The sequence below is a fragment of the Meriones unguiculatus genome, chromosome 6 (genome assembly GCF_030254825.1).
Source record: "Meriones unguiculatus strain TT.TT164.6M chromosome 6, Bangor_MerUng_6.1, whole genome shotgun sequence".
NCBI classification, from domain to species: Eukaryota; Metazoa; Chordata; class Mammalia; order Rodentia; family Muridae; genus Meriones; species Meriones unguiculatus.
Window position 1 is genome coordinate 95774503 of NC_083354.1, and position 72089 is coordinate 95846591.

General features: G+C 41.9%; 2 protein-coding genes across 3 annotated transcripts; one reads left to right on the top strand and one right to left on the bottom strand.

The window, feature by feature from the left end:
• The first annotated feature begins 1284 nt into the window (after nt 1-1284).
• Nucleotides 1285-39799, top strand: Trim55 (tripartite motif containing 55). The gene is made up of 10 exons (XM_021652735.2): nt 1285-1854; nt 2364-2536; nt 5663-5828; nt 6952-7047; nt 15942-16175; nt 16442-16464; nt 16565-16689; nt 17862-18100; nt 19309-19593; nt 38508-39799. Exons 1-10 carry the CDS (start codon nt 1687-1689, stop codon nt 38628-38630), a joined length of 1632 nt encoding a protein of 543 aa, XP_021508410.1. The 5' UTR covers nt 1285-1686; the 3' UTR covers nt 38631-39799.
• On the bottom strand, nt 39754-42073 carry Crh (corticotropin releasing hormone). Of its 2 annotated transcripts, XM_060385745.1 has the most exons (3): nt 41600-42073; nt 40274-40855; nt 39754-40156 (listed from the first exon to the last, which is right to left on the bottom strand). In XM_060385745.1, the coding sequence occupies exon 2, from the start codon at nt 40839-40841 to the stop codon at nt 40278-40280; it is 564 nt and encodes a 187-aa protein (XP_060241728.1). In that variant the 5' UTR covers nt 40842-40855; nt 41600-42073; the 3' UTR covers nt 39754-40156; nt 40274-40277. The 2 variants fall into 2 exon arrangements, with proteins under 2 accessions (XP_060241728.1, XP_021508414.1); XM_021652739.2 differs by having other exon boundaries at nt 39754-40855; nt 41600-42071.
• Nucleotides 42074-72089: the final 30016 nt, after the last annotated feature.

Below are 72089 nucleotides of genomic sequence, written 5' to 3' on the forward strand. Positions count from 1 at the left end.
GCACCTAGACACCTAAGCCCCCTACACATATGTAGCAGATATGTAGCTTGGCCATCCTGTGGGTTCCTCACAAAGGGAGTAGAGGCTCTTTGTTGCCTGCCTTTGGATCCCTTTTCCTTAGCTGGGCTGCCTTGTCAAATCTCAGTGGGAGAGAATGTGCTTAGTTCTGCTGAAACATGAGGTATGAAAGTGGGTTGGTACCCCTTGGAGCCTAGCTTTCTTTTCGAAGAAAGAGAGGAGCAGGGTTGGGGGAAAGGGGGTGGAAGAAGAAGGGGGTATGAGGGTGGTACTGGGAGGAGAGGAAGGAGGGGGCTGGGATCAGGCTGTAAAGTGATTAAATAAATTAATTTAAAAGTCTTTTTTACAAATTCCTGGCTAATGTCAGAGTCTGTGTTTATGATAGAAGAGCAGACCAAGAATACTGGACATTACTAGGGATACTACAATTTTAAAAATGGCCTTGGATAAAGGGCAAAATGCACAAACACCTTAGGAACAGATTGGGCAATATCTAGGACTCTATTTTCCCTCCAGCACGCAATCCACATGGCAGCTGCCATCCCATTAAGTATCGCTGTCGTAAAGTAAGCTTCATTGGTAACAGACTGTCACAAACTTTCTTTGTGTTTTAGGGTGTATGTGTGTGTGTGGGGGGGAGATACTGGAGGAAAGAGGGCATTCTAGGAAGGACATCCTCAACATCCTCAACACTTGGACTCCAGTTCAGATTCCCACAACTCATGTAAGTGCCTGCTGGGCGTGGCTTCCCACCTGTAGTTCCAGAGGAAACAGGGGGATCGCCTGAGCAAGATGGCTAGCTCCAGTAATCAGCCAACTTTGGCTTCAACGGGCCCTGCTCTGTGCCTAAGATGGAGAGTGACTCTCGGTGCCAGACACACGCATGTGCACGGCATGCTCACCCACACACGCAAACATCCATACATACACATAAACAGCCACAAAAAGAAAAAGTGTTTGCACGTCCGTTTATGGCCAAAGGGTACCACGTTCAGCTTTGCAATTGGAATGTTTTCCTGTGCTGCAAAGATGAAATACTTAACACCATACACTGCTTTTTTCACAGGATTGTCCTGTGGGACCAAATGGAGATCTGCAGGACAAGTTTCGCTTACTTGCACGGAAGCAGTTGCTACCGTGTTACTTTGGGTGGCTTGTTTCCTTCATGAAGTCTGAAGAAACAATGCTTCTTACACGGTTACACCGTGGGGTTGCATTCTGAAGGAGCCTGTCACTAAGTTCTTTCCAAATGCTCGCCCAGGGCATGGCTCAGAGGGTAGGCACGCACATTTGCATTTGTTGTTGACAACTGTGGGCTTCAGATCGCCCTCCCCTTGTAACCCCTGCTAAATGGGACTTGTAATCCCCTTTCCACCCACTCCCTTATTCCCCAGGGCAAGAATGTTGACTCCTGTTCTCTGTCACCTGTCAGAATCCATCCTCCTGTCACTGGCTTATATGGATAAGTCAGTCTAGGGCCATGTGACCTTGGTTGCTAAAAACAGCTCCATCACCCACTCTGAACCAGGGCCTGAAACAATGTCCTCCACAGCGAGAAACATAAAGGACACTTGATCGTACAGTCCTTGGAATTATTTCCAGGAAACACTCGACGGAGCCATTTGGGAGCACCCTTGCCCTGGCATCACGCTTAGGGACGGCCAGGAAATGAGCACTTCTCTGAATTACAAGTCTTTCTCCAAAGAGCAGCAGACCATGGATAACTTGGAGAAGCAACTGATCTGCCCCATCTGCCTGGAGATGTTCACGAAGCCTGTGGTCATTCTTCCCTGCCAGCACAACCTGTGTAGGAAATGCGCCAGCGACATCTTCCAGGTAGGTTTGTCCGGAACGTGGAGGCTCCTGGGAGTCCCTCCGCCCTGCCCCAAGCGTTTGCAGTCAAAGTCAGCTCCCTCAGAGAGCTTTCCGAGGCTGCTTTCAGAGTATTAGAATAATTTCCCTGAGCTTGGTTGCCAACCCCTCCTCACTCACAAATCCCATTGTGTTTTAATTCTAAGAACCACGTTTGTCTTTAGTAAAACAAAACTGATCACTGAGTCTGTTTAAAGATTGAAAATGGGTTCCTGCCCAGTGTATGAGCATGGGAGCTTCTAGCTGAAACTCTGGGTTATGAAAACACAAGACAGAAAAGTGCCCCTCACAGACCAGGGAGGGCTGCGGCCCAGGGAGGGCCCTGTGTTTCAGGACTGCTTGCAGTAAGCCCTGAGGAGTCCACATTGTGTGTAGTGTCAGAGAGGGAAAACAAGTCTCCAAAAAAGCTCCCCGTGGGGTTACTCTGTTCTTTTTCTTTCTTTTCTTTTTTTGTTTTTTCTTGGCAAGAGTAGGCCTCTAACCCATATTTACCGACAAGAGGAGGCACCACCGTGGCGTCAGGGGGCCGCTTCCGCTGTCCCTCTTGCAGACATGAGGTGGTGTTAGATAGACACGGGGTCTATGGGCTGCAGAGGAACCTGCTGGTGGAAAACATCATCGATATCTACAAGCAGGAATCCACCAGGTAAGAGCAGGTGAGAGCCAGGCCCACTGGCTGCTCTGTGTGTTTTTGTCTTAACCGGCTGATGCACTAAGGTGTTTGTTAAAGGCTTTTCTGAGTTAGTCCTCACCAATGAGACAGAGCTGTTCATGGAGGAGAGAAGGCACTGGTGTGTATGCTTGTGGGCCATCAAAGAGTCATGTTGAAGAAGGTAGAATGCCACCCACAGCCTTGTATCACATTCGTTTAAATTATGTTGATACATTGCTGGTTTCTTATAATTCCAGATCCTTTGATACAGAAAGACTCTAGCACAAACATGGACATAAATTAAGAAACATCTCCCAGTTTCTAGTCTAAATAATAGTAATATTTATACTTTAAAAAACAGTCTGACATCATCATTTGCCATGTTGGCTCTATGTAACTTTCAAGGCAAGGTGTAATGCTGGTCTGCAGAAACTTCATTTACAGAAAAGGGAGGGGAAATGCATTTCAGGCTGTTTCCCTGTTACGGCCCACTCTTATTACTCGCTTGCTGATTAATTGCTATGTCATAGGCATCCAGCCATTACAACATTTTTAAATCTTTTTATTTATCACACCACACAAGCTATCCAGTTCCCTTCTTAGAGAGGAAACTACAGAGTTTGTTCCTAAAAGGCATGGTGCGAAGACCGCTAGCTCAATTCTGCACAGGTTATTTGAGACTAAAACCTTGGTAGCCATGGGGAAATCGTGTAGAAGTGGACCCCTTATGATCCTTATTACAAGGAGCCTGTGCCCATGGAACATCTGCAGGGCTGTAAATGCCTTGCACGCTTTGCAGGAAAGTTGTTCAATTAATCTAGCATGAAATTATTGTGATTATCATAGCCATTAGTTTCTGCTCAAGATTCAGAGCTAAATTAGATAGCACCAGGCTATAGATGGAACTGAGGAAGAATTGCTGATGACATATTGCAGGCACCTGTTTTCCTTGCTTCCAAATCGCTTGAAAAGAAGTGTTACAGATCTGATTGCACTGTATTTTACTGTATTAAAATTCAACAGAGGGATCCAGATAAATACATCTACAAAACATTCCCGCACCCAAAGCTCAGCGAACATTGGAGAACAGGGCAGGGCAGGAGGTAGGGGTGGTGGTAAAGACTCTAAAAGCCAGCAGATTGTGGAGTTTGCTGTAAGACTGTGTCTAGTATTAACATCAGAAGTTACATCCCAAACTGCATCCCTTCAACATGACTTACTAAACACAAGACGAGCAAGGAAACCTACACACATGCCAAAGTGTGTGGGGAAAGACCACGAGCTTCAATCCAGAGAACTATAGGCAACTAACAAATGCTGAGAGTGGGGAAATAGTCCTTCTTAGGGAATAACACACCAGTCGGTTATCTAATACCATATAGTAAGTCCTGAAAACACAATTGGAGTAACATTACATAGACTGAGCAGGTCTTATTTAGAAATATGCATGTATATACATATATGTATGTAATACCAACTTTAAAAAAGACCATGAAGTTGAAAGAGAGCAAGAGGGCTGCTAGATGGGAGGGTGTGGAGGGAGGAAAGAGAAGGGAGAAATGCTGTAGTTATATTATAACCTCAAAAAAATTTCAACTGTACATTGTCTCCTTAAGAGACTACCCTGGCAACTAATAACCAGCCAATTATTGAAAGTCATTTATGTGACAATGGTTTCAGAATCATGCACAGTGCATTTCACAGAGCAGGGACTCCAAATGTAGCTCCCAAAGACAAGGGCACCAAGGACAGTCTTCTGTGTTCTATTTATTGCGATTTTTCTTTCTCACCTAGTGGGAACTTCAAACATGAACATGATAGCATTTACTGTGAAATCTAGAGGACAGGAAATGTTACTAACAAGTAACTTGCTGTGTTAGTAATACTACTTTAACATGAAGTCAGCCTGATGTCCTTTCAAGGGATGGGGAACAAACGGTACAAAAACAGTGAGTCAAATCTCTACCACTAAAGCAAAAGTAGAATGAAATAGGGATATATTTGTGATTATAAAATTCTTATATTGTTTATTAAGCTCAAGTTGCTTTTGGAGTTGCCTAAAGTAGCTTAGTCACATAAAACTAGCTGTTCCTGAAACTGTGAAGACAAACAGACCTGAACTCCAAGCCTCGAGATTTATTAGATGACCTTAGAATAACCCTGGATGTACAGAATAAACTAACCTCAGCTCTAGACTTTAGGAGTGTCAACAGAAAGGGAAAAATGTTGTCAGGATGAATTTTTGAAGTATTATTCAACCCTGACCTCTTACAGAACAGTTGGAGTCTTGACAAATCCTGGCTTTATTTAACATTCTGCATGGTGATGCATCTTCCACAGTTTGAGCTAGGCAAAAGAAGACACTAATTTGTTTAATATTAGTATTGTAAATAGTGATTAATTTGCACATATAATAAACAAAATGACTCCATGCTGTTTGTTAGACTCTGTTCAGAGCTTTCTCTGTGGCTCAGGTGTGATTCTATGGTTTTCTCAAAAGTCTCTGAGGTGAATTCTATTATTACTCTACCAGATGTGTGTGTGTGTGTGTGTGTGTGTGTGTGTGTGTGTTATGCATGTGTGAATGTTCATGTGTGGGCATGTATGTGTGCACATGTGTGTGGAGGCCAATGGTTCATCAGATATCTTTCACTGTATTCCTTTTTTGTAAGACATGGTCTGCCGCTGAAGCCCTATGTCCTGTTTTTATTTTTATTTTTCAAAGTTAGTTATTGACTATCAGCTTTCTGCTGCAGACTGAGCCCTTTCAGTGCTGGGTTCTACTCTCTGTTTGGAATTCCTTTTACTCCTCCTTGGGTTAAATCCCTTGGACCTGTGTCTTCCTCTGTTGGCATACAGTGTTGCTTTTGTGGAATCCATTTCCATAAGTAATATCTTAAGATGTCTACTAAGTCTTCCTCTTTATAGCTGCCCTCACAATATTCTATAGAGGCTAAAGATTCTGGCTTCAATTCTCCAGACTGCCTAGGACTCTTGAGTTTCTTGTAGGCTTCTGTCCGTATGCATTGGACCCGGGATCAGTGGGTTTGCAAAGCTTGTCACTCCTCTGCTCTGCCTTGGTCGATGTGGATGGATATTTATCTTCTCACCTCCTCCTAGGCCAGAAAAGAAGTCAGACCAGCCCATGTGTGAAGATCATGAAGAGGAGCGCATCAATATTTACTGCCTGAATTGTGAGGTGCCCACCTGCTCCTTGTGCAAGGTTTTTGGCGCTCATAAGGACTGCCAGGTGGCTCCCCTGACCCACGTGTTCCAGAGGCAGAAGGTAGGCACTTCAGTTCTCCTCCCCCGCCTCTTCTAAGCACTAGTGAGTCAGCTCCATGAGCCAAAGACTGGAGCCCAAGAAAAGGGAGGGTGCATGCGGGAGGCCCTACAGGAGTAGTCTCGCAGTTTGTCTCATATCCGATTTCCTTCAAGGCTGTGGGGTGTGCCAGTGAGGGAGAGAAGGCTAAGGTTCAGGAAAAGGTGGAGAAGAGCTGGGTCACTCTCTGTAACCTTTGGAGGTTGCTGAAGATACGGAGTGTTAAGTCAAGTGCCACCTGCTAAAGATATCTTGGAGTTAAACTACAGACAAGATTTAGATAGTCTTCACTTTCTTCCTCCTGTCCTAGAATGATTTTTATTGTTTATCAATAAAATGTTCTCTTGCCCTCCTCAAAACCTTTTCCCACCCACTCTTTCTGTGTGAGAGTCATAATCATGGCACACAGTTACAGAACAATTGGAAGTCTATATCTCCTGCTGGCCTTCAAGTCACCTAGGCCAGATGCTAAAAAGCACCCTTTGAATGTAGTACATGTCCCTCACCTCAGAGACTAGATTTGAGCCTCCTCATTCTAACGCAGTACAGTCTCTCCAGCAGCCGATCGGCCCTGCATCATGTAGCCGCGGCGGCCCAGAATGGATGCTTCTATGTGGATAAGGGGGCACATGTGTCAGTATATCTAAATTGCTCCCACTTACAATCACTGATTCCAATTTTACCTCAAAGATCAGAGGTCAAACCGACTTGGAAGCCAAACTCTTATAAAACCTGATAGAGCCGACAATCAAGATTTACATTTGTTGCTGTTATTTTTTTTCAACTCACTTTTAATTTCCTTTGCCCACTTATACCCCCTCCCCTATCCCCAAGGAACACTATGGTATATGCTTTTGACTGCTCTCAGAGTCAGGAAATCCATGGGATGAGCAGAGGGATGGGAAGTGGGACTTCCACTCCTTTCTTCTTTGGTCAGAGTAGCTTCAGGTTTACTAATAGGTTTCCATGTTAACTTCCATAGATACCATGGGAATTAACCACCCTCGAGGATCATGCTGTGACTAGCCCATGATCATCCATGTTTAAGAAACTTCTAATATCCCGAGGTCTGTTTTCTCTTCATTAGACAGAGCTCAGTGACGGCATTGCTGTACTGGTGGGAAGCAACGATCGAATCCAGGGAGTGATCAGCCAGCTGGAGGACACCTGTAAAACTATTGAGGTAGGTCAGCTGACTCATAGGGAATCAATGCCAATCCTGAAACTCCTAGGGGCTAGTGGTTGTCTCCCTGATACACTAGAAATCCTATACCAATGTTTCAATAGAATAGCCTGCTTCCTGATATATTTCTGAAACACTTCCCGGCACTTAAGAAAACTTACCTCTCAACTTGATGAGGCAGATTTTTACCACAGTTACTCAAGCAGTTAGTGTGTGTGTGTGTGTGTGTGTGTTCTTCCTCAGTCAATTTCTTTTGAAAGATTAGCAACAAGACAAATTAGTTGTCAGAAATGGAAATGAACACTTGCTACTATTTAACAAGGTTTCTTGGTGGAAACCTGAATAGTCTTCAGAAATGCTTATGGAAATTTCAGGAAGTCTGGTGAAGCTGTGAGCTACATGCCCATATTCTCCTGGTAGTCATCATGAGGACCCTGAGGAGGAGAAATTCTGGCCAGCATGCCGGGGTATTGACTACTCAGCATTTCATACACTCTTCTTGCTCTTCTTGTTGTGTGAAGGCCTCTCTTATTACCTGGTATTTCCTTCTGTTCTCATTTCCCAAAGATAATAGTTTTAACACATTGGATTGTCTCTGTGTGTGTGCATTTTCATAAAATATGTATTGTTTTGTATGTGTCTTAGTTACTTTTCTATTGCTATGAAGAGCCACCATGACCAAGGCAACCTATAGAAGGCAGTTAACTGAGGCTTGCTTACACTTTCAGGGGTTGCGTCTACGGTAATTATTGTGAGGAGCATGGCAACAGGCAGGCATGGCACCGCAGCAGTAGCTGAGGATCTGCAGCTTACCTTCAAGATGAAGGCAGAGAGAGAGAGAGAGAGAGAGAGAGACTCTGAGTCTGATGTGGGCTTTTGAAACTTCAAAACCTCCCCTCAGTGACACTCTTCCTTTAATAAGGCCGTAACTCCTAATCTTTCCCCAAATGATTCTACCAAATAGGGACCAAGCATTCAAATATATAAGCCTATGGGGATCATTCTCATTTAAACCATCATAGCATTCATGTCTTTTAATTTTACAAATGCCGTTTCATTGTAACTTCTTTGTGTCTTGAATTTAGCACTGGGTTTTTAAGATCCATCCATGTTACTCCATAGCATATCCAGTGCCTTGGTTTCCTCTTCTGTGAAAAGGGGACAATCGCACCTATCCTGTAGAGCTTATAGGCATGAAGATGCTCAGCACAGTACCTGGCATGGAGTGTGCGGTCTTATCTTCTATTACCAAGGTGAAGTCTATCACAAGTCCAAGACCATTTCCTAGAGGATGACTTCAAGATTTCAATTAGTTATAGTTATTCCATCTTAGAGTCACACATCACCCAAACCAGTTTTCTTTCTTTGCCACACTCATATTACTGAAAAGATCTTTGATACGTGGAGATTCACTTACAGAAGGAATATTTTCTCTTGGTGAAGTGCCTAGAAGATTCAGAAATGGACACTCTAAGCTGTTACCTCTTTACTTATTTACAGTGCAGCCAGTCACTAGCCATGAATCAGCAGCTCAATATGGGCTAAGTTGAGTTGAGTCAGATGTGTATAAACAGCCTGTTGCTTGTGGGGAGCGAGGCAATCTCTAGCCACCTCTTGGGACTCTGGAGAAGCTGGCTTCCTGTCTGGGATAAAGACATCAAAAGATGCATGGTGAGTCCCATGGCCACTAAGGTCTTGGGCAAGGGAGCAACTTGATTCTGGCTGCGTTTAGGAAGGACAACAGGCATCTTTCGCAGAGGCTAGCCAGGGTCTCAGCAGGAAGCAGCTGTCTCTAATTACACTTGCGAACCAGCCAAGAAAGTACAGAGCTAATTCAGCAGAAGGGGTTTAGTTAGGGACAGTATGGAGAGCAGCCAAGGTCAGCATCATCATCCCTTCTTTGCTGGCGATGACTCCATCCAACACGGCAGACTTTTGTACATATTTCCACAGATTCCTAGGGAAGGTCTCTTGTCACAATTTTCAAGTCATTAAGATATTAGTGATCTTTAAAGTGCACATTTTCTCACCAGGCTTGCTGATGCACACCTATAATCCTAGCTACTTAGGAAGTAGCTGGGGATTAGACGTTCTAGAGTAGCCTGTATAAAAATAAAATAAAATAAAAATAAAAACAGGCTGAGTGTAAAGAGATCTTACTGTACACAAAGACACTAGTTCAATCCCACGTACTTTGAAGAAAAATAAAATCAGGTTGACATGTTTATTTCAGTTGTTGGACTTCTTAAGGAAACGATTACAAAAAAGGCATCACAGGTATCGGACTATGCATATTACATAGGATATGCAGACTCATTCATGTCCATTTTGGATCTATACATACATATCTAAAAAGTACTTTCATGGGAGGAAAGGTGAGGAGAAAAGTAGCAGGATGGGGTTGGGGGCTTTGTTTGTTTTTCATTTGTTTCTGACAGGTTATTACTCTGTAGCCCAGGCCAGCCTTGAACTCACAGTAATGCCCTTTCTCAGGCTTATGAATTCTGGACAGGATATATAAGCCATCATGCATGGCAGTTTTCAATGCTTTACTTACATACTCTTGTATTTCTCCTGTTTGTAAAGTGAGTCTAATATTTTTAACAACACTAGGCATGAAGGAACACATGCGTGGACAAGCGTGGCTCTCTCATTAGTTTGGGTGTTTCATGTGGAGATGTAGGGGCTGCCAACGATGATTCCTATGCTCTGATTTAAAGGGCCTGAGAGCAGGCGAGCAAACACCCTCGGTGCCTATAACCCCCAAAGGGTGGTGGGAGATGAGCAACTTAAATTCTTTGTCCTTTAATTTCCCCAGCTTGACATTGGGGTGATAATACATTGTTATGGTGATAAAATTGGGAAAAAGGCACATTCAAGGAGCTTAGTGTTATATCACATCATCTTGAATCATCATGGAACACGTACACTTGTCTGGATAATACAAATGAAACATCACTTCACCTACTGAAGCCTGTTGTAAATGGTGTAAGCGGATTACCAGGGTCCTGCTTACGCAAAATGTCAAAGTTGGGCAGCTCCCTCCAGGAAGAAAACTGCAAATGAATGGGGAAATCGGCATTCAGTCTATTCTTAGGGGAACCCCAAATATTGGTAACAAAAAGAGAATATTTCCTGGGTGCATGCTGTCTGCAGAGTGCAGCGAGCAAAACATCTGCTCATCTGGCCATATGGCTTTCCTGAGCCTGTGTTCATCTGCCCTCAGGCTTCACAACATTTATCCAGGAAGATTTTAGATGGCCTGGACTGGCCCAGAGAAGTCACGATGCTAAGGATATCAACAGCAAGCATTATATAAATGCCACATGTTACTTAGCCATTCTCCTCATAAGAAGGAATGACACAATTCAATAGAGTGAGAATCAGTTGGGAGACTCCAGACCTTGTCCAGTACAGAGTTGTTTGATGAGCAAGGGCACAGGCTGAGAAGGCAGAGACTGAGAGGCCAGAGGCTGAGGCCCAGCCTGTGCCTAAAGGCCTAATTTGTTCCTTTACTAGAAACATTCTAGTCTGTGCTCATGAGGCCTCAGCAAGTGTCTATGCTGGACCCTTGTGAATGAATGCTTGGGCAAACTCTTCATCTCACTTAAGATGGTTCTTTGCTCAGTATTATTAACTTGACGTCTGTTTCTCATGTGTATTTTGGGGAGAAAGGAATGGGACTTTTGAAGTACTATCTCTCCCATGCAGCTGCATTTCTGCACAAGTGTGTCCAGATGAATGCTGGAGGAATGTGGTGGAGACATGAATGGGGGGTGGAGCCACAGTTGCTCAGTGACAAGTGGCAAGGCTCAGGCTTTATCTCCAGGTTATTTTAGACACAGAGCTGTGCTCCTTACATGGTGAAAGCAGCGGCCAAAACCACTTTAGAATTTTTCTGTCATGCCTGTGGCCCATGCCTAAACTGGGCCTGATGTTTAGGTCTTACTTCTGTAGACGACGGTCTAAAACTGGCTGGGAATGGAGAAAGAAATGTAGCCTGAAGAACATCAGACTATCTCCAGACTTCTAAGTCACAGTCTTGAAGCTGTAGAGTCAGAGAGATACCATCAGTTATCCAATCTGGCCTGATATTGCTATACACATCTTCTTTTTAACATTTTTATTTTATTAATTACAATTTATTCACTTTGTATCCCAGCTGTAGCGCCCTCCCTCATGCCCTCCCAATCCCGCCCTCCCTTCTTCTTCTCCTCCCATGCCACTCCTCCAGTCCACTTACAGGGGAGGTCCTCCTCCCCTTCCATCTGACCCTAACCTATCAGGTCTCATCAGGACTGGCTGCATTGTATTCCTCTGTGGCCTGATAAGGCTATTCCCCCTTTTCGATGTGTGTGTGTGTGTGTGTGTGTGTGTGTGTGTGTGTGTGTTGGGGGGGAGATCAAAAAGTCAGTCACTAAGTTCATGTCAGAGACAACCCCTGTTCCCCTTACTAGGACACCCACTTGGTCACTGAGTTGCCATTGGCTACAATCTCAGAAAAGATCCCTGTGCCCAGTTTTGTGTTTTTTTTGTTTGTTTGTTTGTTTTTTTTGTTTTTTTTTTTTGTTTTGTTGCTGTCCTTGTGGAACTCCTGTCCCCTCCAGGTCTTTCATCTCCTTCTTCCTTCATAAGATTCCTTGTGCTCTGCCCAAAGTTTGGCTATGAGTTTCAGCATCTGCTTTGATACCCTGCTGGGTAGAGTCTTTCAGAGGCCCTCTGTGGTGGCTCCTATCCTGATCTCTATTTTCTCCTACTTCCAATGTCTATCCCGTTTGTCCTTCTGAATGAGGATTGATCATCTTCCCCAGGGTCCTCCTTCTTGCTTAGCTTCTTTAGGTGTATGGATTTTAGTATGATTATTCTATATCGTATGTCTAGTATCCACTTATAAATGAGTATATACCATGTGTGTCTTTCAGTTTCTGGAATACTCACTCAGGATGATCTTTTCTAGTCCCCCCCCCCTTTTTTTTGCCTGTAAATGTCATGATTTCCTTGTCTACACATCATCTTTTAAAAAATTGTTCTGAGAATAAGTGGTTTCCATAACTTTGCATAGTTTGTCTAAGCACATGCATACAGGTGCAAGGTACACACACACACACACACACACACACATACACACAAACACACAGCATAGAAACCAGAGACATAAAAGATGAAGCTATGTGAAAAAAAACAAACTTAAAAGTTCATGAACTATCTATCTTAATTCAATTATTATCTAGAGAAGCAGGGAAATAAAGATGAAAATTGGTCTTAATCTATTTATTGATATAAAGTACTATGAAAAAAAAAGCAAGGGAGCATCTTTGAAGAGAATAAGATTTTTGTGGAGAACAGAGAAAAAGGGTTGCAATCACATTTACCAGGCAAAAAGCATCTTTAAAGTTCTCTAAATGCAGGCACATAGCTAGAAAGAAACCCGTGTTTTCTCCCATGAAGTCTACATTTTCCCCATTCTATTTTTCAGATTACTGCACAGTTACCATTGAAAGCAGTGCAGATTTCACATTTACAAAGACACAGGAAGGATTTCATTTAGAATAGTTGACTATTTTATTGAGCAGCACATGCCTGTTCTTTAACTATACCAAGAAAATTGATAGCCAGGGTGTTTATTATTTGTTGACAGAATTTTTGTACCCCTGCCCCTGCAAAAGAAAGTAAGGCACCCAGGCAGCCTCAGAGGAAACAGAACAATTCAGTGAGATTTCTTCTTCCAAAGCATCTCCATATTGGGTTACCTGAAATTCCTAACTTATCAAAACTTCTAGGTTCCAACCTTATGATTCCAGGGGTAAAGGTCGAGTTTTCACACATTTTAGGGCCAGATTTGTCTTTTATCACAGTCTGGAGATAATTATATTACAGGCCAAACAAGCAAGCGAAGATCATGAATCTTTTCTGTTAGAAATTAGAAAATATAATTATTTTGTTTTGCAGTTATCAGTTATGATGGATTTACCATTTCCCAAACACTGGAAAATCATGGCAGACTTTTAGATTGCATGATACCTGGTATATAGTGAGCAGTTAATTGTATTGACACAATGAACTAAGAAATGTAAATCTGGAACATTTTGAGAGTTCTTGCCTTTAAAAGCCCACTTTCAGCATAGCAGATCTGATAAATGCCTATTTTCAGTTCACAAACATTTAATGCAAGATTTAAAATTTTTATTATTTGGGCTGAGCATGGTGGCACATGCCTTTAATCCCTGTACTGCACAGGCAGGTTGACCTCTGTGACTTTGAGGTAAGCCTGGTCTAAAGAGTGAGTTCCAGGTCAACCAGGACTACGTAAAAATATCTTGTCTCAAAAACAAGCAAGCAAACAAACAAACATTTTAAAATTCTTTGACAATTTAGTTTATATGATGTACTCTGATCGTATCTTGCTCCCAATACCACTCTCTCTGGATGTTTTCTTCTTTCCAATACCTTCCCCTACTTTCTGTTCTTATATGACCATATTTATGAACATAAGTGTTCATGACTGCTTTCGTGAACACAGGCTATTTACTGGAGCATGGACATCTTAGCAGTGATAATAATTCCGAACAAAAGAAAATGATGCTCTCCCTCAGCAGCCGTTAACTACCAATAGCTCCTAAGGTAGGAGTGAAGACTCCTCTCCACACAGGAATGTTAGCAGCTCAGTCTTAGGCAGGTCTTGAGAGGCAACTATGGCTTTTATGAGTTCAGGGATTCAATAACCATGTCATGTTCAGCAGACAGCATCTTGTAGCATTCCTCCCAGTCTCTGGCTCTTACATTCTGTCCCTTCTTCTATGGAAGGGAGTGACACAGATGCACCTTTTAGGGCCAGGCAATCAACCATCACTTATTCTCAACGCTTTGACCAGTTATGAGTATTGTCATTAACCATGTCCAGTTCAATATAATCTACAGGTATGAACATACATATTAGATGGCAGTTTGACAACATGCCCATTTTATAAACAATAATAGAATAGTAGGTTTCCTCCTAGGTCCTATGACCTCCCCAGACATGACACTTTGACCAGGTCAGCACCAGCCACAGATCCCTAAAATCCGATAAGAAAGTGGCTAGTTACTCCCATGTCAGTTATGTCACTATTGCCCCGGGGGGCACATTTTGCCTGCCAGGTCAACATGGTATCATGCGGGATCTGCCAGTGGGTAAGACTGTTGACGGCTTTTCTTTCCCAGCAGCCTGAACAAATAGCACCTATGAAAACTACCCTCCCTGCTGACTTCCAGATTGATTATGCCCTGCAATCAAAGTATATGGAGTCTTTGCCAATAGAGCCTCACAATTTACTTTTGGTGACCAATCAAAAGCAAAGGCATCAGCCTATATTGTTTTAGGAGCCTCGAGGCCTCCCAGACAACACAGAGGAGAGTGTTCCACACACACGACATGAGGATTTACCAGCTAATGATCCTACTTCTGAGAGCAGAATTATCCACCCATTAGGACACCTATTTTCAGACTCAGTTCTGATTATATTTTAAAGTTAACTGAGAAAGCAGTGGGTTTTACCATACACTCACTCCCCCCCCCATAAAAATGCTGAACATATATGCCTGTTGTACTAACACTTAAGAGACTGGAGAAGTGGGATCACTGGAGGTTTGTGGCTAGTCTGGGCTACACAGTGAGTTTCAGGATAGCCTAAAGCTTTAATGTGAGACCCTGAACTAACACAAAGAAGTAACCAAAACCCAATCTCAAGCAAGCAAACAGAAATCAATCCACATACCAAGAAACGATGGGAGGTAGGGTGGGCTGTAGAAGTTGGTTGAGGGTTGTTGGCTAAGGGTACTGTTTTCTCTTAAAGAAGACCTGGGTTCAAGTCCCAGCACTTACATGGGGGCTCACAAGCATGCTGTAGCTCCAGGTTCAGAGGATCCAATGTACTCTTTCATCTTCTCTAGGCACAGACAAAGCACTTATACACATAAAATAAATCTAAAAAGGGAGAAGCTATGGAATCAATGCTTTTTTTCTGCATTTGTGAAACATTCTTCTACTTGGTGGACGTGTAGGTAGACCCATAGCCTATTCCCAAGAATGACTATACATTAGATATTTAATAGACTCAAAACGTGAGAAGAAAGCAAGGCCTGTCAACAAAGAGAATGAGGCTTACTAAGCTGAAAGGGCAAGAGATAAGGGTCACAGTGAGGTCAGAGGTGTCACACATAAATTGATTGGGTTCCTATGGCAGGAGAGCGAGGTGGGATAACTATGTCTCACAACCTGCTCTCAGCCCTGAAGGCCCTGGACTCTGAGTCAGATTTTAAGACAAACACACACACACACACACATACACACACACACACACACACACACACACACACACACACACACACACACTAAGCCTTCTGGAGCTGAAAAAAATGTAACCCCTGGAGAATTAATTAGTTATAATTTAACACGGACTCATGAGGCATCATCCACCCAATGCAAAAGCGAGAGTCAGGCTTGCAGCATGGGGACACTTTCTTTTAGCATTTTCCTCTTCTGCAGATGTAGATATGTGCCATAAGTGGTGACTGTTATGGGACATCAGAGGGTTAAGCAATGACATTCAGCCCTAGAGACCCAGGGAACCTTGATGGAAGAAGTGGTACTCCAACAGTTCCTTCATGGTAGTGTAATGTCGTTGCTGCGGTGTAGGGAAGGATGTTGTAGACTCAGGGAAGAGCAGGAGCCAGGAAGGGAAGTGGCTGGTTTATGCTGGACTACAAGGTAGGTATATGGTAGAGGAAAGCAGAATTTTATAAAGAAAAGCTAGAACTTCCATAGGTAAATGCTCTTGTCTCCTAAACTGCCCAGGTAATTTCTCCACTGGACTTTCTCACAACTCATTTCTGACATTGGTTAACTCAACTAACAGGAGTGCTGCAGAAAGCAGAAACAGGATCTGTGCGAGAAGTTCGATTACCTCTATGGCATCCTGGAGGAGAGGAAGACTGAAATGACCCAAGCCATCACCCGAACACAAGAGGAGAAACTGGAGCACGTCCGAGCTCTTATCAGAAAGTATTCTGACCACCTGGAGAACGTGTCAAAATTGGTGGAGTCAGGGATCCAGTTCATGGATGAGCCGGAAATGGCAGTGTTTCTGCAGGTAATACTTTTTGGAAGCAGGGACTCAAACCCCAAAAATGGATGCTGAGCGCTAACTGCGACCACATTTTCACTATTTTATTCACATTTCATTAAAAAAAAAAAACTATTTTACTAACTAAAAGCTGCATCCATTTGGTAAGTAGAGAGGGTGCCATATAGAAACTTAGCTAGGAGATTCTGAGTCACAAATGGAGTAATTAAAATCTCACCAACTTCATGAAAAAAAAAAAAAGTCAAGTAAGCTTATCTCTGTTGCTTTCACAGAATGCCAAGACCCTGTTACAAAAGTGAGTACTTTCTATTTGATGGAACAGCACATTTTTTCGTTTTACCCAAGGTCCTCAGACTTTAAATAGTGGCAGAAAATAACAAGTGTCTTTGCTGCAGGATCTCGGAAGCATCGAAGGCATTTCAGATGGAGAAAATAGAACAAGGTTATGAGCTCATGACCAATTTCACAGTCAACCTCAACAGAGAAGAAAAAATTATCCGTGAAATTGATTTTTACAGAGGTATGTTATTTCTTTGACTACCTGTTGCAATTGCACACGTGGGAAAGCTGGTGGGTGAGAGAAATGGGGAACATTCAAAACCTTCCAGAATGGACGTCCATAACTTCACAGGCTCCCACACCAATGCGACTCTCAGTCTCACTACAGGACCACCTAGCGTTTGATGGTTTATCTTTATAGTGTTTTAATGCCGTTATCAAAAGGTTGACTCCAGATAATGAAATCCTTAATAGTTCACATCAGTGATGACAGCACAACTTCAACTCTTTCCTGGAGCATGAGTCATCATGTTTCAAAGAAAGAGAGAAAAAAACTAAAGATGAGTTGAAAAGAAAACATAGAAGACTTCTGGGTTAGGTATGACAGCATATCAACTTGAGGATGAGATGCTGGGAAGCCACAGAGTCCTCCATAGTGTGGAATTAGGATAGGGTCCACAAGCTATAACTGTCTTTCACTTTTGGCTCAGAATTCCCTCTTTTAGAAATATCCTGATGAAATGCTTGAGAGGAAGTCAATAATTCTAGACCTGATCCCAACTCTGACTGCCTTGACCCATAGTAGATATATAAAAGAGAAGTGCAAACAGTACCAGGCTGGACAATTAGCTATGTCATTAAATTATACCAGCTCCATGGACACAGTAGAGGTACATCATCATCGTAGTTATTATGATTTGTACTTGATATGATGTGGCCTGTCATTAATGTTACCTGAGTGAATCTTAAAGTAAGTAGATTTAAAAAGGTCACAGTAGTTAGTATACCAAAAAGCTGTTGTACTCATTGAATTAAAAAAAAAAAAAGCCATTGCTTTCTGATGGGAAAAGGGTTGCATTTTCATTAACAAGACAGAAATAAGCAAGTGACAACATCACCTCTCATCTTTCTAGGAGCTTGCAGATATGGTGCCTAGTGTATAAATGCAAGCAGGCTCTGTGAGCGAGGTTGTATGAGGGAGTGGGGGAGGGTACAATTTTGTACTGGGGATGAAAGCAAGGTGCCATGGTGAATGTGAGAAGCACAAGGTTTCAGCCTGGTACACTTGGACCATTTTCAACTATCAGTTGGAATGACTTTGCTAGCCCCAGACTGTGGGTGCTAGTTATTATTAACTGTTTCCATGGGGACCATAGTAGTTATAAAATGTTTAAAAATATCTTATCTCACTAGAAGAGGAAGATGATGAGGACACAGGAGAAACAGAAGAAGGAGAAGGAGGTGATTCAGTAGAAGTAGAAGATGTAGAAAATGTTCAAATAGAGTCATCAGGGGAAGAGGAGAGTATGGGAAAGTCACCAGAGAACTCTCAGCTGACCTCAGAGCTCCAGGCTTCCCCAGGACCACTACTTGCTGTCTCTCCAGAAACGCTTTCATCCATGCCACCTGCTGCAGATGTCCTGGTGACACAGGTAACCATTCACTAGTTTCTTCTTGTCAAACTTCCTCATTGCCAAACACTCTAAACAACTTGTTCTAAGAAAAATAACTGTGTGCCACGTACTTGTAGGTGGCAAACAAGAGGAGGTCAGGAAAGTCACAACGCCAGGGAGAAAGCCCTCTGGGTGACTCAGAAGGGCCATCACCATTAGAATTGTTGGCAAGACTTAATTTCATGCCACTTTTCTACCAACAACACTCTCGGATCTGAGGCAATCTCTGTCAAGAAAGAAAGGGAGGAAGAAAGAGAGAAGGAGAGAATGTACATGTGTATGAACTACTTTTTGTTGCTTAATCAATTGAAATATGGAGTACAGTATAGAAATTATCCGAGGTGAGAAATGAAGGTGACTACTTCAGAACCTTGAATCCTGTGAATGTGATTGATGAGGTATCTAGAGAAACCATAGGAGTTCCGGTAGGTCACCCTAAAATGCAACTTGGCTTTTTCTTTGGTGGGCGAGCAGATGAAGCTTCGTTGTCCATTTGTTTGTCATTTGAAGAGAGCGTGGTTCCAGGCACTTGAAGCAGAACCTGGTCAGCTTATCTGAAACGTTTAGAAAGCCGCTATCCAGCCTGGGGCTTGGTGTTGACTTCCAGAGCATTCAGTGCGCAGAGTCCCAAACGTTGCATGAGATGGGAACAGCAGGCTTGTCAAAGAGGGGTTCCGGTTTTGTTTCTGTGGGTTGAGATTATAGAAAGAGACAAAATTCTGCAGAGCACTCAGACATGGAATTGTTTTTGATATTCTGTCTCCCTAGGAATCCAAGATCTAACACCTTTTATATCCCAGAACATTGAACTTCTGAGCATCCTAGTTATACTGCATTGAAAGAAGGGCAGACATTAATGAGGGTTGGGTTTTATCAATTAGGTCAGGGTTGTTTTTAAAAATCAGTTTTTCGGACCACAGCATGATGCCAGAGTTCGTTCTAGTCAATAATTTGCTGTACGGGGTATTTTATAAACTACTATTCACTCAAGGCTGCTGTGTTCCCCTATCTGGGATACCACCTAGTGGAAGGCAAGATGCCAGTCAGAGGCACAGCATGGTGGTGAGCATTTTGCTATAGCACCCCCCAAAGAGCTCAGGGTGTTCAAACCCAAAGGGAAATAACACCAACTGCTTTTTCCTCTTCTTCTTCTTTTTTTATTTGTGGATTCATCTGTTCTGACTAAGGGGGAGGTGGTGCCCACTGGCTCTCAGCAGACCACACAGTCTGAAACTCCAGGCCCTTCAGCAGCGGAAACTGCGGACCCCTTGTTTTACCCTAGTTGGTATAAAGGTCAAAGCCGGAAAACCATCTCCAATCCACCTTGCACTCCTGGGAGTGAAGGTCTGGGGCAAATAGGGCCTCCGGGTGCTGAGGATACCAGTGTGCAGATGGCAGCAGTGGCAGAAGCCTCAGCCAATGAGCAGGCAGTGAGTGGTAAGGAATCTAGCGCACCTGCAGCTGCCTCTCAGGTTAGTGTTGATGCTCTCGTGTCTGAATGCTTGCCCACACCTGCTACAATCCTGCTGGGATAGGCACAGCCAGCGAGCAGAGGAAAACCACCATCTCATCTGCCACCGCTGGCTTGCTCTTGAGCATTTTATCCAAGAATAAACAAAGAACTGATCAATGTGACTTTCCTTTGCCCATGGTGACCTCATCCCAGGCTTTCCAGGGCATGGAGTGCAAGCCAGCCTAGCCCTAGGCATGCTGTGCAAAGCTGTTTTCTCTGCAGTGACTGGCTGGCTGGTGTCTTGGTTCTTTGCCAAGTTCACTTGCCCTTACTCAGCCTTTAGAATCTTTCCCCGGGCTTCCGAAGACTAATCGCCTGCTTCAGAGGCATTTCTAGAAATCACCAATTGGTTTAAATTTGCTCTGGGAAATAATCTGGGATTCGTGTCTTCCAGAAATGTGCTTGCAATGTTTAGGTAGTCTTTGCGCAATTAAACCTGTGCTTCCTAAGCTTGTGTTCCTGGGGTAAGGAAAACACAAGGTTTTCTGCACTTTTATAGGGACTCTTGATAAGTTAAACATATTTGATAATGTAGCTCGATAAACTTGATTTTACAGTGAAAATTTGAAGTCCAAGGGTTCCTTCTAATGCTTAGTTAGGTGTCTGCCTGTCTCCAACAGCTGATAGAATCCATTTATAATTTGTCTCCAAGGAAGAATGGGATTCCTAAAGTAGGTGTCAGGAGTGAGTGTTGCCAGACGAGAAGCTATCGCTTCTGTGGTCTGCACTCCTAGGTCATCAGGTGACAGTGAACAGCAATGGCATGATTTTATTGTATCTGCTCAAGTGGACCCCGTCTCTCCTGGACAGTTAAGAGTGCCATGCTTTTGTACCTGATTGTTATTGACAGATACAAAATGACAGAGGCAAATGCCTGTAAAGTACCTTTCCAGGGCTAGTTTTAGGTTAAAAACTAAAACCCAAACCAAAGGTATGGACCATTAATTCCTAGAGACTTTAGGGAGATTTCTGCATTTGAAGAGGAAGAGTTAACAGCAGCAGTCTCCCCATGAGGAACATGTAGCAGGTCTCCCATCCACGGCACAGTTGGTCTGAATAATATTGAAGAAATTATTTGTGATGATGTCAGTGAAGATTTCTTTTTGTTTTCTCACAGGAGTTAGCAATCTGCCTAGCACTTCTGGCTTTTCTTATCCTCCACTACATCTGGAGTCAGATTCAGTACTTGATTTTTGCTTTAATGGGTAGGAAATATTTTTTTTTCCATTTACTAACATCTCATGTATTTTCTTCCATAGTATTCCTCTTCTGTAGACCCAGGGATGCATTTCCCACAAGCCTTGAGGTTCGGCCATAAAACCATGCTTACTCAAGGCCACGAGCTCCCTTCTTTTCAGTACAGGTGCCCATGTGCCATTCTCCATTCCTGCATGGGGAGCCTCGACCCGGAACAGTGACTCCATGGGCAATTATTCAGTAATCCAGTAGGAGTGAACTCTCCAGGTGGTGATCAGGGGGTCCAGCTCAGCAGAGGGAGAAGCAGCAAAGAACCCACACAGCATGCAGGGCTGCTGTAGGTTTAGGAGCAGTGCTCCCTCTGTCTACTTAAAAATGCTCAGGAGGTTCCCTGTCAAGAATGCTGTCCAGGGCAGCCGCTGCACTAGCCTAGATTTCTCAGTTCTCTTTGAACCTCTCTTCTCTTCAGGGTCTTTCTCTGAAGAGGAGGTCTCTGAGACAAAGATGCTGCAAGTGTAGCAGTCATTAGATCTCTCGAATAAAGAGCCAGTCATTAATGTCCACACAGCAACCGTAGAATATACATCAAAGAAAAGCCACTGTTTTGTTCAACAGTCCCTGCCTTTTGTGTCAAGGTATATTTCTCATAGTCAAGCTATGAGGTTTGCTTTGGGACTGACTTCTTACCTTTTGATTTTAATCCTTTGAAAGTTACTCACTTAATCAGCAATATTTGAAGAGTTCTAGTGCACACACCTTTGAGTGAAGGGCTTGACAGGCCTAAGCCCTTACTCCCTGAGCCCTTAGCCAGAAGCAGCCCAGGATCCCTGGAGTTAAAAGGCACAAGCTATTTCTGGTTCCCTGCCATGATAGGCCTCTTTTCTGTCTCATTAAGCCATCTGCTCTGCTGTGGCTGTAGGATCCCTGTGTGTGCCAGCTGTGTCTGTAACTGTGTGAGTAAAACCCCCACCCACCTTGTATCTAACAGTCAACTGTGAACTTGCACACACTCAAATATCCTGAGCATGCATTTAGTCTATTGATCACCACATTATCTGTGGTAAAATGGAACCATAGGCAATGGGCTCAGGGACAGAAATAGGGGAGGAAAAGAACATGGTTATTGGAAGCAGGAACTGTGGATCTGAATAATTGTCTGAAGAGTTCTGCCTATATTCCAAGAATGTGGGTTTGGAACTTTGTCACCCCATATCCTTACAATACCCTCTGAGGCTGTGAGGGGAGTGTCATGCTTCATGGCTGCCATCCACCGAGCTCCTGTCATTGTATGCTGACATTCATCTGCCTGTGTGGAGAGATCGGAGTGAGGCAGGAGGGGTGAGGTTTGATGCACTGGATTGACAGGTGATGTTACAAAGCACCTGGATCGTAAGGCTTTGAGTTTAAGAAAAGGCCTTTTCATGTAGCAAAGCTAACCTGATCATAACGGGAACCACCCTTGGGCCTCCAAAATTGGCTATGAACAGAACTGTAAAGACCTCACAATGGTGAGAAATTGTGGTGCAACTTCAGCATACAGATCTACCAGCTAAGTTAGCTGGTAATACCAACCTGCGCTACTCTTCTCCTCTTGAGCCTCTTGGCTGTGACGCCAGAGTTCTCCCAATTCACTGATGGTCATTACTAAATGGTCCCAGGTCAGGAGGTGATGTTGTCTTAGAAACTCAAGCATCACAAGCCAAATTGTTCACCCTCAAGCTTAGCCCAAACAGCTAAACTGCAAACCCTTTAGGACAGTCTGTGCACAGGTGCTTTCCACATACTCCTCGGCACAGTAAAATCCACACTTGGGTCCAGAACACAAGCACATCACGCTTGCATAACATGGTCATGGAATAAACTGCACATCAATTCCCCCTGTACTAGGGTGGTGGTTGGTGATGAAGGTGCTACTTTCTAGATAAAAGGTGGATTGTTACCATCCTTGTCATCATTTTCCATAATTGTTTTTAAAGTTTGGATTTATCCCAAGTTTCAATTTATCTTTTAAAAAGTGTTAGTTCTCACTCTCTGCAGGATGAACTTTGAACCTGCTCACCTTTTTCCTGTCAGAAAGTTGTGCAGAGACCCAAAGTTTGAACAGACTGCTGAGGCAGATTTGTCCCTATGTGTCACCCTGCTAGTTCACGTTTGCTATACACTGAGCTGAAGCAAAGAGAACTTGATGGAAATAACATGTGATGCTTTTCATCTGTTTGTTTATTTTTTTATTTTTAAAAGATTTATTTATGTAAGTATGAGTATGAGTACTCTATCTACATAGACACCTGCAGGCCAGAAGAGGGCCCCATATCATATTATAGATGGTTGTGAGCTACCATGTGATTGCCAGGAATTGAACCCAGGACCTCTGGAAGAGCAGACAGTGCTCTTTAAGCACTGAGCCATCTCTCCAACCAATCATGTGTTTATTTTAAAATTAATTTTTTTGGGGGGAAAATTTTGATGAGTTTTTTCTTAAAATTTTTTATATTGTTTCATGCGATGTGTTTTGATCACTTTTGTTCAGCTCAACACATTTTTCACTCACCCAAGTCTGTCTCTCTCTCTCTGTCTCTCTCTCTCTCACTCTCTCATAAATCCTTCATGACCATGCACTCTTAGGAAACACTGTCTTTTCCCCTCCTAGCAACCAACATTGCCAGCAGCTCCACAGTCTGGGGTTGGACTGGGGTTGGACTTGGGGTTGCCCAAGTCCTCTTCTTGCTGGGATGTGGCCTGGCTTGGGGCTGCACAGGTTTTGCGAATGCTGTCACAACCACCATGAGTTCATTTGTGAAGCTGCCCTGCTATACCCAGAAGAGAATGTTTGTTTGTTGTTGTCATCCCCTGCCTCAGATTTATATATTCTTCCAGGCCCCTCTTCCATAAACATTCGGCATACGAGTTTTAAGATTATGTTTTCAGCATCTTGGGTCCACACTGAAGTCACAGCCACTGTGTTTGGTCAAACAGGCTCATTCATCTTCTGTATATGCCTTGTTGAAGCCATTGCCAGTGTAATGTGCTTCCCACTCACTGCCCTTATTACCAGTTACCCAAAGTTCCCCCCTGAGTGCTAACATAGGGCTGTCCCCATCCTTACCCTTTTCAACTGAGTATGTGTAGTGATTAAACAAAAAAAAAAAATTTTGAGACAGGGTATGTTCTGGCTGTCCTGGCACATGTTATGAAGACCAGGCCTCGAACTCACAGATATCCCTCTGCCTCTACCTCTGAAGGGCTGGGATCACATGCATGCACCAGTATCCCTGGCTCTCAGGAATGCAATTTAACAGAGATAGGCGCAGCAGCAAGGAAAGCTGCCTCTGTTCCTCTTCCTCCTTTCCCAGTGTCATGTGGAAGGATCTATTCACAGCACTTAACTGGAGCAGCACAGGGAACAGGAGACTCCAGAGAAACATCTTTGTCTGTGGTGGGTTAACTCAACAGCTGCTTTGGCTGATACTTGAGCTGGACACAGCAGATGCTTCAAGGTCAGAGGAACACCCCCGTCCACTGCTGCACATGTGTGTGTGCACGCACAGACACACATGCGCACACACATGCGCACACACAAGCACACAGTAGCAGCATCCATGTACAGTGAAGCTTCCTGCTTTTCATATCAACTGTCTCACCAGAAGGTAGAGCTGTAGTGATAAGGAACTAAAACTTTACCTAATTCTAGCTATTTGCTGTTCCAAGAATCGACTACCCACTTTTCCATTCTCTAAGCCTGGTATAGATACTTAAATCGTGTAGAGGTGTAGAGACTCTGCCAAGGCTCTGGGAAATGCAAAGATCAATGTAATTAGGGGAAAGGACTTTTATTCTAGACATGTCTGACTGAGCATTCTATCTGTCTGGGGGGTTTCTCCCAAGGAAAACAAAGAGATGGAATGAATGAATTCATTTTTTTAGGCAGCTTTAGAAAGCGAGGACTCGCAAGGACTGAGAAGTTTAGAATCTGTTTCAGAATGTTTTCACGGGGGGAGGTACAGACGTGGGCCTGACCCGAGTCATTCAGAGTAACAGTAAAAAGCCGAGATGCCCAGGGAACAGACGATTCCCTGAATTTCTCAGATTGCATCTACTGCTGTTAAACTCTCACAGAACCTCCTGCCTCCATGCTGGTTTGAAAATATCTCCCCAGGCTCCTGTTTATAGTTGCGTGGCTGCACAGGTGTTCCTCCTGTTTGTGAAGCTGTAAACTTCACTTATCTGTTATGACTGTGCCCGGTGTCCATGTAACGGTCCTTAAAGATCCTGCTGCTCCGTAGAGCAAAAGTCTGAACATGAGATGGATGAAAATGAGCGATCTTTAAAGCCAGCTTTATTGAGCTATCTATACACTAAAAGTCACTCATTGTAAGTGTACAGTTTAATGAGTTGTGACAAATTTGTGTCATTTTGTAGCTGTCAACGCGGTTATTTAAAATGTTTCGGTAGCCTCCCAAATTTCTCTAGTCTTTAACAGTACTGATATGAAGAGTAAATGTATCTTTAGCTTTTTATTAACTTGAATTTTACCTTTATGTTTTATTTAAAAACTGTTTCCTTAATTAAAAATCACAAAGATTTATTTCTACATGCTAATGAGCCTTTATGATTTAAGCCTTCAGTGTAATTGTGTTAAGTTTGAGTGTGTGAAGTGAGGTTGAAGGGTGTTGTTTCCCATTCTTGGTTTTCATGCACATGTCCATTTGTTTCACCAACATATTTTTCTTTTCTTTGTTGAAAAGACTCCCTATTTCTTCTAGCATGTATTTGACTATACCTGCATGGCTCTAGTTCTCAATTCTGTTTTATGCCACTGTTCTGTATTTTCTCCACCAATTGACTATTATAGCTTTATAAACACTTTAAACAAATGAGTTTGTCACCTTTGATTTATTTCAAAATTATTACTTTTTTTTTACTATTTATTAGTTTTACTAATCTTTTTGAAGAATTAACTTTTGATTTTACCAGTTTTCTTCATTTTGGTACGTTTTCTATTTTATGTTATTTCATTTATTTATTGTTTGTCTCCCGGTGCTTACTTTTTCTTATCTTTCTCAATTTTTTTTATGATAAAAGCTTGGGTTGTAAATTTTTTATTTTTCTTATTCTTCAAAACAAATGTTTAAATCGCTATAGAGCTCATAGGTTTAGCTGGATCCCACAGGTCTTAACATGCTGTATTTGTATTTTAACTTTATTTAAAATCTTTGTCGATTAACATACTGATTTCTTCACTGATGCCTCTGCTATTTAGATGCAGGTTGCTAAAGTTTGAGACACTGATTTTTCTTCCATATTTTTTTTACTATTTGACTATTTGATTCTATTATGAAAACAGAATTATGATATATGTCTCCATCCTTTTAAGTTTATTAAGTTTTAGAGCCCAGAATGTGACTTAATTTGATGAACGCACACATATTCTAGGAAATACAAGAATATCCAGTTGTGATTGCCTGGGTTTTTTATTTATTTATTTATTTTTATAAATGTCAGTTAAGTCAGTTGGTTGATCAGATGTTCTAGTAATGGCTAAGAAAGAAATTCTGAGATCTCATTATACTTATTAATTTACTTAGACAGACCTTGCAGATATATCAGGGATTTTCACCAACATATTTTGAAACTCTATTTAAGTTCTTTCATATTTAATATTGTTATGTTTTCTTCAATAACTGATCCCAAGGTGAAGTATTTCTTAATAACACACTTCTTATCTCTGCTCACCCATGCCTGCTCTGGGGTATGTATAGATGGTCCTTATTCACATATGCAGGTCATAGCTGCCATGGTATGTTTAAACCTTGCTTAGAGGTAGAGGGGAGGAGCTTGGAGGAGAGTGGTGTTGACAATCCTTAGGCATTAGGCATTATTTCAAATAGCAGACCACAGAAAAGGATTCATTGCCTGTATCCAACATGCCTGATTTTCATTCTTCTCTCAGCTGTACACAGGATCAAGGGCAGCAAGTGCCAGGATGGCTGAGAGACTCTTAAGTACCTAAGCTAACTTTATGATCTGTTCTGTAGGGCTCTGCTTTTAGTTTTGATTTCAGCTGATTAATCAGCTAGTATCTCTGAGCATATCCATTACATACTGATGCCCAAGTTTGTCCCTTACGTTATTTTGAGTACGTACTTAGGAATAGGATTGTTAGGTTGTATAGTTGTTGAAGAAATAATTTCACTAGAAACTGTGAATCTGTTTTTCACACAGTCTCTTAATTTTGTGCTCCCTTGAAAATGTTGGAGTTCCAGTTCCTCTGTATCTTAGCTGATGGGGTATGGCATCGTCCTTCATACTTAGCTATTCTAATGGATGTGTGTGCTCTTTCTTGTGGTTTTAATTCGCACTCTATTGCTAATTAATTCTGTTTAGCATAATTTCATATACATATGCTGAAGTTTTCCACAGAAGTGCAGAGGAAACTCCGCCATGAGTTGGGTGACTTCAAGCGCCCAGTGCCTTGCTGGCTGGGAAGGCATTAAAAGATACTGTAGCCTGTCCTGTTTCCCCTGTTCTTTTCATCATCATCTCAGAGATACAGCCTAACTATCAATGTGGGTTCCCCATACCTTAAGGATTGTCATCCTTATTTAGAGGGGGGTATGTGCAGGTCAAATGCAGTGGGTCATTACAAACAGAAACAATGGGAAAGTGTCAGTAAGGAAATGCAACTCCTGGCTGCCTTAGCTATTATCCAGGGTCTTAAAATGTACATGTTGTAAAGATGTACCCGGAGGAAAAAATAATTAAGCCAATGAGAAAAGAGAGAAATGAGAAATAATGAAAAGGGACTGGAAAGAGGGAAAATGAAAGAGCACGGAGCGATCAGAAAGATGAGGGAGGGAGTTAGTAGCTATTTATTATTTCTTAGCCTCTCAGAGCAGCATCTACACCCAGGTCTGAACCCCTATCAACTATCATGCCACCCAAGATTTAAACCTTCCAAAAACATTCTCATTTCCTAGGCTGCCATGAGCTAGGCCAAAGATCCAGAACTAACAGCCATCAAGGAGCTCTGTATCTCTACCCAGTGCTACACACACACACACACACACACACACACAGAGAGAGAGAGAGAGAGAGAGAGAGAGAGAGAGAGAGACAGAGACAGAGACAGAGAGAGAGAGAGAGACAGACAGACAGACAGACACAGGAATCATTTTTATTCAAACCTTTGGTTTCAAGCATGCAAATATCCCACCAACTGCCACCAGAGATTGAGATGTGAGAAACACAGGAGGTAAGAGGACCAGCAAGCTTCTAAAAGTGAGATTAATTTCACAAAGTATTCATTGCATTAAAAAGTAATAAAGGAAACTAACAGAAACAGGAGACCAAGAATATGATTTTCCTTGAATGTGGCTATATGTCCTGTGTTCTTTGAAATGATCTATTTAATTTTCCAAAACAAACTGAAGTGAATGAAGATTGAGCTATATTCTTTAAATTTAATTGAGGTATTCAGGGTATCAAATTATTTTCACACAGAAACCCCTACTGAGATCAATCACTCAGTGTTTTATGAGATGCAAGCTTATGCTCACTGTTTGGCAGGTGCCTTTGTGCTAGAATTCTCACTGCAAGAAAGAAAATGAAAACTGGTAGTGCTCAGGAACGTCCTCCACTTATTGGATAACATTATAAGGACTTAATAGTTCTAGAAATTATGAGAAGATGCGATAGTGAGGGAGATGCAGTCACTTTTGCATAGAAGAAGAATGTTGTCAGAGGGAATACGGTTTTTCTTAGCAAATAAGTTTTGATCAGACCATTCTATTAACACTGCTTTTGCATCTATGTCTTACAGCGCTGCATTTTTTTTTATGTTTGTGATTTTTTTTCCTTCTGCTGAGAAAGTGACATTCTAATAATTATCAATTTAGTTGTTTTGCTGAAAGGTCAAATAGACAAACCAACCCTGAAATTATAGGCTCTGTTTTTCAGGAACAAATAGTAAATGTCACTTTAACAGGGAAATAAAATCGATGTATCCATTTTAAAAAGCCAAATACTATGTAAACGGTTTGCAGCCATGTGAAGAATTCATTTCGCCAGGTTTTGTGAGTACTGGGCACTGGGGAGAGCTCTCTGGGGAAGCTGGGCACTGGATATGGCTCTCTGGGGGATCTGGGTACTGGGGTGGACAATTCTGGGGGATCTGGGCATTGGGGTGGACACTCTGGGCAAGCTGGGCACTGAGGAGGACATCATGGGAGCTGTTAGGACTGAGATGGTCAAGTTTGTTTCCTGTATTTTTAAGTAGCTTACTGTTCTCATTTAACCTCAGACCCTTGCTAGTGTAGCCCATCCTGCTTGCTATTTTGTCTTCATTTGTGCAGCTCAGTGATTTCCATGAAGCATTTTTTTCTTATGCTCCTGATGAAGTGGGACATTATGTAAATGTACCCCAAATTCCATGCCTTCTGATGGCTGCTCCAAGTGAGTTCACATTGCTTCAACTCATGCATAGGGTCTTCCACAGAGCCCAATCCTCATATCAGCCCTGCAAGGAAGTAAGGATCCTGGGCCTTGCTGAGAATCAGAGAGCAGCTGGGAGCCCACTGCTTTTGTCTGAGTTCTTCACCTCAGAGTGTGGCCTGCAGTGAAATGCAGACCACACTGGCATTGAAGAAGAGTAGGTGAATCTCTGTTCACTGGGATCCCTGTGGCTGAGAGACCATCTGCTTTGATTTGCCACTCTTGGTGGGTTGCTTAGGTTTGCAAAACACCAGGCGGTGGTTTCAAGGCCTCCGCTTCTGTCCATTGCAAAGAAGAGTGATCCAATCCTTGAGGTTTGTTTAAACTAAGACTTCTTCCATTGAGTCAGCCCCATCTTGAATCTCATATTTGATCTGTTTGCTTAGTACAATGTAGAGAAGCCCTGTGCGAAAAATTATGGCTCATCCTCAGAAAGAATGAGAACATACACAGACACTCACACAGGCACAGCCTGCAGATCCACGTCTGAGAAGAAGGCTGGCTTTACGTCAACACCAACAACCCACTGTTCACTCTGATCCTGGAAATGTCCAGGAAACGTGTGAAGCAGACACAGCAAGACACACACCAGCATTCTCCTCAGGGTTAAGAAAGTGCGAGTAAATTTAATTTTGTCTAGTCTGACAGGCCTGAGGATGTTGCTCTGGTCCAAACTTCACTTCCTACAAAGGATCTGTCTGCTCATGGCAACAAAGCTCCCAAGTTGCCTCTGTCATCCTTACCTCACCACTCAGTGTAAGAGCATGGAGTCTCTTCTTAAGAGGAGACGTCCTTTAGTGTGTGTGATTCTTCCTGGCTTCTTTAGAGAACCCCTACTGTGCCATCCCCTGGCATTGATAAACACTGGGTACATTTTTCCTGTCTCTGTGCGTCATGATAACACATGCTGCTTGCTTTGTTCTAAGCAGAAATGCCTATGTTCTTATGAAAGAGTGTCTATGATGTTTCCAAGACTTAGAGCCAGAACACACTTCTGTTGCCTTTACGGTTGGTAACTCCGGAAAGAGTTGGGCTGAGTGTGTAACACATAAGCTACCCACTGCTCAGAAGTGCTAACCAGACCAAGGCTAGGGTTTTCTCTTTTTGAATAAGCATTCTAAATACTCAAAATGTCTGCTCACACCTGTTTTGAGCATCTGGCTTTGATTTTCTGATCTAGCCTAGCATGTGCAGGATAGATGCTGGATGGTTGCCCATTTGGAAACATCAAGTCTAGCCTTATCCTTCCTATCCACATTCCTCAAGGCAGGAGGACTTTGCTATAACTGGGCAAGAGCTCTTTTGAACTGACCTAAAAAGAATGGCATTCAACACGCAGCAGTAACCAGACTCTGCCAGGTTGAGTTTCTCATTTGGCATCTGCTACAACCCTCAGATATTGAGGTGTGGCAGCCTGAGTGTGTGCATATCCCTCCAATGGCCTGATGTCATCGATCTGTCAACATTCCTAAGTAATGTGTTATCTGGAGGGGGCACATTAAATCATCATCATCCATTCATGTCTTCATTACAAGTACATTTGATCATCTGAAGAGTAGAACATAGCTATGGAAAACTGTGATGGGTCATGGTCCTGAGTGGCACAGAGGTGGTCATCTGGAAAAGGAAGAGTACTGGGATGTACACCTTGGAGGCTGACAGGCAGCTGGGGTTGCTGAAATTCATTCCTCTACTTTGGGCCAGCTCAAAAGAATGTCCCACTTATGTGTGACATTAGAGACTCGTGTCTAAGTGAAAGCCAGGATGACATCTGTTGGGTTTTAGGTCATAGGTTCTGTGTGTGACATGGACATGAGATGAGATATCCAGTGGAGCATGAGAGGCAGAAGCATTTAGGTAAAGGGGCCTGCCAAATTAACCCCGCCAGCCAGCCTCATGCATTCTCACTACTACAACCAATTAGATTCCCATGATCAGCACTCTGGGACTTGCTCTCAAGTGAATCTGACAACAGTTTCATCACTTCATTCTTTGTCAAGAATCTCGCCACAGATTCACTTTAGCTCCCTCTAGCCTTAATTTATCACACTGAACGTAGAAAGCAAGCCAAAAACTGTACTAAGCATTTTTACTTGTTTGTTTTGTTTTACAATTTCCTAGCCCAAAAATATTTATTAAGAGCTATGATCTGGGGCTGAGGGATAGATCAGTGGCAGAACTGATGTTTACTGTGTGTAATGAGACACTGGTGCCAACTTCAGCCTGTCCAACCAAAACCAGTTGAAGCTGTGTGCCTTTAGAAATCAGTGTGGTATTAGTGACAAAACAGGCCCAGGTGGCAGACACAGGTTGACAGAGGCGTCGATACTAGGTGTAGTCCCCTGTCCTCTCAATTCTACCTCAGGCCTAACTTCTGTGCAAGCACAGCGCCACACACAGCTCATGCTCACCATGCAGCGGGGAGCGGAAGGGACTTCAGCTTTGCAGGAGGCGAAAGGGAGTGGTAGGCATTTGGTAGGAGGGAGCACGCCCTGTCCAGCCCGCCATGCAAATCATGCAGGCACTCTGCCTTGCCCACAAAACTGCCAAATCCATATTTTCCTACTAAATCATTTTTGTGAAACAGCTGTGTCAGACAGACGGGAGGGAGAACAGAAAAAATTTCCATTTTTACTGTTTTTTTTTTTTTTTATTTATTACTATTGTACAGGTCAGCAATGTTAACTATACTTTGTAACCATTCCCTGAACAGTTTTCATCTCAAACTCAAAACCCATTAAACACAATCTTTCAATCCTGCTTCCAACTGGCAACCACCCTCTGTTTCTGTAATTTTGGCTGCCCTAAGAACCTCAAATACCTGGAAGAATACATTGTTTCACTTTATGTATTTGATTGATTTCATCAGGCAGAAGGTTTCTTCATGATCCCTACATCCCTAGTGGATCTCTGAGCCCCTTACTTTTTTTTTTTTTCAATGCAGTTTATTCAGGAACCTTGAACAATCCTCAGACCCTGGGGAAAGCCAGCCCACAGCTTAAATAGCCTCTGGGTAGCCAACCCCACCGTGCCACGTGGGCAATGCAGATAGGTCCACATACATGGAAGCCTGGTTACTCGCATGCCTCACTGGGTGCCTGTGCCCATTGATGCCCCTCACGCTATGACTCTCTTCAGACAGAAAAGGGATCTTGGAACTACAGCCACCATTGTTACTACCATCTCATTGGCGGCTGTTGGAGCTACCACCAGGGCATTAGCCATGAGTCATACTGGGCAGACTGCTCAGACCCTGAATAATCATTTAGCCAATGTAGCTCATGCCTTAGTTGTACATAAAGGAATTAATGCTCAACTAAAAGGAAGCTTGATGGTGTTCAATCAGAGGATTGACCTCTTGCAGGAGCAAATTGATACCCTATGGCAAATCGCTCAACCTGGCTGTCAATGAAAGTATGCTGGACTTTGTGTCACTAGCATACAACATGAGAATTTTTCCTGTGCTGCAAATCTGTCTAAACAATTGTCGAGCTATATTTTAGGTAATTGGACTGGAGAATTCGATACTACGATGGAGCAGCTGAGAGTGGCCCCTTACTTTTTTAAGTGGAGCGATATTCCACTGTATGTCCAGGCTGCATCTTATTTATTCCTTCTTCTATATTGCTTCTGCTTCTTGGCTGCTAGGAATAATATTGCTATGACATGTTGTGAAAACCTGTGAAAGTTCTTTTTCTCAGTTCTTTTGAGCATATACACAGATGTGGAATTGTTGGACTGCATGGTCTCTGTTTAATTTTCAAAATACTTTTATTACATTTACTTCAGGGGAGGTCATGTGAAATGACGTGGGTCAGGATGACTTCTGAGAGTCAGTTCTCTCCTTCCACCATGTGGGTCCTGGAGAATCAAATTCAGGTAGTCAGGCTTTGATGCAAGAATGTTTACCCACTGAACCATCCAGCTGGCCCATGTTTAATTCTGAGTCTCCCCTATGCTACATTCTGTAGTGACCATACAATTTTACATTCCCATCAGCAATGAACAGTGGCTATCTCTTTGCACCTTCACTCTTGAATGTTTTACTTTTGCAACTAATTCCTACTTTTAAACTACTATACACTATCTGTAATGTGAAACAAGCTCGTTGCCCACCATCCTCAGGCAGGAGGCATGTCTTTAATCTTCATAAGCAAGAAGCGATTCTAGGTGATATAAGGGGTCAAGGACAATGCCTGCATAGCTGTGTTCCTAGATGGAAGCATCTCATTTTTTTTCTTGCTCTCCAGTGAAGTAGAACATTCAGCTAGTGCCATAAGCTGACAGTCATTTATCCCTTCTTGAAGTACATTTGATAGCAACAGTAAAACAATATCACAGAAAAGGAAAATTCCCTCTGTCCCTCCAGTATCTGGTTTTATGAATTCTCAGAATGCTCAATAGATTCACCCAAGGCCAATAGTTGAGGGAAGGCACATCATTTCCTGCTGCTGTGTGTTTACGTGAATTTTGACCAGATTTTGTCAAGAGTTGAGATAAAGGTAACATTCTGCCTCTTTATTCCACTTCCTGATTTTTTTATGATGAAAATTTGTATTTGTCAATTTTCAAAAGTTTTTATATTATAGTATTTTTATTGATATTTATACATTTGGGTTAGGTTGTTAGCTAAATTTTAAATTTTAAAATTTATTTATTTTTACATTTTTTATTTATTACAATTTATTCATTTTGTATCCCAGCTGTAGCTTCCTCCCTCATTCCCTCCCAATCTTGCCCTCCCTCCCTCTTCTCCTCCCATGCCCCTTCCCTAGTCTGCAGCCCATGGCAGCTCAGTCTCCAAGAGGGTTCCCCAGTAAGGGGAATAGGGGCTGTCTCTGACATGAACTCAGTAGCTGGCTCTTTGAGGGGGATGCAGTTTACCAGGAAGACAGAAGAAGACAATGTAGACAGTCAAATTCTTATCACTGTGACAAAAATCAGGCAGTCAGGCAGAGAGGATGAGAGAGAAGGAGGAAGGGAGGAAGGGGGGAAAGAGGGAGGGTGGGCTTACTGTATCTCACAGTTGGAGGGCACAGTCCATCATGGCATGGACTAGGAACACAAGGCAGCTGCTCACATTGTATCCTTAGTCAGGAGACAGAGGTGAAAGCTGGTGCTCAGCAAGCATCCTCCTTTCCCTGGTTTTTATTCAGTCTGGAACCACAACCCATAAATGCTGCTGTCCACATTCAGAGCTGGTCTTCCATCCTCAATGAAACCTCTCTGGAGAGGCCTCAAGGTATTCACTGGTACATCTTCTAGGCAATTCCAAATTGAGTCAGGTTGACAGTGAAGGCTGCATATCACAGCCACCCAAGAAGAACCTTAGGAATGATGTGGAACTAGAAGTTCTCGTTCTCTTTTTTATACAGACCAGAGGTAGCCACAATCAGCGTGTTGTTCTGCTCCACAGCATCCATCTTGCAAAAAGAGAAAGCATTTTCGTTCTCTTTTTTATACAGACCAGAGGTAGCCACAATCAGCGTGTTGTTCTGCTCCACAGCATCCATCTTGCAAAAAGAGAAAGCATTTTTTATAATGAAGGATAGCCAACTTTTGGAAAACTGAGAAAGCACAAAGGGTAGGAGTCCATTCAGGAGAGGTTACAGGAAGAATGTATGTTTTAGGTTTGCTGGGCGGCGCTTTCTATCACTCCTGAGAAGATCATAGAGAGAGTTGAACCAGTTGAGATATACGAAAGAGCATCATAGATGGCCATGATTACCTCACGCCAAAAGAGCCGTGTCATAAAAATTGCCTTCAGTCTGGGAAGATGAAGTCACAAACAATTACCACAAGGTCTTTCCTCACTGGAGATTATTGATACTGTATAACTTCACCAGGAAGAGACCTCAAATCATTCTCTGTGACGAGGAGCCTCTTCAGTGTAGAGAGGAATGAGAGGGGGTGGAGGGAAGTAGAAATCGAAAGGAAACAGAAAGACGGAATATACAGGCAAAGTGTTTCATCTATGCTGCTTTGTTTGGTCCTTTTAGCAGCCTGATGATGTAGGATCCAGTTTTCATTGTACAGAAGAGAAAACTAAGCACAGAACGGTTAATCACCTGTCCAGGTTATACAGCGAGCAAGTAATTGGTCTATTTTGCTTTTTTTGTCGCTGTGATAAAACACTGACCAAAAGCCACTTGAGGACAAAAGGTTGTATTTGGCTTAAAGGTGATATTCTACCCTCCCAGGAAGCCAAGGATGGAAATAAAGGCAGGAACTTGAAGCAGAAATCGTAGAAGATGCTGCTTACGGTTGCCTCAGCTACTTTTTCTTACCCAGCCCAGATCCATGTACCTAGGAATAGGACCACTCACAATGGGCTAGGTCTTCACACATCAATGAGCAATAAGAAAATGTGCCACTGAGGTTCCCTCTGCCCAAGTTAACAGCTGAAGCTTACACTGGCACCCAGGATTCAAATCTCAGCCTTGTGGGTGGTCCTCCAGATAACCTCTGCTCTTGATCCCTTCCTGTCACTTCTCTGAGAGAGAATATCAGTTCATATTTTTTAAAAAAAATTATTGCCTGGAACCATGTCGAAAATAAGAGCAGCAAACTCAAATGATTTCATCTGGTTTTGACAGCCATCGGTATCAGCAGCTAAATTTTTAAACAGCAGGTAGATTTGAATATTTGGTCTAGAAAAGCTTTGATAAGTCAGCAAATCCCCAAAGCATCCCAACAGCCACCCACCCTTGTTTAAACATGATAATCCTTTTCAGGAAATAGCTTATCCTATTACTTTCACCTGTTAGATCTTTCCAGCTGTCACAGAAATTGTCTCTGGAGTAGGCACTGCCTTCAAAGAGAAGACTCTCTACACTGTCCAGGCAGAATGCAATGTTATCTATCTAAAATGATCAGAAGAAAAAACTGTCTTGTCCACTGATGCTCAGGTGAGCTGTTTTGGTTAGGGTTAGGCGTAGATAACTGTTCTGGGCATGTAAACTCATCCACAGGGCTCTAAAGATACCATCAACTTTATCTCACTTCCTTTTCTTTTTTTTTGGGACAGAATCTCAAGCAATCCAGGCTAGCCTCAGCTTACTGCATAGCTGAAGATGACTTTGAACTCCTCCACACCTGGTTCCACCTCAGAGAATATCTAACCCATAACCAAGGAAACCTACTTCACTTGACATTCTAGCTTTTATTTTTTAAGAAAATAATGTACTTCACTTTCAATCTAATATGACCTCGTATCCTTATTAACTTGCTACCAGGAAGCAATTTAATATATATATATATACATATATATAATAAATTGAATTGAGTTACTCTAAAATTGAATAAGTTACTCTAATTGTGTTGGTTTTTCAAATGTCACCCCATTTATGGTAAAATCTGGGAAGGTGCTTTCCAAGCATTCACTTTCTTCTAAAAACTACTATGCATAGCAGTGACACACTTATACTGACCGAAGTTCCGCTGTGTCTGGCATCACAGCCCTGCCCCAACCTGCAGGCCTTCTGCACTGAGTGTATCTGCTGCCTCATTGCTTCAGAGCCGTTGGCATTTCCACACAGCAGAGTTTACCAGTTATGCCCCGACCAGCGGGGCTTGAACGTGGATTCCTAAGGGAGGAGAGTGAAAGGAATTGGGGGGGGGGGAGAAACAAGAAGCGCAAGGAAGAAAGCCAAGTCTGTTCATCTGATCAAGGCTTCATTTATTAGAATTTTTTACCCAACTTATGTAGGGAGAAGGCAGGAAAGGGGGAAGGTAATTAGCTGCTGTAGGAGACAGGAAGAGTGCTTTCATGTGTTAAATAGGGTACCTGCAAGATACCATAGGGATGTTTTCTCACGGATGCTCTAACAAACGGATGTCCTCACAGTCTCTCACCCATGAGTTAGGGTCCTAGATAACTTTCACTAAATAGCTTTAGGTCTCCACTAAATGACCTTTGCTCACTATTTGGCTTTGGCCTAGTAAACACCTTTTGTCTCCACTAGATAGCTTTGACTCACTAATTGACTTAGGCTTCAGTAGATAGCTTTGTCTTCACTAGATAGCTTTGGCTCCCGGCAACCAGTGAGGCATGAGAACATGCTCGACCATTTTCCCCAGGAACAACCAGGCTTATCATGGTACCTTCACAGTTTGAGTAAATTTAATCAATCTGCAAATCTTTTTACATGAATGTTTCTTGTTGATTTTAAAAGCTTAAAAAAACAACATGATGTTCAGTTGTAAGACTGAACTGGTCAGTTAATTTATAACCTGTATCAGTCAGATACTTACCAAAAGTACCTTTTTAGGAGTTTTGATATTAGATTTGATTTTGTATAAGTGTTCTAAGATTTTTATTGCCTAGAGATATTCCTTTGAGGACTTGCTCAAGATTAATCCTTCAGCTTTGCAAAACTGGCGGGTTTTGCAAATGAGGGATTTATACCCACACAAACATACGCATAGCGATGTTTTTGTCTGCGATATCCTAGTGTGTGATTATTTTAGATAGTGTGGCCTACTGGTGTTGTCACTCTCTTAGTCTGTGTGCATGAACACCAGTGTTCACACGACAGTGAAGTCACCTAGTGATGAATTTTTAGGATGCCTACTCCTATTAGGTGGCACGTGAGTACAATCTGACAGAAATTCCTAAGGCCAGCAGTGGAGAGGTTACATGAGTATGAGTATATACTGTACTATTTGTGATACAGCAACATCATTTAAATTTGGGCTCCCCCACCTTTTCCTCCATATCTTCCCTCCCTTACCCTCTATTTGTTATTATGACATTGGGGAGGAAACTCAGGCCTAAAATGTGCTGGGGAAGTGCGCTATTGCTGAGGTGTGACTTAAAAACTTAGCAAGATTTTAATCAGCTGTGCAGATTTTTGTAAACCTGAATTTGGATGAATGAGATTGTCATGTCAGTAAATCATGACCAACTAAGCTTGGGAAAACAAAATGGGGCAGCCTGGCCCCTTGCCTGGAAAGGGTACTTCCACTGCATGCATTATGGCTGCTCCTTTTGAATCATGAGTGTGAATCACTTTTATGGCTCCTGACCATAACTAAGATAACCTGAGCTTGCTTTCTGCCCCTAATAATAGTTATGCTTTATATAATTATTATTATCATCCTCTTTCCTCAGTAGAACAGTGACTGGACCAGTTCCCAAAAGGGCTATTCTCTCCTTCCTCTCATCTACATTTTCTTCTTTTGCAGGTTGGATTTGAGGCCCCTCCTCCCCAGGGACAGGCTGCAGCCTCTGGGAGTGGGGGTGGGGCTGATTCTGAGCCTGCTCGCCACGTCTTCTCCTTCTCCTGGTTGAATTCCCTGAATGAATGATATTTATTCTGGCTGCTGCCCCCTGTCTGCCTGGCAGAGTAGCACAGGGACAGCAGAGAACCTGGATGGAATTTTACATGATGCATATGAATGTCTGAACAGAACAGACAGACAGACCGACAGACAGACTGACCGACCACTTTAATTCCAGATGACTTCTCTAACTTGTTGAGAAAGTGAATACGCTCAGAACAAAACTGAAGAAAAGGCTGGTATGAAGAAACGTGATCTTAGGCAAATCTTTTACGGCGTGAGAATCATTCTGAAGGTTATGTAGGGGTGGTACATGTGTGTACATCAGTCGTGGCAAGTGGCAAGTGTTAACAAAGCGGGCATTGCACTCTCGTCTCTCATGGGTATATAGGCTTCTTGTTATTTTAGCACAGTTGTACCTTTTGCTTTGCTCCTTAGCAGTTCAGATAGTTGGTGACATTCAGTGTTAGTTCAGAACGGACTGATTCATCAAAATATGGACACAAAATTGGTCACTGACCAGAGCTACACATACACAAATACACAAAGGGTATTTGTGTAGCTATTAAAGCCAAAATGTTCTTTTTCTTTCTTTTTTTTTTTTTTTAAGAAAAAGTTCTCAAGTGCCCTTTTGCAGCAACTATGTTTAGTTTCTTGAGGTGTTTGTGTCATTAAGTTTCTCCTATCTAAGGCTAGGGAGACCCTACAGCGGGCGAAGGGTTAAGGCGCTTGTCTCTGGGCCTGGAGTTCAACACCTGGAACTCGCACGGTAGGAGAGAGCTGATGTCCACCAGTTGTCCTCTGACCACACATTTGCCGTGGTGCACACTCCCCTCTGCCTCTCAGCCAGTTAGGCTTTTGTGTTATTTCCACTGTGACCGATCTTCAAAGTTATCAAGTTTTAGAGGCGAGAGGAATCTGTAAAATTATTTACCTTACTCTCAGAAGAGAAATCTGAGGTACAGAGGAAAGCCCAAGACAATTGCAGGGCTGGTGTGAGCTACCTGACCAATGGTGGTATTTTTAGGAGAAAGTAAAATGTAGGAGGATTTGGGTTTTTTGTTTGTTTGTTTGTTTGTTCTGTTGTTTTCATTTTCTTGTGCTGAGGCCATTTCTTTATGCACACTGAAGATGAAAAATAAATTCACACTAACCTTTGCAGATTTTATTAAAAATATAAATATTCAACGTCCTCTTACACAACCAAATTGGCCAAGGATGGGAAAGATGTTTTATTATTGAAACGTTTACAAGAAAAAAGTTGATTCAAAGAGCTTACATAGTTCGTCCTAGCCACCCCTCAAGAATTAATTCCCTTCAACTGTGACCCCAAACAAAAACAACCGGGTGTCTGCCATTTGCTTCTTTAAAAGGTTTCCTCCGTGGGTCCACATTTTCTTTAAGATATCGCTGTAAAGACACTTATGCGCACAGGGAAACTAGGCATGGGCGATACAGATAACGCTGTTTTGTTACTGCGCAGGAAGACCACTTTGTACATGCTAATTAAGGGGCATATGGGCTCTCTCCATGTACATCTTCTATGCTTCAAGCTATATAAAAATAAACAAATGATATCAGGACCTGCGATATGGTACAGAATACTGTATTTTAAATTTTTTTATTTGTACTTTTTGTGCTAAATGCAGAATAGTTTTGGCCAAACGCACCATTTCATTTTCCGATAATCTCCATCAGTTTCCTGTTGCTGTGAGCTTGCTGAGCTAACTGCTCTGCCCTGGCCATTTCCAGGACTTCCCGCAGGAGGTGGAAGGTGAGATCCAGAGAGATGGGCGGCTCCTCGGACCGCCTCTCCCTCTCTAGCGCCCCCTGGTGGCCTCCGAGGGCATCCTCGGCCCCGCGCTCCTCCGGCCCCGCGCGGCTGTCGAGCGAGCGCGGAGGCATCTGCAGCTGCTGCAGCAACACGCGGAAAAAGTTAGCGGCTGCCAGGTCGTGCGAGGGGCGGCTGCCGCGACCCGCGGAGAGGGGCGTGGAGTCGGGCGACAGCCGAGCAGCGGGGCTCCTGTTGAGGTTCCCCAGGCGGAGGAAGTATTCTTCACCCAGGCGGACCAGAACCGGCTGAGGCTGCTGGGGCTGCTCCGGCTGCACGAAATTCAGGGGCTGCGGGGCCCGCGGGGCTCCGGGGACGGGTCCCCTGCTCAGCAGGGCCCTGCAAGGCGGGCAGGGCGACAGAGCCACCAGCAGGATACCCGCGGACACCAGCAGCCGCAGCCGCATGGTTGGGGCGCTCGCTGCAGCACCGAGGTGGGGGTGGGGGGGTGAGAAGAGAGAAGGCAGGGGAGAGACGGAAGAGTAGTCAGAATTTAGCTCAACTGGAAGGTGCAGCGGGGCTTCCTACCGGCCACCCACAGACAAGACTCGCTCTGGGCTCCGGTGGCGCTGTCCTCGGTTCTGAAGCTAGGTACCCCGCAAGGCTCATCCGCTAGCCAGCAAGTGAAGTGACCCTCCTTCGGAGACACGGAAGGGGCAGCCCCGGACCTAAGGACCTCCCGAATGTATTCCCCAAATGGACTTCCCTAAGCCCGGAGAAGTGCCACAGGTTTAAGCTAGCGCTCGCCCTGACCCTCCCCTTTCGGACAGCCTTTTCTTCCAAACTGAGAACGACCTCCTCTTTGTCTCCACCCCTGTCCCTGCTCCTTCTGCTTGGGGGTCGGGATGGACACGGGACACGATAGGGGAGCCGTTCTTTACACAGACTGCGAGTGTTGAATGGCAGATTGGGTAGATAAACATGAGCAGCGGCCGTCTAACTTTGCTTTTCGCAACATCACCGCTGTTACCGGAATTTTAAAGCACAGTTGGCGACACACACACACATACACACACAGACACACACACACACACACACACACACACACACAGCCACGCACCCACGCACAAGCACAGGCACTCCAGCACAAGGACAGCTGGCTCCGGGGCGCACCATAGCAGCTCAGGCACACAAAGTTGGTGGCGCCCGTCTAGGCGCTGCCTACCTTCTCCTGTGGCAAGTGTGCACGCGCTGCTGCCTCTGCAGAGGGACCTCTCACCCAGGATGCCTTTTGCAGGTTTTCTTCCTCTTTTTTTTTTCTTCTCCTTTTTCTGTTTTTTTGTTTTCCCTCTTCCCTTTCTCTTCAGTCTCTCAAGGTACTTGGGCTCTGAGTTTCTCCACACCAGAGCCTGGAGTGAGATTTTATAACGTCGACCCTCTTCAGAAAGCACGCAGCATTTGCCTAATAAGCTGACGCTCTCTTGACAGCTCGATTGCGCGCTGCCTCTGCTCCTGCATAAATCATAGGGCCCTGCCAAGGAGCGAGGGACAGAGTTCTGCTGTTTCAACACTGAATCTCACATCCAATTATATCAACAGATATTTATCGCCTCCTTGGTGACGTCAATGAGCCCTAAAATGGAAGGGCTTCTCATGACTTGTCCATTGACAAAAATTCTTGAATGAGATTATCCGAGTGTGGAAAACATACTGACCTCTTACTATGATAGGTCAGATACAGACCAGAAAAGAGACAGAGACTGGGAGGGGAGAGAAAAAGAGGTAGGGAGAGAGGTCCATCAATGCACGGCTGCCGGGAAAGTAGCCAGCATTAAGAGGGTGTATCTGGACATTCCCTGGTGCCTCACCGCCCCCACCTGACTTTTCTGCCAGGTTGTCCTCTCAGGAAACATGTCAGCATCTGAAATACGTCTTTACTATGGCCTGTCATCTTTCTGCCCGGAGGAGAATGAAGGACTAGGGGAAGTTGTTGCAGTGACAATCAGGTTTTTTATCCACTTAGTTCCCCCAAAAGCAGATAAAGGAATGATGAATTTGAAGACAAGACCAGTAAATTTTTGAAACCAGCCCAGTGGTTTGCCCTTTTTTTTTTTTTTTTTTAAATAAGAAAAGACCAATTTCAATGATGAACGCCATAAACACAGATTCTAACAAAAACCTCAGATTCAACTGAATCTCAGGCCTTGTATGGGCCTCCTCTCAGAATGTAAAGTTAATCAGGACTTTTCTGTTCCCCTAAGAAGACCACAGTGACTGTGTTCATTAAGCAATCTATTCTGAGTCTATACTGCAAACCTGAGGAAGGAGGCATCCATTTTAATTCATGTGTTGAAAAACTTAAGGTGCTTGAGAGCCTGAAAAAAAAAACAAAAAACAAAAAACAAAAAACAACTCAACAACTCCTTAGTCTGTAAGAGATACTTTGATTTCACCTCCACATACTATGAAATCATGACAGTATGTACAGCAAGGCACTCAAGTTCTTTATTATGTCGTCTGCTCCTTTCTTCAAATTCAGATGTGTACCACAAGCATCATTAGTAATTGCTCTCTGACACTATTACAGAGTGGAACGCCATGTCTACAAATCCACTCTCAAATTTTGAATTAAATGGATATTTTATCTAAGTGGGAAGCAGTTACCTTTAATCCTGCAATTCAAAATGCTGTTACAAATGCTGGTGTCTGCGATTCATTACAGCTGCTTCATAACAACCACTACTGATTATCCAAAATCTCCTGTTTCTGGTGATCTCTGCCACTTTCTCTGTAACTTATGTGACAGATAGTACAGTGTAGCCGACAACCCCTATTTGAGGCCTGTGCTAATCCACAACTGCTCTAGAAACAAGAGGGAGGCGGGGAAATGCTGAGGGTTTCCAGAGAAGTCAGCTCACAGCTGGAGAGATGCACTGTGGGAGGCATTTGTGGTAGAAGAGACCAGAGAAATCCCACTCACTGGGAAAGCGTGACCTGTCAATAAATCATGGTCAAACAGTGCTCTGGAGGAAAGCTTCATTTGTACCGATAGGGAGGTCTCAGCACCTTCATTATTGTCGCTGTGGGCATTTTAGAAGTAGAAGTGCATCTCAATGTTTGGGTTTTTTACTTGTTTGTTTTTTGTTTTGTTTTGTTTTAACTTTCATTCCTGACCCTTCCTCTACCCCATTCATAAAGTTCAGTTTAAAAACCATGCTGGAGAGGGAAAGCAGGCCAATGAATCCTAAAGAGGAAGGAAGAAAGGGAAGTGCCTTTGGGTTTGTCGGAGGAGGTCAGGTTGGTTCTTAGGGGAAGAGCAGCAAGTATGTGGCTCTGGCTAACCTCCTGACCCTTAAGATCTCTTTCCCACTGGGCCATCTGGAAATGCTGTCTTATTCTAGCTCCGTTATCATTGCTGAGTCCTTGCCCTAGGGCTGGAGGACCATAATTTACCAAAACTAAATCACAGAGTACTCACATCAGACGTGATCGCTTGGTTTAAATGAAAACCCGAAGTTAAGTGACTTATTTGAAGTCACTCAGCTATTGACAAAGTCAGAATGAGAGCCCAGTTCTTTTGATCATCAGCCTTACTATTTATACAACATTACAACATCCTCTTTGCTTACTTTCCCAACAGATGTACAAGAGTGAGCTGAGGTGAGCAGAATTTAGGTGAAGCAATGCACATATCAGTCTTTAAACTGACTTTTCTTGGGTTTTTCTTTTATTCTCAAGGTATGAGAATACATAAATACACTGCAGTGCCCCTTGGCTTTAAATGTCTCTGTGTGTACACTGCTTTTTTCATGTCAGCTGTATCTTGTGATTATGATATATGATAGTATGTGATATGATATGAGATTTTTAAGTGCATCAATGTACTTAAAATGCACACAAAATAAAGGCATTAACTTTTATCTTTTTAAAAAGATCTATCTATCTATCTATCTATCTATCTATCTATTTATTATTTTTACATTATTCTGCCTGCATGTGTGCCTATACACCAGAAGAGGACACAGGATTATAGATGGTTGTGAGCCACCATATAGTTGCTGGGAATTGAATTGAGGACTTTGGAAGAATAGCCAATGCTCTTAACCTCTGAGCCACCTCTCCAGCCCACCACCTTTTTTCTTTCTTTCTTTCTTTCTTTCTTTCTTTCTTTCTTTCTTTCTTTCTTTCTTTCTTTCTTTCTTTCTTTCTTTCTTATTTTCTTTCTTTCTTTCTTTTTTTGATGAACCAGTGGGGTTACTTACAGAAACATGAATGAGGCATTATATATAGGAGCCTGAGTAATTAAAAATCACCTGCATCACAAAAAGAAGTACCACCCTAGTAAGCATAGATAATGACTCTCAAAAGGTCTACCAGTTAATTTCCACCCTAGTATACCATACACCCCTCAAGGTCACTTGCAGCTTTGGGATAGAATCTGGTAGAAAGAAGTAATTAGCTGAAATCTGAGGTAAGATTAATTACCCTGTCCACTTTCATTTTTATAGGATGCTAACAGTCTGGTATCATGTAGACCTAACTATTATTGTAGTCTCTTGTTACTCATCTATTTATTTTTACTTTTTTGACTTTTTTTCATGAAATATTTTTATTATTGCTTGACACTTTCACAATTTAAATAGTGAATTTTAGCCATTTTTATTCCTAACTCCCTCTCTCCTCTCCTTCCATATATCACACCAAAACCTTTCATTCCCCGAGGTCCACTCATAATTTTACTTGTTTTATTGCCATAGCTACAGGGCCAAGGTATTCTGTGGGTCATAACAGCAATTGGTTCCAATGGTGCCTCCTCTATCAGTGGACTGGGGAAGGGACAAGGGAGGAGGAGAAAAAGGAAGGAGAGTGGGATTGGGAAGGGATGAGGGAGGAGGCTACAGCTGGGATACAAAGCGAATAAATTGTAATTAATAAAAATTTAAAAAATGAAAAGGAAAAAGTAACTAACAAAAAGACCAACTTTTATATTTTTATAGAATACAGAGAGTAGGGAGGGTTCTTGAAATTATGATACAGATGTATGATTGCAGAAGTGACAATGCATATACAGTCTACACAAGACATTAAGCATCTAGGCTCATAAACTCATACCAAGGAATACCACCTCACTTACTGAAAGAAGCCTTGAAAAGACCAATGCAAAACAAACAAACAAACAAACAAACAAACAAACAAAAGCAGTAAAGTTGGGTATGTGACTCAGTGACAGAGCACTTGCTTTGGTTTCAAACCTAGTACCACACACAGGCACACAGGCAAACAGGGACACACACATACATACACACAGGCACACAGGTACATAGGGAGAGAGAGAGAGAGAGAGAGAGAGAGAGAGAGAGAGAGAGAGAAAGAGAGAGACCCTGGAGCCTGCATCTGTTTGTACTTTCAAATACTTCTATTGGCAAAATTCAGGCAAATAATACTCTCCAAGTTTTCTAACTAAAACATTTGTTGAAATTAATCTGTTACACACAGGTGGCTTAATCATGTGGTCATTGCACTTTAGATAAATTGGTATCCCACCCTTTCCCTCCATAAGATAACCAGGAAAGACTTTCAAGAACATAAACATCTTACTGATGGCCTGGCAATGATATTGTAATTTTAATGGTCTCTGCTGGTATTGAAGCCATATATCCTTTTTGTAAAGAGCATAGAAGAATCTGGTGAACACTCTGAAGGACATAAGCCAGGCATGGTGCCATATATCTACACAACTTCAGCAAGCAGATCACATCCTGGAAGCCAGCCTGGGATACACAGTAAGACCCTCAAGCAACAACAGCAAAAACACTATACAAAATTCCTCAGAATGTCAGAGACTTATATTTTAAAACTTAAATGTAAAAAATGGTAGGAAAGGAGGGATTGGGAAGGGAGGAGGGAAGAAACTACAGGGGGGATACGAAGTAAATAAAGTGTAATTAATAAAAAAAATAAAAAATGGTAGATTTCAAATGTTCTCACTACAGGAAATAATATGTGAGGTGACATACAGGTTAATTAGTTCCACTTAGCTTTTCCATAATATATACAAATACCCAAAACATACATGTTAGATGCTGTGTGTGTGTGTGATTTTTATTTGGCAAGGCTCATTAATTATTTAATTATCAAGTGCTTTGTTGTGGGACTATTTCTTGGATTCAGTTTAGGACCTGTGTTTTTATGTCCTGCTAGGCTCCTAGATGTCTCTCAGCATAAAGCTCACATTTCACTAGTCATTGTCACAGCAAGGAATGTACACTGTGTGACAGGACATGAGATTTCTGAATAAGTTGTCTTTTCCTTCTCAAAACATAGTGGACACTCTCAAGTCTGTTGAATGAATGCAGTGGACACTCCCTATCCTATTTTATAATTGCAGTGGATATTCCACAGCCTACTGAAAGAACGCGGAAGAAGCTCTCTAGTCTGGTGAATGAATGCGGTGGACTCTCCCTAGCCTGTTGAATAAACGCAGTGGGCATGCTGTAGCCTGCCGAATAAATGTAGTCCCTAGCCTGTTGAATGCGTGCAGTGGTTACTCCCTAGATTGTTGAATGAATGTAGAAGATGCTCTAGCCTACAGAATGAATACTGTGTATGCATCTTAACATGCTGAATGAATGCAGTGGTCACTCTATAACCTAAGTGAGTGCAGTGTATACTCCACAGATCACTGAATGGATGCACGACAGAAAATTCACCCAGAAGTCTATCATACCCAGATAACTAAATACCACGACACTATTCTATTACTTCCCCTTCTCCACTTAAAAATATGGCACAAACATTTGCTTCTGACCTAATTACTGAATTATCTTTTGAAAGGCCATTTCTCAAGATTCAGCCTATCCTAAGCAGCTATGGGGAATTCAATATGGGGATGCAGAGAAGACACAGCTTGGCCTTTAACAACAGATTTTATAAAGTCTTACTGTTTGCTTCTGGCATAACAGGCAGATATCTGAATGCCTTGCCTTCCCAGAGGATGAGACAGTTTGAATCTTGCATACCTGGAATTCCAAGTACTTGCCTTTGGTCTTTCTCCTATTTCAGCACTCTCCTAGAATGCCTACACGTTTGTTTTCCTGCCATAGCCTTTTCTTCAGGATTCATTCTCTGCCCTCCTGCCCTGAGCAATAGTTCACAGCTCCTTCCTCATTTTGATTCCTTAGACATTATTGCCTTTTTCTTTGATCTTATTTCACAGGCATGTCAAGCTCTCTCACACATGTGTGGTTCTTTTCATGTTCTCTGTCTTACTGAGGATTATACTTACACCTCACCAGGATATTACTGCCATTTTAGTGGGCTCAAAGAGGGGGAAGATACATGCAAATGCATTCCGAGTTCAATAGAGAGCAGACCAGCGTGGTAGAAAAAAAAATTATACTTTCTCCTTACTAGCATTGTTCACCTACAGCGTGGATATCACATACCTAAGGGTGATAGAGGAGCAAAAGGCAAAGGGGTGATCCTGAGCACCTGTGGCCATTCAAGCCACACTGTCCAGGTTTATGTGAGGACAAGGCTTCATTGCCAGTCAGTTATTCTCTCAGCATCCAGGAGGCATCACCGGATGCCCTGCCTGCCTCTCCCAGAAGACGGCAAGGACGTTACTATCTACCTCTCTGTTTTTCCAGAAGTTAGGAAGCAACTGACCCTGGTGAGAGATGACTCAGAACACCAGGAAAGGAACACGTCCGCCTCTGACAGGCCCCAGTCCTCTGGTCCACGGGTCACGAGAGACATGACTGACCTTTCTATTTACATCATACTACATCGAAATTTCTGTTTTAGTCTCAGATAATGGATGGAGGGTAGTGAGAAGATGTGTGTGAATTTTCTGTCAAGCAAGACAATTTGCAGGAACTAATCATCTTGCAATAGTTGGGCACAAGAAAGAAATCTACCAACCAAGCATCCTGAAGAGACATTTGTATTCACATTACTAGGCTCTGAAGAAAATATTCCCAAGTAAAGCTCTTAAGGATGTTATGAGTTCTACAAAAAGGGTAGGGGCATATTTAAAACAAATTAGAACATATATATTACCGGAGAATTTTAACTGTTTTACATTTTTATTCTGTAGTGTCCTAAGTCCTCAGGTTTTCATAATCTTTACACTGACTTGCCCACATATACGGTGAGACTAACTATAATAACCCCAGAAGCTCTGTGGAATCTGGCTGCATTTCCTTTCTTTGCCACCTAGCACTTAAGCCAACAGTGAAACCTGCTAGTTTTTTGTACTATTTCTGGGAGGAAAAAAAAGTCAGATTTTATTCTAGAAGAGCATCTTAGGGTTTAATGACCCCGTATATTTTTTAGGGCACACAGAATTTCTTGTCCTTGAAAGGACACCTTACATCAAGAGGCTGCTGAACCCTCATTTGCTATTGTTGGAACCTGTTGTGGTGTTTCAGTCAGGTGATGAGTCAGTCCAGGGTCGCTGGGCCTCGCTCCTAGACAGAACCGCTTGCAGTGAGGGACGGTTTTCGTTTTCTGTAAATTCCCTTACTCAAGGGGCAGTAAGCAAAGAGTTGGCCAGCATTCAAGAGCTGTGGATTTCAAAGATACTATTCCTAGATCTGTGTTCATGACTGCTGTGAACTTTGGAACAAGCTGTTTCTCATCTCCAAGGTTTCTTTGATCCATATGTAGAACACGGGATATTAACTTCCACCATGAAAGCTACAATTGTCACCATATGTGTGCTCCTTTGCCTCTTAGTTTGGCTGTGAACTTTCTTCCACTTCTTCATAGACAGAGACTCAATACACAGCTTACACCTCGTGAGTTTTGGCTATTGGAGGCTCACTGTGTATCTTAGTTTAGCAGAAAGGCCACATCAATTCTAGTTGGCCCTATGATTCTCACGGTTCATGAATACTTGGAACGATGTCTGGAGTAGGAGTTGTCTGATTTGCCACATTTGATTTCATTTTTTGTGCATACATTTTTAGCAGTGATCTAAGTAATAATATCCCCAGGATAATAGAAAAAGACTTAATGGCCTCAAGCAGCAGTGAAGTTTAATAGTCTTATTCATATGCAGTTAAATAGAGATGTCTTTGAGTTGTACCTAATTTCTCAACTTGTTTTCTTTGTACTTTAATTCTTAATAGCTCTAAAAATTCTGCCATGTGCTAATGCACTTTTAGCTTCCCAGAAACAACAGTAATTGCAAAGTGGGATTTTTTTAAAAAAAAATTGAATGGAGAACTATAATTACATAACTTGATAGGTTTCTTCTGTAAAAAGTGCTGCTCAGCTTTTGAAGACAAATTGCATTTTGTAATAATTTTTGTGTCCTCTAATTCCCAGGTCAAAGTTTCATTTCCACTATGGTAAGGTTTGAAGATGGGACCTTTGTGGGGTAATTAGAACATGAATGTAGGGACACTCTGAGTGGGATCAGTGTTCTCATAAAAGAGAAAGCAACGATGGCCTCTCTTTGCCCCAACCTTTTGCCATCAGAAAGTAGTGTCCACAGCAGGCACTCTACCCACCAGAACCTTGGAGTTGGACTCCCCATCCTCTAGAACTGTGAAAAATCAGTGTTCATTGTTTAAGGTGCCTATCTATTGCATGAACACACTAAAATAAACAGCATATTTTAATGAAGTTGTCATAGGTTCTTTTTGTTTGTTTGTTTTTTAAGACAGGGTTTCTCTGTGTAGCCTTGACTCTTCCAGACTCACTTTGTAGACCAGGTTAATCTCAAACTATCAGAGATCTTCCTGCCTCTGTCTTCCCGAGTTTGGGATTATAGGCCTGTGCCATCGCCAACAGTTAAAATTTTGTCAAGAACAAAATTTGGGGGAACCCTCCTCCATTGCTAGTGGAATGTAACCTTGTACAACCACTTTGGAAATCAATCTTTGCTTTTTCAGAAAATTAGGAATAGTGTTATCACAAGATCCAGCAATACCACTCTTGGGCATATATCCGAAAGATGCTAAACCATACAACAAGGACACGTGCTCAACTATGTTCATAGCACCATTATTCATAATAGGCAGAATCTGGAAACAACTTAGATGTCCCTCAACTGAAGAATGGATGCAGAAATGATGGTACATTTACACAATGGAATACTACTCAGTGATTAAAAACAAGGAAAGCATGACATTTACAGGTAAATGGTGGGAACTAGAAAAGATCATCCTGAATGAGGTAACCCAGAAGCAGAAAGACACATATAATATATACTCACTTATAAGTGGATATTAGCCATATAATATAGGATAAACATAATAAAATCTATTGTACTAAAGAAGCTAAACAACAAATAGGTCCCTAGGAAAGAGGCTGAATCCTCACGCAAAAGGGCAAACAAGATAGACATAGGAAGTAGGAGAAGACAAGGAACAGGACTGGAGCCTTCCACAGGGTTCCTCTGAAAGACTCTACCCATCAGGGCATCAAAGGAGATACTGAGACTCATAGCCAAACTTTGGACAGAGTGCAGAAAACCTTATGGAAGAAGAGGGAGATAGAAGACCTGGAGGGGACAGGAACTGCACAAGGAGACCAATAGTGCCAAAACAACCTGGGCCCATGGGGGCCTGCAGAGGCTGATACTGCAACCAAGGTCCATGCATGGAGAGAACCTAGACCCTTGCTCTGATCTGTGTCCAAGAGTAAGGGGGGCAGGAGCTGTCTCTGACATGAACTCAGTGGCTGACTCTTTGATCACCTCCCCTTGGGGGAGGTACAGCCCTGCCAGGCCACAAAGGAAAATGATACAGCCAGTCCTGATGATTCATGATAGGCTAGGATCAGATAGAATAGGAGGAGGTACTCCCCTATCAGTGGACTGGAGAAGGGGCATAGGGGAAGAAGAAGGAAGTGAGGGTGGGATAGGAAGGGGATGAGGGAGGGGGCTACAGCTGGGATACAAAGTGAACAAACAGTAATAAATAAATAAATGTAATAAAACTATAAAGAAAGAACAAGTTCCTCTACAAGTCTACTTGTACTTTTGACTTAGGCCCCTACATACATGCAGCCGATAGGCAGCTCAGTCTTCATGTGGGTTCCTTAGTAACGGGAAAAGGGGCTGTCTCTGACAAGGACTCTGTGGCCTGCTTTTTGATCACTTCCCTTGGTGGGGCTGCCTCACAGGCCTCAGGGGAAGAAGATGCCCTCAGTCCTGTCGTGACTTGATGTATTGGGACGGTTGTTGTTGTTGCTGTTGGTGGTGGTGGGCTCCCCTTTTCTGAGGAGTAGGGCAGGATGATGGGGGAAGGGAGGTGGAGAGTGGGACCAGGAGGAGAGGAGGCAGGGTGCAATGATCAGGATGTAAAGTGAACAAACAAACAAACAAACAAACTCTTCAAATGGCTTTGCAAACATTTCCTGAAGGGAGGTAGACCCTGAAATGTCAGTTGCCAACTGTTATACTATGGTTTTGACTTTGTTGTTTCCTATTTAGGTGACACCTGCATTTCACATCACCTCTCTCCAACAATGCAGAGAACTTTCCTGGGTAAAGGACTAGACTAAGATCCAAGAATAAGACCATGCGCAAACATGGAATTTAGCTGAACAATTAGTGTGTGGGGTTTTAAGAAATAGTACTAATGTAATAATATTAATCTAACAATATAATTATTGATATTATTAATGTAATATCAATACACCTCAGCTCTCCCTAAACATTATCAGGAATGCTCTGTGGGGAACTTTCAGGGCTGAAGAGCTTCTCAGAAGCTGGACACAGATCTTTCTGCTAAGAAATTTGGGGCACTGCGGCTCCCTCATTTTGGGCCAAGAAAAGTATAATAATAGCTTTCTTTGTCTGTGCTTCTTCCAGAAGTTTTGCTTTTGTGCCTCCAATCCTTCATCCCTAAACCCTGCTGGGAAGCAGGAATTATTACCCACATTACAGAGATGAATAAGCAGAGGCCCAGAGTGGGGAAGCTGGTTCACATCTCCCAGCAGGTATATAGAAGGAGCTGGAACTTTCTCGTCTCTCTCTCTTCTTGTTATCACTCAGGCTTCCCAGGGGCTCTGGGTAGAGGTATGGCATTCCCGTGGCTTAGAAGGAACAGACCCAATGGATGTGCCAGGCTTCCAGGACGTCTCTTTCCTCATCATTAGCCACAAGGTGTGACGATGAAAAATGCCACACAATTTGTGATCATGCCTCAGAAGACTCCAGCAGCCGGCTAAGCACAATGTCGCTGTAAACTCTGCTGCTCACAAACACTTCCTTCTTTAACTTGAATCCTTTTCCTCCTCTGTATAAATCATTCCGTATAAACTGTTCTGTCCGGCAGTCACTGGAAGGGGCATTGCTTACAAGCCATTAGCAAGTGTGCTTACAGAGAACCTCAGAACAGACTCCTGTCTCCCCAATCCGTATCTCTGTCCTTCAAAAGACTTGCAATGGCTCATTCTGTCATAGGTATATGCAGCTGCTTATACCTCACACTGGTTTCCAAATTAATATTTGCTGTATACAAAGCTGATAATTAATGTGTACCTTCACTAAAATTTCAGACCAACTATTTGAAATAGAAAGCAGAACGCAAGTTGTAAATTCTGTTCATAATGAAGCAAAGAACAAGCACACATAATGAAGACAAACAATTACACAAAGTCATATGATTCTCTTATCTTACAAGACAAAACAGAGGAAGCTGATTGGTACTCAACTTGGGTGAAACACTGAATGTTCTTTCTTCCCTCTGCTGTCTGGTACGGTCCTTGATGCCGCATTGCAGGTTACAATGTTTTGCAAAGATTTTTGTTGTTGCTGCTTTTCTCCTAGCCTGACACGGGTAATTCTGCTATGTGATTATCTTTAGGAAGCGTCCATCATATGTTACATATGTACCCAACAGAAGTCCTAACACTAGATTTCAACAGAGAGTACTAAAGACCACAATATTTACTCTGCCACAGTCCCTGTGCTTGATGCTGGAGGTAAAAATAAAGAAGCAAAAGAATCTCTCCTACCCTTGAGATATCCATTGCTCATGGAGGAAGACATGAAAGAAAATAACGTTTTTGATGTGCAATCTATGTCTGGACAAAGAGGAGGACTTCTGTTCATGCAAAGGAAAGGGCAAAAGGCCTGAGAGGATCTCTGTTGAGTAGGAGGAGAAGGTGAGACCCAAGATGAGACCAGAAGGAAGGAAATGACAGTGGTAGAAGGTAGCCTGTTCCAGAGAAGCAATTTCAGATTAGAAGGTACACCAATAAGGGAAATCAGGCAGGGTTTTATGAACTGCACGTGGTTTTCTGCAGTGCATGAAGGTGGAAGGTGTTCAGAGAAGGGAAGCCTGGGAGGCAAAGCCGGAGCAGCCATCAGAGGCCAACTCTGAAGGGCCCAGCCAGGGAGAGCTCTAAGTGGAAAGGACATAGCAGATTTCATCTTTAGAAAGTATACTCAGGTTGACTGGATGTGATGAGGTGGATGGCAGGAAAAGTGGTGGCGGCAATAAACACTTCTGTGACTATGTGAGGCGTAAGGCAGAGGATCCAAAAAAACAGCCATGCCCAGTAGAAACCTTCAGGCTGGTTCAGACAGTTTGGAAGTAACCAAGGTGTTTGAGAACCTGTGAAACACAAGGTTGTCACCTGCCAATCTACATCCAAAGCCCAGCTCTGTGAGTCATTATGTATGTAACTAGGCAGGCCATGTGACACTCTGCAAGTTGGTTTCTTTATGAAAGAAAAGATAAGATCCTAGTCGTAGTTATTGCTGTCAGGATTAAATGAGTTCATACATAAAGCCCTTAGTACTGCCTTTGGAACATGTCACGACTTCTTACAAGTGGTAATTCTCATTATATGAGATATAGTGTGGGCAGGACACAGGAGCCTGGTGAGACAGAGGGAGATTTCCAAATGAATCTCATATTTTGTCTTGGGCAATGAGACAAATGCCAAACAGAAGAAGGAGCAGTGTATAGGGAAGAAATGACAAGATCTGGGAATTAAGGACAGTGGGAAGGCTAAGGAACATTCATATAGAAATATCCTTCTTGCCAGCAGAGTGTGAATTCTGAAGACAAGTCTGAAAAGTGTGGAGAGTTAGAATTCCCAGGAAGCAACCAAAGTGGTGACACCGAGTGACCAGGGGAAGATAGAGTAAAAGCTGAGAAAGGCCAGTGAGGCAGTTTGGAAAAAGCATACATTTAAGAGGTGGTGGAAGGAAGAGGTCTGCACTAGGGAGACTGAGCTGAGGTAGCGCAAGATAGCTGAGAAAAACAAGAAAACAGAGTCATTAACTCATGGGAGAGTAGTCACAAGGTAAAATGTGGCACAGCAAGGCTGTGGAGTGGGGGAGAAGAGATGATAGCCACTGGATTTGGCAACATCAAAATGTTTGGTGATTGTCCTATCAGATAGAGTCTGGATAACAGCAAAGGTACCCCTTACCTCACAGAAAAAAAAATTAATATAGGGTTTGGGAAAACAGTACTTGGAGAAAGGAAAAAGAAAACAAATAGAGAAAGCACAAAGACTGTGGCTGCTGAAACAACTCCCTCCGTGGGGGCCAGAAAACAAAAAGGAGAGGCGCCCCTCTGCCTGACTGTTATACCTCCAGCTCAGAGAATGGACCTTAGGGCGTTGAGAGGCAGGGGAGGAAACTGTGCATAAGCAGAACTGCTGCCCTGGAAGCTTGGAAGGTGAGCTCAAAAGAATATGAGGACCTGAGGGTAGTTCGGGGTTTGGGGTGTTGCAGATAGAATCCGGAGATTGACTGCAGAATGGTTACTGAGTCATGCTAACACCCACAGCAAGCAAACAGGAAACAGAAGCCAGTTTTCACCTCCTCTTGTTTTCCAGTCTCTTGTTTTCTATCAGCAAAGCACAATGGAATCCAGGTGATGTCAGAAAAATAGAGCATGCATACTCCAGGCTGCAGGGTCCTGCTGTGGGCTGTAGAAAGGTGGTTTGAGGCAGAGTGATTTGTTTTAAAGTTTTAGTTTTAAAGTTTTGGAGGAAAGCCATCTGGCAATGAACTGAAAATCAGAAATGCAAACAGTGAAGATGGACTGTTTTCTTAAAAAAATAAAAAAACTGTGACAGTCTCTCATGAGCACGACATGCGTACATGTCTTGAAAGTCTCCTGACATTTTTTTTCCGTTCTGATGGGCAGCTGGTATCAGGCTGCCAGTGCTGTCAGGCCTACTAGGACTTGGGTCAAATCCCCATTGTCAAGGTGTCAGAAGACACCTCTGAGTGTTCTGTAGATGCAAAAGATAAAACTAGTAAAATTGGATGTGTGTATGCAGGCTTAGAGGAAGCACTGTGTAGACCTTTCCAGGGTATATCTCCTTATTTCTTTTAGAGTGAACTCATTCAGTGAGTCCAGAAATGCTCAGGTGTCATATTCCCCCACAACACACAGACAGAGAGAAATATGAGTTTATGCAGACACACAGAAACACACGCCCACTCCTAGAAAAAACAGATTAAAAATGGATAAGTGAATGGAATCACTTGTCTAGGGCTTCACTGCAAAGCAGACACTCACCTTCAACTGTCTGATTTTAGAGAAATATTATTAATATTGGAGTGTTTTTAAAAAAGAAATTGAGAAATTTACTTAAAGCATTCATTACCCAAATTACAGCTGTTAGAATCTGCCATTTGAGAACCACCATCAGCAACAACAAAACCCCGATATTTGGGTGGCTTTTGTTTTAAAGAGATGAAATCCTGCTGAGAATAGCAATTTGTCTACCGAAACAGTACACTAAAGCAGAAGAACTGAATTAATACAAGGGACACTAGATTACAAGCTAACTGGGCTAGATTCCAATCCTGGTCCCCTTCTCCTGTGTGTGTCTGTGTCTGTGTACTCTCACACACATGTACAACTTGCGTGCATACTGCATACGCCCAGGTATGTAGAAATCAGAAATCTCAATTATTGATCTGTAAAGTTATTGTTTTGAAAGACAATTTTCTTAGGGTTTGAGAGGAAAACAATGTAAAATTAAAAACAAAACAAAAGCAACAACAAAATTCATGACCCTGAAATTCAAACATGTAGCAGGAATAGGAACACTAAATAGTACAGCAAATACATGGAGACGTGAGATATGAAAGGGAAAGATAAGATACACAGGAAGTTCTAGGAGACTTCACATCTCATTAACAAGACTGAAAGAAAAAATAAGAAAGAGGAAGAAATCATCAGAGAAAAACAACAAAGGATTTCTTTTTTTCAGAGTCAAAGGACATGAGCCTCCACATGAAGGAGGTAGCTGAATTCTCAAGACAACTAGCCACTAAGTTTCTGTACATACACCCACATATACATACCCTTAGACTCATCAGTAATCAGGAATTAAAAAAAGATATTGAGAAATTTTAATACAAAGCAAAATTTTTAATAGTACTATAAAAAAACAAACCTCTGACTAGCATTAGAACGCTCACCATCAGTCATACTAGACCTACCCTCTCCCTGTGTGCACAAGTTGGCCAGATACCCTTAGGGATTTGAGGACTCACTCCATAGTGTCTTTAGCTCTTTAGTCAAGGCATGGTTCCAGAAGGCTTTCTGCTGCTCACTGCTGTATTTCTTCCCTAGAATCACTGAGACTGGGCCACCAGGCTGACACTGGCATGGTGAATTTTAGTGAGCTCTCTCTGTTAGTAACTATAATACAATACCCAAGGAAGTATAACCTGTAAAAAGAAAAGAGTTATTTTACATTTGTTTGTGTTGTTCTCGAGATTTTTGAGACAGGGTTCCTCTGTGCAGCCTTGGCTATCCTGGAACTCACTCTGTAGACCAGGCTGGCCTTGTGCTCACAGAGATCCTCCTGTCTCTGCCTCCCAAGTGCTGAGATTAAAGGTGCGTGCCACCATACCTTGGCTTCAGTCACCATTTTAGAGTTTCAAAATCTTAATAGACAGGCTCTTGAACTGGCTGCTCATGAGTGCAGCAGAGGTTGTCATATCATGGTAGTAGTGCAAGTAAAACATTTTTTTAAATAAAAGAAAGCATTTAAATGGTGGCTTGTTTACAGTTTCAGAAAGTGAGTTCAATTACCATCATGGTACTGATTGTGGAGACAGGTAGTAGGCAGGCAGGCGTGGCTGGGAGGCAGTAGATAAAACCTTACATCTCTAGGAACATAGCAACTACACCATTAAGAGAAGATGTGTTTGGGACACTTGTTACTCCATGTTATAAAATTCTAAATGTTAAATGTGATGTAATCAGAACATAAATTCTTGTTTATATTCATTCATTCCCCTGCAAGCTCTGGCTAGGGCTTATATGCGTGGCCATCATGAGGGAAGCAAGCCCACAACATCTGAAGGACTCACTGGAAGCTCATATTCATAGGGTCATGACAGATCATGTAATCCAATAAGTGGTATTATATGAGCAATACAGACACATAGATATGTAATTTCAGTGCAGCATGTTCGTAAGAACTTGCTGTTCCAGACATAAACATTTTGCTATCTTCTGTGGTAGAAGTACAAAACTATCCAAAAATGGTGCAGTTATCAGTCAAGATTATGCTCAGATACCATGAAGAATCTTTACATACACTCAGAAAATAATAAATGTTATTATTATTATAATTTTATTCATTATTCTAAATTGTTTTCAGCAAAACACTGTTTCCCAATATGGGCCTATGAGTTATATAATGCTTTATATTTGTAATTAAAATAATTTAATTCAGGGTTTTGCTATGTATCCTAAGATTGCTTCAAATTCATCATACTCAAACCTTAGTCCCCTAAGTGCTGTGATCACAGATGCCTACTACCATCATCATTGGCTTATAATACTTTCCTAATCAAATAACTTGTTTAGAAAGAAGCCTTAAAATTGTTTAAGGTTCCATGCACATTGGAATAGCCCTGTTTATAGGAAATGGACAATATACACCAGTCCATCAAATAATTCCAGAAAAAGAATTCTTAAGATTCAGGAAACATGATATTTAAACACACACACACACACACACACACACACACACTCTCACACACAAATCAAGATCCAAATGCCAGGGTAACAAATATGAGCACAAATATAGAAATTAACCAATGTAGAAGAAAAGAGAAGAATGGAGAATTCCAGAGGGGTTCCTTGGAAAATAGCTTGTATAGCTTTAAGCTTTTGAAATGAACAAATAGCAACAGCAAAATTATGGTGAAAAACTGGCAAGTACACACTCATGGAAAAATTCTGTATAAGCAAAGCAATGTAACCATTGTCTTATTTGTCTCATAAATTGCACTTATGTAATAGCTTTGGGTAAATATTGATTATTGATTTTAAGCCTTTGTATATAACTTACAAATAAGTCATTTGATAATTAAGGTCATACAGAAGAATGTTTTGTCATTGACTTTAGTAAGACAGAGGTAAAGATCTAAATGACAGAAACAGGAGAGAGAGGAAAAGGTAAGGAATGTTTTGAGGGCTCATGGAAGAAGAACCCAGAAGACCCACTCTAGTGACTGGTAGGGGGAAGCATGAAGAGAAGGCCAGGGTGCTAGTAGCCTTGTCTTTCAAAGTGTAGACAGCATTATGAACCAACAATAAATTTCAAAACAGTTATACATATTTTGAAGTGACTAAGCTGTCCCATAAAGACACTAAACTAGTTTGGGGGATGTATAGGACAATAGGTACAATGAACTATTAACTATTCCTATGTTAACACTGAGTGGTAGATGCTAGGTAACAAATAAAACTTAAGACATTTTTGTTGGATTTGAGGGACAATTTGGTAAGAAACTTGCTTTTTATTGGAAGTATTTTATTTTAAAACTATTTTCTGCAGATTATTTCTTTCTTAAAATTAAATTCTAAGGTTTATAATGTTGTAAAATATGTCTGGGCAGGATGATTTTGAAGGCTCTCTTTATGTCTGAAGTCCATGAAAACTGCTCCTGATCCTCACCTCCCTGTGCAGGAACCCTGAAGCTTTGTCTTCCAGAAAGTCTGGCATGCATCCAAGCTATTATCTGATCAGAAGCCATCAGTTCAGGCCACTGGGAACCTCTTGAACACTATTTTAATAAATGTCAACTTTTCACTCTTGACCTTATTTTATCTCTATTAAGTAATGATTACAGTCATCAGCATTGTAAAGATGAGACCCAGAGAAACTAAATTAATTGTTCTGAGAAGCATGGGCTTCAGATTACTCCAGTGCATTTGAACATATGGGCTCATTCAGCCTTTTCTCTTCAGCTAAGGTGTGAGAGAACGCGTAGAGAAAAGAGAGAAAGATGCTCCTCTGAAGGGCTGAGATGTCTGCAAATGTGCTACCTCTGTTATGGGAGAGAGCTTCAGGGAGTCTGATGGAGGCTGGCAACTGGTAGCTGCCTTCTCCACTTGAGCTCATGAATACCAGTGGTCTGAGATGACTCAACAGGGTTCTCATTGAAGGACTCAGGAGATTTACCCTGCCAATTAGTACTGACTTCATGTACAACATCTGGAAGTCACTGGGTACAACCTTTTGGTGTCCCGAAGCAGCGATTGTCTGTTTTCTTGACATTTTTTTGCCAGTCCCACTCCTGCAATTTTCATTCATACTCTAGGCTGCGGAATGCTTCCAGTACAAGTGATCTCGGGGAGTGGAAAACCCAAGGAATGTTCTAGATGGGATGCGACTTAGGCCTGTCAGACAAAACACCTGTCTCTCTAGGGAGTGCTGGCCCACACAGACTACCTACAATGAATTCATTTTCGGTGCACAGGGCTGCAGAACTTTTAATGAAAGCTCTTCCGATGATAGAATTCTTAGCTTATAGAAACTCCACAGGACACTGAAGAAAGCTTATGTAAATTCTTGATGAAAATATTGCCTATTGCAAGTGAACCTGCCAAATTGGATATTGCAACCTTACAAACCCTTTCATTTCATCTAGTAGGTCTCCATCTTCTTCTTCCTTCCATCTTTAAGTTTCTCTTCCCCATGCTACCCATCCAGGTATAGGCTCCATGGCCTCTTCCCATTGCCATTTTAGGTGTACTTTCCTTCCTCGGCCTTTCCAAGTCACACTTAGGACATAAGCTGAGTGGACAGCATCATCTGCTATGTGTCACTATGTCTTTCCATCAAGCATCACACTTGCACTCTTCAGGAGGCTTTGACGATAGAATCTATACAGCTGAAAGATAAAACGCTACATGGGTCTTGTGGCAGGTAAACTGATGTCATAGCTACTTTGTGACAAAATGAACCAGAAGTCCTCAGATCTTCTTGTGGAGGTTGTACCCATGTCTTTCACACACAGTGAGACCTACATGGTAGACTATAGTCCTATGATTCTATTGTGTAAATCTGGGATGTTTTTCCTTAACTCCCTACCTATCCCTCAATTTTACATTTTTATATTGCTTCAGCTTTATAGTAAAGTCTCACTGGTCTCAGTAAGGTCCACTTTATGGCAATTATACTATCTAGTGAAATAGTCAACATTGCTAGAAATCACTATCTTCCCCAAAGAGCACATAAAGTCTCTTTGATATGTGAATTTATATTTTTAATTCACATTTAAAAATACTCAAATGAGACACAATCAGAATACTTTTAAAGACTCACATTCAGACAGGCAAACAAGAAATAAAAAGATATTAAAATAAGAATTAAGAAAAGATCAACTATCATAAATATCCCTGAACCCATATTTATTTAGACTTGGATTTTGAACGAAAAAGAAACTTTCAAGCTTCAAACAATCATGGGCTTCATCCTCTTTCTCCTTTTCATAGGTTAGGTATATAAATTTAGCCCAAATTTCTTGATTAGATATTCAATAAACTATTTATAACATCATTTTTTGTCCTATTTAACTTATGACTAATCTTAAATAATTAAGAGACTCTTATGGCTGAATATACACAGAATCAAACTTCTCAAATAAACGGAGGGTCATTTCTTCCTGAAAATCAAAGCCTGAGTCCTTCATAACCATGGAGTCTGCCTTACAACAGCTACTGATGGAAGATGGAAGATAATTGTTCAGAGTCCTCTGGCCTAAAGTGGAGTTGAGAGCAGGGTCCTTCGGATCTGGACAGCATGGACACCACGCAGGCGAGCAAAGGACCTTCCTGGGCACTGCAAAGAGTTGAAATGGCAAGTTTTAGCTATCTATAGCCCACAAAATTCTTCCATATGGACTCTTACTTTGAAAATTTGGGAAGCAAACCCCAGAAACCACTCTGTGCTGTTTCTGTGTGACACCTACGTTGCAAAAATCTCTCATCTCCCTCAAGATAAATCTTTTATACAGCAGGGCTGCCCCCAAAGCCCATCATTTTACCAACACTTAAAAATATTTTCTCAACATTCTCAGCCAGTGCTCAAAATTGGCCTGATATATATAGAGCCTCCTTTGTGGAATAACAAGATTATTTTTATCATTTTCCGATTCTCCAAAGCTCGACCTGTCACCAAAGAACTTCTAAAAATACCGGGATGATAATGATCTCCTTCGTCATTCTCCTCTGTGCTTATGGTTTCGTTAGGAGAGTTGGAGTTTTATTCATTTTCTGTGAGGTCTCTCCAATCATGACACACTTTTCATTGCTTCAAGAACATCTAGAATAGATGTCATCACCATTCTGGGAAGGTGGTTGGTTTGTTTCCACCTTCACAGGAAAGTATTTTTATGAAGCATTCAATTTAATTCATTCTCTGCTTGTTTTTTGAATCACACCTTTGAGTTGCAAGTCTGTTGGGACAGAGTCTGGAAAACAAATGCTTACTGAGGAGAATAATTTTGCTCTTTTGCTCTATCACTCAGCAGCAGCAGCGAACACTTACTATGTGTTAGAAATAGAGGGATGAGTGCAGTGCCCTTTTCCCTCAGGTATCTTATTGCCTCCCAAGACAGATAACATCTTGAAGAGATAACAACCCCACACTGTAATTAGGGCTGTAAAATATTGCTATTTGTATATTGCACACAAAATAGTGCACACAAAAACAGGTTCATCAATAAAGGGGCACTTGTACTAGCAAAATGATTCTGCAGGTAAAGGCACTTGCAGCCGTGCCTGACTATCTGAGTTCAACTTCAAAGATCCACATTGGTTGAAGGAAAAAAAAAATGAATCCTCAAAGTTGTCCTCTGATTCTAGCTGGATCTGACCCAAAAGCCTCCTCTTTCTTGAGGATTAGCTTCCTTGGTAACAGAAAGTGACATTCAAGCTTCCAAAGTATGGAAGCAACCAATAGTCCTACCTAGCTAGGATGTTTATGAACCACCACAACAACCAGCATAGCACAATAACCCAAAGGGTGCAGTAGTGTGATGCTTATAACAGAGCAATAATCAACAGCTCTCTATTTGGATATAGGATCTTATCAACAAGAAAAAAAATATTATGCATGGTACTGGAAACGTAGCCAACTACCCTGGGTAAAGGAAGTCATGTAGCTTGAAGGAGAACCTGCAACTGCCATGTACTAAACCAGCATAAGCCCTGAGCACATTTATAACATTTGTTCTTATGCACACAGGTATGTGTAGTTACCACCCCTTCTCAGGAAAACATTTCTTTGCAATAAATGGAGACTGCTACAGAAAACCACAACCAATCAAAATGCAGAGTTGTGGAGCCCCGTTCCAACAGATATATCTACAACACAATTCCTGCACCTAAGGCTCTGGGATCAAGAAGACAGGATAGGGGTCGATTTTTAATAGCCAGAGTATTAGGAAGTTTGCTGTGAGATTGTATCTTCTAGAAACATCAGAGAAGCTGTACTCATGAAGTCTCACCGACATGGCTCCCTAAAAATGAACTGAACAAGAAAAATACCAACAAAGAGGATAACAGAGATGGGAGAAAGCTCCTGAGGTCTCTCCCTTAAACAATGAACTACAGGTAACTATGGAATCTGACAGCAGGAGAAGTAGCTTTCCCCAGGGAAGAGAACACCAATTGATTATCTACAAAGTCATCAGCCCTGAAAGCATATACATACATTATATGGATGAGCAGGTTGTAGTTATGTATTTAAGAACATCCACTCACCAGCACCAGCACCACCACCTCTACCACCACCTCTACCACCAGCAAAACCACCAATTAAAGAAAAAGAGGCAATAAATTTGAATGTGAGTGGAAAGGGCAAATGGGAGGAGGAAAGAAGGGGGTAATGATGTAATTATATTACAGTCTCAAAAATCATATATAATTGTCCTCTGACATCCACACGTGTGTTATGTCACACAAATGTACATACACCCATATTAAATAAATAAATATAGTAAAAACAATAAAGGAGGGAGCTGCAGAAATGACTCTCCAGTCAAACGAACTTGTTGTTCTTCCAGCAGACCCAAGTTTGGTTCCCGGCACCCACTGAAGCTTTGCAACTGTCTCCATTTTCAGGTGATCCAATACCCTCTTCTGGCCTCTGGGGAAACTAGGCACACATATGATATACATATATGTATGCAGACAAAACCATTATGGACATAAAAGAAAAACAAATAAATCATTAAAAGCGAGGCCAGCAAAACTGCCTAAGTAAATCAGAAAGGAAATATAGTGGAAAAATAATGTTTAACATAGATTCCGGCACTTTCCTGCTGCTCAGAGATGAGATTGTGTATCACTCTTTGTGTATCTTAAGTTGGAGAAAAAAGAGGCTTATTTTAGAGAGTTGTTGAAAGCATCTGCTCCTTGAGTAGAATTTAGAATATATTCTTGAGAGTAGGTTCTTTAGCATTTATTCTTGTCTGTTGGATTTGTGAGCCTTTTTCAGTCACACATATATAGAAGCGCCTACTTATTCACCCTGCTGGAACCCCGAATAGAAAGTGTCCTTACTGTAGATGCATCAAATGGAGAATGTCCATTACTCTAAAATGACATTATATCTTTTCATTGTACAAGGTGCAATAATTACAACACCAACTATTATATTGTCTACTGTTTTGACAAACAATTTTCCTTTATTTTGAATATGTACTTTGTGAAGAAAAAGATGACATACTTTTGAAGGAAAGACATTTGTTCTGGTGGAGGAGAGGGGCTAGAGAGATAAGAAGGGGCACAGTGCTGTCGACATATGATATAATGTTTTAGCTTTCCATTTTCTCCATAGAAAAGCTTGTAAAATGTCACTGTATCATGCTGTTGCATTAATAAGCATTAATGAATAAAAAGAAGACATGTTGTCCATGTTTTGAAATGAGCAGCAGAGCAGGAATATACATGTGAAAGCCAGAATGCCTCTAGAGGACATGGGAGCACTCTGTGAGCATCTTCAGAAATACTGGGGTATCACACTGTACACCCTTCAGGTCTTGCAGTCAAACCTGAAAGAGCTTATGAAGGAATGAACTCTACAGTGCAATTTGTCTAAGCCAATCAGTTGTTTAACTGTAGGGAAGTCCTTCAACTGGCTGATGCAAATTTAATTTGCATGAAACATTTTTGAAGCTATGACATTCATTTCAGTGTGCATTATCAGCATAAGCAGACATGTTGAATACTACCCAGAATTTCACACCATATGATTGAGCATTGAGTTGTAACTTTGCCAATTTAGCATCTCTGAGCAGCAATCTCAGAGTCTGAAGAAGGAAACCGAACATTCAAATGTAGTTTGAACACACCTGAGACATCTCCTACATCTGCTTGCTCTGGAAGAAGGACTGTAAAAAAAAAAGTCATTTATCTGCCTACTTAAGCCTGAAACACATTTGAAAACTATATAGTGAATAAACTAGGGAACGGGACATGGGCATTGAGAGTGTGTGTAAGCAAACAGAATGTGTTAGATGTCTGAACTCTTCGGTCTATTTAAAGTTCACAGAGTTCCCAGGGTTGGCCCCTCAATAGCTGTACTGGTCACGGGAGAAGAGCAGGAATTTCCTCATCACCACCTAATGTCACTGTGTCATGGTGAGCACTGTTGGGTTGCCCATGGGATTACCTGTGACTGCCAGTACCCTCACCACTGCTAGGTGTAAATCAGTGAATCTCTGGGCGTCTCACACTTTAGAAGACATGGAAATCTTGATCTTGCTGTGGAAGACTCTAAGGGTGAACTTCTACAGGAAGAGTGTTTTACATAGATGCTACTGTCTCCTAATATCCAGAGTCTGCAAACAAGAATTCAAAACCATGGGGAGGTTGCTGAAGCATGCACACAGTTACCCCTCCCTCAGAGTAGGATTAGCTCAGGGTTTTTGAAGTCATTGGTGTTCAATTCCTGATCACATTCGATAGATCCAACATGCTAATTCCTGAAGACTAGATGGCAAAGACTCATTTTCTTTATTCCTTATTATCATATAAATTATTCTTTTCTTAGAGAAGAGTACACCTCAGGAAAGAAGTCACACTGGCTTTTGAAGAAAGGGAGCCACCAAAGTGGCCCTGGAAAGAGAATCCCGGGAACCCAGGAGATATAGAATAGAGTTCCAGTTCAGTCTCATTGCTGAATGAAGCCTTACACAAATCTGTAGTTGTTTATTTTAATTTTTCTTATTTAGTGAGAATGTAAAGACCAGAGTATCTTGAAAAGGTATTGTGTCATCACTCTGGAGTGTTTTACACATCCAGATGTCTCTATCAACTTTATAACAATGAACTGAGCTGATGGAGTCTTCTGACTAGTAGGGAGGATTCATAGCATTTCTGCGAAGCAGGCTCCTTGATCATGGTGGAGGACCTCTTTAATGTGTTCTTAGATTTGGTTTGACAGTATTTTATTGAGTGTTTTTGTATCTATGTTTGTAAAGGAAATTGGTAATTCTCCTCCTTTGTTGGGCCTTTAAAGGGTAACCATGACTTTGTAAGACTTATTGGATAATGTGTCTTCTGTTTCTATTTTATGTAATAATTTAAGGAGTCCTGGCATTAATTCTTCTTTGAAAGTCTGATAGAATTTTGCACTAAAACCACTTGGCTCTGATTTTTTTTTGTTTGTTTGGGAGACTTTTAATTATTGCTTCTATTCCACTAGGGATTATAGGACTGTTTAAAACTTTTACCTGCTCTTGACTTAACTTTGGCCACGTTAGTCCATGATGGCCAGATAGGATTCAGGGCGTTATTTCAACCTTCTTGTATCTGTTGAGTCTTGCTTTGTATTCAAGTATGTGGTATATTTTGGAGAAAGTTCCATGAGGTGCTGTGAAGAAAGTATATTCTTTTGTGTTTGGGTGAAATGTTCTGTAAATATGTTAGGTCCATTTGATTAATGACAACATTTAGTTCCAGGGGTTCTGTTTAGTTTTTTGTCTGGATGAACTGTCTATTGGTGAGGTGTTGAAATCATCCACTACCACTGTGTGTGGGTCAGTACGTGTGATGTTTTTTTCCATAGTGGCTTATTAACAATATCAGAAACAACATAAAGCTTATAAACTCAAGGAAACTGAAAACTCATTACTGAACGAAAAATGGTTCAAGACAGAAATTAAGAAATCAAATACTTCCAAGAATTGAATGAAAAGTAATAAAAGAAACAAATTTATAGAATACAATAAAGGCAGTTCTAAGAGGTAACTTCATAGCACTTAATGCATACATAAAAAATTGAAGAAATCTCATATTAGTTATAGTGATCTAGGTTGTCATCTATGGTCTCTTAGAGTTTGTAGAATGTATGTCTGGGTCCTTCTGGATTTTAGAGTCTCCATTGAGAAGTCAGGTGTTATAATAAGTCTGCCTTTAAATATTCCTTGGCCTTTTTCCCTTGTAGATTTTAATGTTCTTCCTTTGTTCTGCAGATTTAATGTTTTGATTATTATGTGGTAAGGGGGACTTTCCTTTTTGTTTCAATATATTTTGTGTTCCGCATGCTTCTTATACCTTTATAGGCATTTCTTTCTTTAGGTTAGAAAATTTTTCTTCTTTGACTTTGTTGAAAATATTTTCTGTGCCTTTTACCTTGGTTTCTTTTCCTTCCTTTATTCCTATTAATTATAGATTTCATCTATTCACAGTGTCCCAGATTTCCTGTATGTTTTATGCTTGGGCCTTTTGTTTCTTTTAAAGATTTAACATTTTCTTTGACATTTAATGTTTAACATTTTCTATCTTGTCTTCAATGTGTAAGATTTTTTTCTTCCATTTCTTGTGTTCTGTTGGTAAGGCTTACCCATAGAGTTTTTGTTTGATTTCTTAAATATTTCATTTCCGCTTTTACCTCTGTTTGAGCTTTTTTCTTTAGTGACTTGATAGTTACTATTATGTCTTAGACTATATTATTTATTTCATTTCATGGTTTATTTGTGGTTTTGTAGATTTTATTAATGGATTTATCCATATACTCCTTAAGGTTTTTGATCACATTCCTAACAGCCATTTTGAAGTCCTTGCCTCATGCTTCAGCTATATTGCACTTCTTGAAGCCTACTGTAATAGGGTTGCAATGTTCTGGTGGAGACATTTGTTGTCCTAGCTGTTATTTATTGTGCTTATGCTGGTGTCTAGACATCTGGATTTGGGGTGATGGTGGTTCTAGGTTTTGGTATCTGGTCTTGTTTTTTTCTTGGGTGGGTTTTCCATTCTTCGATTTCTGTTGGAGAGTGTGGTGGTTGTGGGTTGCCTGGCAGGGTAGGACTTCTGAGTCCTGCCAGGTGTGACCGACCACTGTGGGTCTCGAAAAGAATGGGTTTCTAGGTATTGGAGATTGTCATGAAGAAATAGGGTTGGTCTAGAAGGGGGTGGCTGAGAGGGCCACAGGAGAGAGGACATCAAGGACTGCACCAAGGATCTTCAGAGTCTCCAGGGAATGGAGGTAGAGGGAAGACAGGCCCCTGCAGGCGGTTTGTTGCAGAGCTGCATATGAGATGGAGAACTGGAAATGGGGAACATGAAGGTGAAAAACCAGACTACCTCCCTTCCAGGCCAGTGTGGCCAGCAGGTTGCCAATAGAAAGTGTCTCAAGGTGTTGGTAGCTGAGATAAAGGGGTTAGGTGAAGAAGGAAGACTGTCAGATAAGGTCTTCAGAGTGCTTTGGGAATGGAAGCATAGAGCCCCCAGAAGGTGGTCTGCTGCAGGGCTAGGGATACTACTCAGGAATTGTAGTTGGAGGACAGAAAGGAAGGTGAAGCCAGAATTGCTGCTTTCAAGGACAGCATGGCCAGCGGGTTTCTAGGTAAAGTGTGCCTCCAGGTTGGTGAGACAGCAGGATCTATGATGTCATCTCGTGTGTCCTATCAGAATGCAAAAAGCTGTAGATGCCAGTGTCCTTGTTGGCATCCAGTCCACTTGCTCAGGTGGAGCCCCACAGTTGTATCAGTACAAACACTGCTCTCTGAGGAAAGAGAATCAAACACAGCTGTGCAACTGTGGATGGAGGCTGAAGAGTTTGGAGATGGCTCCAGGGATTGAAATTAAGTGTGCAACTCAGCTCACCAAGTCAGTGGGGCAAGGTCACTCTACTGACTGGAACGTTTCTTCTGTGGCTGCACTCGAGGAATCCCTCAACTCAAACCCTGACTTCTGACCATTTCCCTATATTATATGCACCTGGGATACAGTTTTTTTTTTCAAGATAGCTCATGTCACCTTAATAAGATAATGAACTCTGTTGTTTTCCTGTTGTGGTGTGGAAAATCCACTCTGTGTCACATACACCCCAACCTGAGTCTCTTTCTTACTGAAAAGATTAGGAGGCTGTCTATAAACTTGGTTAATTGGTGTAGCCTTTAGCCCATGGGCCATAGGTGCCCCAAGCAAAGCATGAATGCAACCTAACATAAAACCATAGCTTTATTTAAAACATAATGGAATCTGTTTTCAGTAACTGGACATGACATCATGTCTTAATGGTTACTGCTCAGATGAGCCTTCCCAAACAGCTGCATATTCCAGCAAAGAACATACAAAAGTCAGAACACCAAAATAAGAAAAAGTTGAATAGAATTAGATATCTAGAGAACAGTAAGTGAGCAGTGGAAGGCGCAACCACAAACAAAAACCATATAGAATCTTGGATGATCCCAACCTCCCTTCCCCCCTCCAAATAAAATAAAATAAAATAGCCAAAGAGATGGCGGAGGATATGGAGCTTGTCTTTCACAACATCCTCACAACCTTTTTATGTCTTCCTGGTTCCCAGGTAATAGATACAGTTCTCTTGTTCTGAAGTCCTGGCTCCCTTTAACAAGAACAAAAGTTGTGGTCTGTCTCCAAAAACCCATTGTTATTTTCTTTCCCTTTAGGCAAGGTGCAGCAGTGAATTACCTGCTTCACTGGTTGCAATAAAACTGATTTGCTTTATTACAACTAGAAAGGCCAGAATAATCAGTTATTTAAATACAAGCTCTACTGTCCAAGATGAGAAGTCCTTGTATTTTTCTCTGAATCATCCACTTTTTTCTTTTTGTCAGAGCCTGGTGACTATTTAACTGTAAACACTTTGTTTTTAAGTTTTAACCGAAGAACAATATATGTGAAACATGTTCCTGTCAAGTGCATAGTCTTACATGCCAAAATACACCCATGCAAATAGCACTTAGCTCCAAAACAGAAAGTCATCAGAAGTGCTCCCCTCCTGTCTCCCCAGCCATTATTCCTCTAGAGTAACTACTTTCTAGCTTTATGATAGTGCAAATATATTTTGCTGTATGTAGCTTATATCACTGAAATAATACAGCCTTATGAATTATTACACTGAATAATCAGCCTTATGTCTGATTTCTTGCAACATTATTTGTGAAAGCCAGCATACTGTTGCATGTAATTTCATATCTTTCCCCTCAGTACACAGTTCTCATGAAAAACAACATGCCACAGTGAATATTTTTGTTTGTTTGTTTCCTAGGCCCCACAGTAGCAAGCTCAGTAAAAATAAAGAAATAATAAACAAATAAAAATGTATTTTGAAAGTACTTAGGAATCCATCTAAAATAAAGAAATAAAAGAAAGTATTGACATTCATTTTATCTCATGGCAATATTTTGGCAATCTATTTCCTAAAATCAAGCAGCAGCAAGTTAACTTCTCACACAACCCTGCTTCTCATAGCTGGGAGGTAGCAATACTCTTCCCTGGGTCCTCCTTCTTCCTCCTGACAGCAACTTGCAGTCACCTCAGCCATGTCTATTTTCAGCTCATATGGGTTTTTTTCCCCCTCAAAAATACTTTTTCCTAGTCTATTTTCCCTTTAAAGTTCTCTCGTAAGTTGGAAATTAATGATATAGCTATTTCAGTCCAGTTTTCTGTCTTCAAAATGCCGCTGAAAATGGCAATAAAAGAAGGATGAGTTTTCCAGTTCTTCACAAATCCTAAGACTGTGTTGTGGAGGTGAGAGGTGAAAGGAAGGACTGAGCCATGGTCCCTGAAATCCATAACATGGCTGTCTGACAGATTGTGTGTGGCAGGGTAGGCTGGTTGTGGCTGGTTGTGGATTTCCTGTCTGCTTCTATTGGAGTGTAGTTTCTGGGGCATACCCGTGCAGCAGATGCCAAAGCACTGGTAGTGCAGACACCAGCCAACTGAGCCTTCCTGTCCTGGCCCTGGATGCTATTCAGGAGACATTTGGTCTGCCTGGCTTCCGCCACACAGAACATAAGAGCTAATAATATAGTTATTCTGTGCTCTGTGTGCATGCTGTGGTATGCATGGGCACAGGGAAGCACCGACACAACTAACTAACTAACTAACTAACTAACCAGCCAACTAATGTAAGGAGGAGGCTGCCAGAGCCTGCACTTCTCAAAAGCCACTTTTCTATTTTGCTCCCCCATTTTGTTAGCAGAATCAAGCTAGATTCACATTCCCAAGCTTGGGGAACCAGCTCCTACCATGCCCCTTGAAATATTTTCCTACTTGTCTATTAAACTGGTAAAAACAATATAAAACTTCCTGTTACTGTAACCAAGGTGACTAAGTTATAAAAATACATTGCCTGCTAAGTCCTCACTAACTACAGACAGGTGACCTGCTCCTTTATTCCCTTATCACCTTGAGCTTCAATGCCTGGGAGGTTGAATTAAGGACCTTCATTCCAGACCAACCGAATGTCTAGAGGAATAATAAGGGTCTTGAGGCCAGGTGTCCCGGTGGCCAACAGATACTCCCTTGCTTAATACATAATGAAAAATTTTCATTCGATGACCCTGCCACTCACTAAAGCCCCCCTTGCCTGTGGATTTCACCCTTTAAATATGCAATACAGATTCCCCTTTCAGATCTCTAGCTGACTGCTTCCCTGTGTGTGCAGAAAACAAAACTTGCATTTTTTTAAAAAAATTAAATATTTATTTGAATAACAAGTTTTAAGTTTGAGCTGCACTGATGGTAATAAAGTTTCAGTTTTTTTTTTAACACAAATCACAAAATGTGTGCACAAAAAAGTATGGACGCAAAGACAAAAGCTTTCCTCTCTGAAGTGAGTTTTCTTGGCTTCCTCCTGAACCCAAAAAGAAGAGATTGGCATCTGTCAAGATGACCATTCAGGGAAGAAGATGTCTTGCAAGAGTCCAGATTTCTCAAGACCTTCTCTCACATTCTGTATGAGCGACCCTATGAGCAATGGAGAGACTAAAACTACCAGCAGCCAGATTTTCTGGTTTCTGCACATCAGGCAGCAATTCATTATGCACTAGCTTCAGAGGAGAGACTCATTTCTGGAAGAACACACGCATCTTCCTCTGAGGATCTTCTTCATTCCTGTTAACCCACTGAAGCCAGTAGGGGTTGATGCAGACCACAGCCTGAGCAGCTTCAACCTGGTCTCAGAATTCTAGTTCCTGCTGAGATGTACAC

Bases quoted from the DNA above. Each gene is read 5' to 3' on its own strand.
- Trim55 (XM_021652735.2), top strand. From the start codon at position 1,687: ATGAGCACTTCTCTGAATTACAAGTCTTTCTCCAAAGAGCAGCAGACC. The intron at 2,537-5,662 runs GTAAGAGCAGGT...ACCTCCTCCTAG, and splicing joins TACAAGCAGGAATCCACCAG to GCCAGAAAAGAAGTCAGACC. The intron at 18,101-19,308 runs GTAACCATTCAC...GTTCTGACTAAG, and splicing joins CAGATGTCCTGGTGACACAG to GGGGAGGTGGTGCCCACTGG.
- Crh (XM_060385745.1), bottom strand. From the start codon at position 40,841: ATGCGGCTGCGGCTGCTGGTGTCCGCGGGTATCCTGCTGGTGGCTCTG.